Source organism: Hyla sarda, chromosome 9 (genome assembly GCF_029499605.1).
Source record: "Hyla sarda isolate aHylSar1 chromosome 9, aHylSar1.hap1, whole genome shotgun sequence".
In the NCBI taxonomy this organism is placed as follows: Eukaryota; Metazoa; Chordata; class Amphibia; order Anura; family Hylidae; genus Hyla; species Hyla sarda.
The window spans coordinates 20,041,642-20,106,353 of record NC_079197.1 but is presented as its reverse complement, the minus strand read 5'-3'; the positions used below and the strand labels follow the sequence as shown (position 1 = coordinate 20,106,353).

At 45.1% G+C, this 64,712-nt stretch overlaps 1 protein-coding gene across 6 annotated transcripts; it reads left to right on the top strand.

Annotated features, from left to right (window-relative positions):
- The first annotated feature begins 19,503 nt into the window (after positions 1–19,503).
- On the top strand, positions 19,504–58,550 carry LOC130290278 (protein Wnt-7a-like). 6 transcript variants are annotated; one of them, XM_056537687.1, is made up of 6 exons: positions 19,504–19,976; positions 26,334–26,521; positions 27,124–27,279; positions 40,587–40,813; positions 47,396–47,655; positions 56,822–58,550. In XM_056537687.1, the coding sequence occupies exons 3-6, from the start codon at positions 27,206–27,208 to the stop codon at positions 57,299–57,301; spliced, it is 1,041 nt and encodes a 346-aa protein (XP_056393662.1). In that variant the 5' UTR covers positions 19,504–19,976; positions 26,334–26,521; positions 27,124–27,205; the 3' UTR covers positions 57,302–58,550. The 6 variants fall into 6 exon arrangements, with proteins under 6 accessions (XP_056393662.1, XP_056393659.1, XP_056393661.1 ...); XM_056537684.1 differs by having other exon boundaries at positions 19,516–19,976; positions 47,396–47,667; positions 56,822–58,548; XM_056537686.1 differs by lacking the exon at positions 26,334–26,521 and having other exon boundaries at positions 19,516–19,976; positions 47,396–47,667; positions 56,822–58,548.
- Positions 58,551–64,712: the final 6,162 nt, after the last annotated feature.

The following is a 64,712-nucleotide window of genomic DNA, read 5'->3' as shown; positions in this document are numbered from 1 at the left end:
TGTACTGTAGGGGTCGCTACCAGAAACCAGTCAGTGCATGCACTTCAGTAATACAGGTAAAGAGTAGTACAGAACATGTAATACCTCCCTGTACTGTAGGGGCGCTACCAGACACCAGTCAGTGCATACACTTCAGTAATACAGGGGTTTTACCAGTAAAATGTCCATTCTGATTGGTCAGATCTTCCGGTCATTGACAGGTATCACAGATCTGGACTGTCTGTACATTGTATGGTGAGTCTGGTATCAAGTTACAATGGTCCAGAAAAGGCCAAAATATTGTAACCTGAGGGATCACTGTATTTCTCCCAGTCCCATAGCCACAGGTGTATAAGATCCTCTACCAATGCAGTTGCCTTTTAGGCCGTGTTCACACATTGCGGTACCACAACTAATTACAGCATGTGGATTTTCTTCCGAATTACTGAAATCACTGTAATATGGTGCCTTATACTGTGATTATGCTAATGCAGTCAATGTAAAATGCTAAAATTTTTGCCATGATTTCGGACATTATGGGAAAAAAAAGTATGCTTGTGTTTTTTTTTTTTTTCTATTTTTATTTAATTTTTTAAATATATACATGCTGTTTACTATGCCCCTTGCATATTTCTTTCCTGATTAATATTTTTAAATCATATGTTGCATTTCAGTGAATGCTGCTGACATCTTGTGGTAGTTTCTAGCAATTACACTCACAATGTGATGACATCTTGTGGTTACTACGCCTCTAGCAGTATTTCCCAACCCGGGGGCCTCCAGCTGTTGCAAAACTACATTTCCCAACATGCCCGGACAGCCAAAGGCTGTCCGGGCATCCTGGGAGTTGTGTTTTGGCTACAGCTGGAGGCACCATGGTAGGGGAACATTACCCTAGAAGAATTAAAGCAAAGTGCATTAAACAAAGAAATGGCAGTCCTCTAGGCAATTGATCAAATTTATTAGATAAAATAAATAAACTATGCAGGCGTGATAGTATTGGGAAGGATCGAATTAATAAATAAAAAATAAAAAAATAGTGAATAATTAAAGAGTTCCTGTAGCCAAACTACATTTTTAATATATTGTTCCTTCTGTAATTATAAGACACTTTGCTATTTACTTGCTGTTAAACGTCTCATCCTTTTACATGTTTTTTTAATGTGATTGAAAAAAATAATGGCCACTAGATGGCTCTGTTCTGTTCCCTGCACAAGTCATACAGTTAGTTTGGTCTCCTCCCGGCCTGGCAGGAGACCAAACAAATTTATATACATTTATTAATAGTAATACAGATAGAAAATTAAGTGAAATTAAATAATATAAGATAATAGACCACCTATAATGCTAATGATACATTATAACTAGTGACGAGGCACAGGATGAATAGTATGCAGTAAATAATAGTACAGTGATCCCTCAACTTCCAATGGCCGCAGGTTACAATATTTTGGCCTTTTCTGGACCATTGTAACTTGATACCAGACTCACCATACAATGTACAGACAGTCCAGATCTGTGATACATGTCAATGGCTGGAAAATCTGACCAATCAGAATGGACATTTCACTGGTAAAACCCCTGTATTACTGAAGTGTATGCACTGACTGGTGTCTGGTAGCGCCCGCTATAGTACAGGGAGGTATTACATGTTCTGTACTCTTTACCTGTATTACTGAAGTGTATGCACTGACTGGTGTCTGGTAGCGCCCCTACAGTAGAGGGAGGTATTACATGTTCTGTACTCTTTACCTGTACCAGGGTTAGCTGCTCCTTTGGACACCAGGTGAGGGCGGCTCCATGTTACTTTTTTAGGACACTGTGTACTGTACAGGACCCTGAAGAAGCTCCTGTCCTCTACATAGACAGTGATTACAGCTCCCAGCAGATCTTTATTACTTTTATATGTAAGGATTTGCTTTATCTATATTAGTTATCTACTTATTTTTCTTTAATCCTCACTTTTTCCTATTTTTGGATGACATTTTGGGGCTTCAGAACCAATTACAAGGTTTCCATAGAGTTCTGGTCTCAACATACAATGGTCGTCCTTGAACCAATTCATATTGTAGCTTGAGGGACCACTGTATTAATGATACATTAGTTACCACCCTTTAGAGGTATCTATATAAACAAGATTTCTATAAAACGTTGGTCACATACAAACAAAAAAAAGCTTAGGGTGCATTCACACCACGTTTTTTCAATACGTAGCCCCACCGGACCCGCAACGCACCCGATTCTTTTAAATGAGCCAGAGAGAGTCAGAGACTTCGATCGACTTATTTTGGAACCATAATCGTTTTATTGGTGTACTAAAAACCTTGGCAGATCATGTGTACGCGTGTTGGGTCCGTCTTGTTCCCACCATCTTCAGGCAAGAGTCGTCTGCTGACAGAGCCCAAAATATACTGGACGGGTAGGAAAGTGAGACGTCTCCTGGCGCATTTATAATTTATTTTAGTAATTATTATTTATTTTTTAATTTTTATGTATTATTACTTTTAATTTCTCTTATCTTGTCACGTTAAAGGGGTTATCAACTGGCTCCAGAAAGTTAAACAGATTTGTAAATTACTTCTATTAAAAAATCTTAATCCTTCCAATAGTTATTAGCTTCTGAAGTTGAGTTGTTGTTTTCTGTCTAACTGCTCTCTGATGACTCACGTCCCGGTAACTGTGCAGTTCCTATGGGGATATTCTCCCATCATGCACAGCTCCTGTGACGTGACATCATCATTGAGCAGTTAGACAGAAAACTTCAGAAGCTAATAACTATTGGAAGGATTAAGAATTTTTAATAGAAGTGATTTACAAATCTGTTTAACTTTCCGGAGCCAGTTGAGAGATAGATATAGATATAGATATATATATTTATATTTATATATTTATATATTATAGTGTGTGTATATAAAAAAAAAAAAAGGTTTTGCCTGGAATACCCCTTTAAAGAATCTTAATCCTTTCAGTACTTAAAAGCTGCTGAAGTTGAGTTGTTCTATTCTAAGTGCCCTCTGATGACACCTGTCTTGGGAACCGCCTAGTTTAGAAGCAAATCCCCATAGCAAACCTCTTCTACTCTGTGCAGTTCCCGAGACAAGCAGAGATGTCAGCAGAGAGCACTGTTTCCAGACTGGAAACAACAACTCAACTTCAGCAGCTGATAATTATTGAAAGGATTAAGATTTTTTAATAGTAATTTACAAATCTGTTTAACTTTCTGGAGCCAGTTGATATATAAAAAAAATGTTTTCCTGGATAACCCCTTTTAAGTACAGATTCAGTCCGTTTCTCCAACACATTTGCTATATCTCTATGTATTCGGATTCATCCGCTTGAACGCCATGAAGAAGTTATTCATCATAAAGCTGTGACACAATAATTTGCAGATCCTCAGTATATTGGGGATTGCTAAACCATACGTTTCCAAGAATTTCCTTTTCATGTTCTCACAGGCCTGATATTACACCAATACTATTTATATCAGATTCCAGAACAGTGACAGCTAGAGATGAGCGAACTTACAGTAAATTCGATTCGTCACGAACTTCTCGGCTCGGCAGTTGACTTTTCCTGCATAAATAAGTTCAGCTGTCCGGTGCTCCGGTGGGCTGGAAAAGGTGGATACAGTCCTAGGAAAGAGTCTCCTAGGACTGTATCCAGCTTTTCCAGCCCACCGGAGCACCTGAAAGCTGAACTAATTTATGCAGGAAAAGTAATCAACTGCCGAGCCGAGAAGTTCGTGACGAATCGAATTTACTGTAAGTTCGCTCATCTCTAGTTACAGCGAATTCTGGAGATACGTGAAAGTCAGACGTTCCACCCGGATATTTTATAACCATAATTATTGGTAAAGATTGTGGTGGCAAAAAAAAAAAGCAAACCTGATAGATAAATAGACCAGGCCACAGGAATATAGTCAGGAATGCTCGGCTGTGCAGGTTTACCTACGATGAACCATATATATTAGGCCAGTGTTTCCCAACTGGGGTGCCTCCAGCTGTTGTAAAACTACAAATCCCAGCATGCCCGGACAGCTAACGGCTGTCCGGGCATGCTGGGAGTTGTAGTTTTGCTACAGCTGAAGGCAACCTGGTTGGGAAACAAGTTGTGTCTTAAAGGGGTTCTCCACCATAAGGTGATTTTAGTACTTACCTGGCAGACAGTAATGGACATGCTTAGGAAGGATCTGTGCTTGTCTTGGGGCTAAATGGCTGTGTTGTGAGATTACCATAACACTGTGGTTATCTTTTTGTGAACGGTCTATTTCCTGTTGAAGTTGGTTCTCTCAAACTACAAATCCCATAGATCCTTTGTTTGTAAGTGTGAGGTCCTTTTTCTTCCTCCCACACATCAGCCACCCCACTCATTGAAACCTGTGCTGCCTTCAATGCAATAGATTCTTGCAGAATGATCTCCTGCCCAGCGGTCGCTCCACCCATTGAAGCAAAGACAGGCTCCCTCTGAAAACCTGACTAGTGATGTAATATCTCGGCCAGCACTGCACCCTCGGAAAACCTGAGACAATGCTCATTTTTGTTAAAAGTAAATGTATGGGCAAAAATCTGCTTCAGCATTCCTCTGGATGACTTTACCAGGATCCTGTGCTCTGCTGTCTGCTCTGATCATGGGACCACAGCGGGGGGGACGCCTTGAACGCCATCGCGTCTGCGTGCCGGGGGGGTTAAACAAAAAACACTAAATTTCACTGAATTTGTTTTTACACAGTCCAGTTTATGATAAAAATAATATGTACTCTTCTGAGTCCTTTTTCATTTTTATAAATCTTATCAATATTAAAGGGGTACTCCACCCCTAGACATCTTATCCCCTATCCAAAGGGTAGGGGATAAGATGTCTGATCGCTGGGGACCTCCGCAATATAGCATGCGTACCACCTGTATCTGCTTCCGGCAGCGCTGGAGGTTCTGGCTCCCGACTACGGGAACGGAAGATCTTGATGTCACGATTCTGCCCCTGTGTGATGTCATGCCCCGCCCCTCAATGCAAGTCTATGGGAGGGGGCGGAGCCGTGACCTCACAGTGCTCCGGCCCCGTGATCGCCAGTAATCAGACCCGGAGTGAACATGCTCCGGGGACTGATTTTAATGGGGGTGCGGCGTGCAAGATCATGGGGGTCCCAGCGGCGGGACCCCCCGCGATCAGGCATCTTATCCCCTATCCTTTGGATAGGGGATAAGATGTATAAGCGCCGGAGTACCCCTTTAAGGGGAAAAGTATGCAAAAAAAATTGCCCAATCCTGACCACTATAACTACCTTACTTTTCCAAAAAGGAGGCTCATTTTATGCGCCATGATCTGCAGGTTTTATCGGTACTATTCTTGTTTACATGGGACTTTTTGATCGCTTTATATTCATTTTTTTTCTGATAAATATTGGTGACCAAAAATCAGCATTTCTGTCGTTTGGTATATTTGTTACGTTTACTCTGTTCACTGTGTGGGATCATTAACATTATATTTTAATAGCATGTGACCATACCAAATATGTTTATAATTATTATTTTTTATTTATTTATTTGGGAAATGGGTGTTTTCCCATTACAATATTGCATTTAAAAAAAAATAAAAAAAATTGTTTGCCAGTACATTTAATGGTAAAATTAAGGGTTTCTTTAACCCATTCCATAGCCCTCCCCAGCTGCTATCAATAGCCAGGGGCCACAGCCAGGGGCTTTTAACCATTTAGTGTCCCTTTAGTCTCCAAAATATACAATTTTCATGATGCGGGTGTACAGGCTATCCGGTCTATGCTCAACGAGACAGATAAAAGTTCTGCATATGTTGATTTTTTTTATGTCATGCGTTGTGATTCATACTTAATCATAACACTTTCTATTTTGACTCCCAATGGTTCAAACTAATTTCAGGAACCGCTATGGGGAGTGCCACCTCATGTTCTTATGCTAACCTGTATCTTTCATTTTTTGAAAAGGAATACATATACAGTGCCAGTAATCCATACATCAAACATATGAAGGCTTTCCTACGTTATGTAGACGACGTTCTGATAATGTGGGAGGGCGACAGAATACTCTTACTCTATTCTTACTTACTGTATTTCATCACCCATCTCAATACAGTGAATACCCTTAATATGCTCTTCACAAGCTCATTTGGAGGGGCTGAAATCGAGTTTCTTGATCTCACTATTTAGGTAAATAACAACCAGTTATGTACTAAAGGCTATAGAAAGCCAATAGCCAAGAACACTATCCTTCATTACGATAGTTCTCATCCGATACAGACCAAAGATTCCATCCCATACAGCCAATTTATCAGATTGAAAAGAAATAATAAAGATCCTACGATATATACCCAGCAAGCACACGAATGATCAACCTGTCTCCTTAAAAGAGGATACCCAGAAAGTTATCAAAAAAGCCTATGAAAGAGCGTCTACCATACCTAGAGATTCTCTTATCCATCTCCGCCTCAAGAATACAAGGTCTGAATCTTGCGAGCGTTTTATCTTTTCGTTCAAAAACAGCACCTTGAATGCAACTATCAATAAAGACTGGTATATTATCGAAAACGATGCAGATCTAGTTCCTACAGTTACAAGAAAGCCTATTATTACTTATCAGAAAAATAGAACAATAGGTGAAACACTTAATCGTAACGCAACTAAAATGAGAACCAAAAGGAAGAACAACTGGCTTATCTAATTTCTCCCCAAAAGGAAATAAAAAAATGCGGAAATTGTTCCCAATGTAGATTTAATCATAACTCTAATTCTGTACAAGGAAGTCACACGAACATTGCTATCCACGACCTCATTACCTGCCGCACTACCCATGTGGGCTATTTTTGATAATGCAGTTGTAACCTATTTTATATAGGAAAGACAATTAGACAGCTTCGAATAAGGGTACGTGAGCACATTCAGTCAATTAGAACTGGAGTTGGTGCTCCCCGCTTCGTTAAGCATATGCAAGAAATACACACTAGTTCCACGGAAGGGTTAGGCTAGGTTCAGACTACGGAATCTCCGGGCAGAAAATTTCAGAATCGGCTGAATCAGTTGGCACTAGGACCGCGCGGACACTGCAATTTCCAATAGACTGCAATGTGTTCCGCACGGATTTCCGCCTGAAGAAAGAGCAACGCCTTTCTTCAGGCGGAAATTTCTAAGCGGATATTCCGCTTCACAAATTCCGAAGTGTGAATCTGTGAACGGAAACCCATTCACTACACTAGACATTTTAGCAAGCGGAATTTCGGACGGAAATTTTACGACTGAATTTCTGTCGGAAATTCCGTAGTCTGAACCTAGCGTTAAAATTCGGAGGGCTAGAGTTAATCAAACATTCCAACTCACCATTGGACAGAAACTCTAGACTCCTAAGAGCCAAAGCTACCTGGATCATGCGCATGGTCCACTCGGCTTTAATGACAAAATAGACATGGCAGTCTTTCTGTAAATATATTCTATTTTTGGTACCTTGTCAGTTTTAATTATACATATATTTATACTTATGATTTTGTTCTCTTTTTTGATCACTACTTTTGATTACTCACCCGAAGGATCACGTGATTAGAAGCACCCGTTCACCTGCATGTATAAAATCCTCAGCGCGAGGACGTATACTGAGGCCGGATGAAGCGCAAATGCGCGAAATAACCGGTTATCGCCTCTGAGCGCACAAAGCGATCCTGCCGTCCTGGTCCTATGGCTGATTCCATTTAGGAGCTTCTATTGCCGAACCCGGTGGTGAGTGCCCATATACATTCTTTCTTTCCTACACATATTACATTTTGAGTCAATTGGCCCTGAGACACGCTGCGGACGGGGGTTGTAAGCAGAGGTCAAGTCCTGGGGAAACAAAGTGTGGGAAGTCACCCAAGGACTTATGCAGGACTTATGCTAATAGAAACGGTGTTCCTTCTGTGGAAATAGTTGCAGAAACGTTGTTCCCATGTGTCCCTGCAGGACTTAAAGGGGTATTCCTGGAATCAAAATACAGGCATTTTTTCTTTCAAAGACAGCGCCCTCCTTGTCTCCACTTTGGGTGTGGTATTACAACTTGGCTCCATTCACTTCAATGGAAATGAGCTGCAGAAACACACCCAACCTGGAGACAAACAGCAAGAGGTCTTTGAAAGAAAAAAAGTCCTGTTTTTTTTTTTATTCCTGGAATACCCCTTTAAGCCGTGGTTTTAAGCCGGTGAGCTGTGTGGCAGCACACTATTCACTCCCCAGTTGTCTATGCTGTAAATAGGTTGGACGAGTAGACAGCCGGGGAGTGAAGAGCCCACAGTTGCAGTGAGTCTCAGGATTGAGACCTGATGTAGTCTAAACCTTGGAAAACATGTCAAACATTTTTGGGTGGATCAGGCTTCACAGCAAAAACTTAAAATCCAATCTTTATTTGTTCATTAAAACATGGAAATTCAAGGAAGATAAAAGTCACGCCGACGCGTTTCGGGCTGGATGCTAGCCCTTCATCATGGCAAAAGAATAGTGAGATATTGCTTGTTGCTGTTTTTTTTCAGATAACAGTAACTCTTTAAAGGGTACTCCGCCGAAAAAAAAAATACATTTTATCCCCTATCCAAAGGATAGGGGATAAGATGTCTGATGTCTGTTTGGCTCTTAAAGGGGTACTCCGCTGCCCTGTGTCGGAAGCTCCACTCCCCAGCGTCCGGAAGTTTATTTACTGCCCCTCGTGACGTCACGTCCGCCCCCTTCGTGACGTCACGCCCGCCCCCTCAACGAAAGCCTATGGGAAGGAGGCGTCGCGGCCATCGCGCCCCCTTCACATAGACTTTCGCTGAGTGGGCGGGCGACGTCACGAGGGGCAGCCCTGAACACGGAAGCCCGCACACAGCGTCCGGAACAATAAACTTCTGGACGCTGGGGAGCGGAGCTTCCGACACAGGGCAGCGGATTACCCCTTTAACTCTAGGCCGGCAGCAGCAATGGTGTTCCGGAACACGGAAGCTTGGAGCTTCCATGTTCGTGATGTCACGCCACACTCCCCTTCATTCATGTCTATGGGAGGAGGCGTGACGGCTACGTAGTAGCCGTCACGCCTCCTCCCATAGACATGAATGAAGGGGCGTGGCGGCTGTAGTCGCCAGTCATCCGGCACTGAGTGGAGTTCACTCCGTTCACAGATGACACGGGTGCCGCACCAGAGATCACAGGGGTCCCCATCCTTTGGATAGGGGATAAGATCTTTTTCGGGGGAGTACCCCTTTAACCCTTCGTCTCGGTACTACAGGAAAAGAAAATTATAGGTAAGACTTTTCCTCTTTTTTTTGGTTCCATTCCTGGTTTTGGCTCTCGGTTCCACTCCTGGTTTTCAAGCGTCGGCTCCACTCCTGGTTTTGTCTTAAAGGGGTACTCTGGTGAAAACCTTTTTTCTTTTAAATCAACTGGTGGCAGAAAGTTAAACATATTTGTAAATTACTTCTATTAAAAAATCTTAATCCTTCCAGTACTTATCAGCTGCTGAATGCTACTTTCTTTTTGGAACACTGATGACATCACGAGCACAGTGCTCTCTGCTGACATCTCTGTCCATTTTAACAACCATGCATAGCAGATGTATGCTAAGGGCAGCATGGTGGCTCAGTGGTGAGCACTGCTGCCTTGCAGTGCTGGGGACTTGGGTTCTAATCCCACTAAGGACAACAATAAATAAAGCGTTATTATTATTATAATTATAAAAACGTCAGCAGAGAGAACTGTGCTCGTGATGTCATCAGAGAGCATTCCTAAAAGAAAAGAATTTCCTCTGTAGTATTCAGCAGCTAATAAGTACAGGAAGGATTAAGATTTTTTTAATAGAAGTAATTTACAAATCTGTTTAACTTTCTGCCACCAGTTGATTTAAAAGAAAAAAGGTTTTCACCGGAGTACCCCTTTAAAATGCTATCCGAAATATTGACCAGAATACTATGTGAGAACATAGCCTCAATGTGTTTTTTTTTTTCTACTTTCAGACAAACCTTTTAATTCCTGTCTTAGATGTCCACGATCTTTCACTTGGACGTGACTTTCGGAGAGCAGAACCAACCATGGGTGCAATCGGATGTGTTTTCCAGATCAAGTTATGTAGCTATCACAGGCTCCTGAAACCCAAAACCACAGCCCCTCATCCCTTTTAAACACTACAGGGGAAGACCGATAAGATGAGACGGCCGCCGTCTCGCTGGGTTCTCTCACTCACCTCGTTCTCTCTACAGAGAGAGTCTCTTTGTTTCACCTTTTTTCTCAGGTTATCTCTCTCTCTCTCCCGAAATAACTTTGTTCCAATCTCCTCTTTATGCCAGAAGTAACTTCAACAGATTGAGAGAAGCCAACATACCGCAGTATGAGCCTAATACCCCGTGTCTGCTCAGGTAAAGGGTTCATAAAGGGGTACTCCGCTGGAAAACATTTTTTTTTAAATCAACTGGTGCCAGAAAGTTGAACTGATTTGAAAATGTACTTCTATTTAAAAATCTTAATCCTTCCAGTACTTATCAGCTGCTGTATGCTCCAGAGGAAGTTCTTTTCTTTTTTGAATTTATTTTCTGTCTGACCACAGTGCTCTCTGCTGACACCTCTGTCTGTGTCAGGAACTGTCCAGAGCAGGAGAGGATTGCTATGGGGATTTGCTCCTACTCTGGACAGTTCCTGTCATGGACAGAGGTGTCAGCAGAGAGCACGGTGGTTGAACATAAAGGAAATTCAAAAAGAAAAGAACTTCATGGCGAGCATAAAGCAGCTGATAAGTACTGGAAGGATTAAGATTTTTTTAAATAGAGGTAATTTACAAATCTGTTTCATTTTCTGTCATCAGTTTATAAAAAAAAAATAAAAATTATAATTGCTTTCCACTGGAGTACCCCTTTAAAATTGATGGATTATCCTCAGGATAGGCCATAAATATTAGATTCACATATATATATATATATATATATATATATATATATATATATATATCTAAGACAAAAAGTAGTAGAGCTCCTCATAGGGCAATACGTCTGATAAGTAGAAAAATTTAGGAGAAGGGGGTCTGCTTACTTTTTCTGCTCCTAGGGACCTCCTCTTGAGGGACAGACATAAACAGAAAGGAAATTCAAAAAGAAAAGAACTTCATGTGGAGCATAAAGCAGCTGATAAGTACTGGAAGGATTAAGATTTTTAATGGGGTACTCCGGTGGAAAACTTTTATTTTTAAATCAACTGGTGCCAGAAAGTTAAACAGATTTGTAAATGACTTCTATTAAAAAATCTTAATCCTTCCAGTACTTATTGTTACGCCGAGCGCTCCGGGTCACTGCTCCTCCCCGGAGCGCTCGCGGCGTTCTCCTCTCTGCAGCGCCCCGGTCAGACCCGCTGACCGGGAGCGCTGCACTGACACTGACGACGGGGATGCGATTCGCATAGCGGGACGCGCCCGCTCGCGAATCGCATCCCAAGCCACTTACCCGTCCCGGTCCCCGGCTGTCACATTCTGGCGCGTGCGGCTCCGCTCTCTAGGGCGCGCGCGCCAGCTCTCTAAGATTTAAAGGGCCAGTGCACCAATGATTGGTGCCTGGCCCAATCAGTCTAATTAGCCTCCACCTGCTCCCTGCTCATATCACCTCACTTCCCCTGCACTCCCTTGCCGGATCTTGTTGCCTTGTGCCAGAGAAAGCGTTTAGTGTTGTCCAAAGCCTGTGTTCCAGATCTTCTGCTGTTGCCCCTGACTACAACCCTTGCTGCCTGCCCTGACCTTCTGCTACGTCCGACCTTGCTCTTGCCTAATCCCTTGTACCGCGCCTATCTCAGCAGTCAGCGAGGTTGAGCCGTTGTCGGTGGATACGACCTGGTTGCTACCGCCGCTGCAAGACCATCCTGCTTTGCGGCGGGCTCTGGTGAATACCAGTAGCAACTTAGAACCGGTCCACCGGCACGGTCCACAGTCCATATAAATATTAGATTCATAGATATATATATATATATATATATATATATATATCTAAGACAAAAAGTAGCAAAGCTCCTCATAGGGCAATACGTCTGATAAGTAGAAAAATTTTGAATGGGGTCGGCTTACTTTTTCTGCTTTTGGGGACCACCTCTTGGGGGTCTGCTTACTTTCTCTGGTTTTGTTACAGACACAACCCCTATGCAGGCAGAATAAAGTGTGTGCAGCCTTCCGGGTATCATCAGGGAGAACTCATCTGCCGAATGATCAGGCGGTGCTGGATAATATCACAAGAAGCTTTTTTTTATTGTAGAACCAAACACTACGCGTTTCTGGGCATAGCAGCCCCTTACTCAGGTGTACTGGCGTGCATGCACGCCAGTACACCTGACGAAGGGGCTGCTATGCCCAGAATCGCGTAGTGTTTGGTTCTACAATAAATATAAGATTGGCAGGGGGTCAAACTCCCATCACCCCTGCACATCAGCAGTTCGAATGGACCACAGTTTTCTTAGGGTGAATCAGTGCCCAAACCGGGTACTGCTAGTAGCCACAGTGCAAGGACCCGTAGCCTTTTCCAATTATCATTCACACTGTAGTTAATCATTCACACTGTAGTTGTCTGCTTTGGACAATTCATTTTTGTCGGAAGGATCCTGATCAGGTGTTCAGTCTCTCTACAGCTCCTCCGCAGGTGAAATGAAGCATTGCACAATGTCCATTAAAAATCGATGGGCTGTCCACATGCCTCATCCGCTCTCTATAGCCAAATTATACTGTAAATTCTTTCTGAATTATCCAGTAAAAATAATTAATTACCGGGACCTAATACAGAATGAAAGAATTTACATAATTATTTTAGCCCTCGAGCCGTGAGGGTGTAACCAACCGTATAGTCCCATCAGTTAGATGGGAAAATTCTGTATATCCTAAAGATCTAAAGTTTCAAGTCATGACAGGTAGATGACCGAATTAAGAAATTAAAGTTGAGCAACAGTTATAAGATAATAGAACAAAGGATAAAATAGGAATGTGTGTAGACCAGTATTCCTCCACCATCAACCCATACATAGATACATGCAGTCTAGCTGTGCCAGTTATGGTCATTGGCACGAGGGTTAACACTGTGCTGTCCCATGCGCCAATGGCTGGTGCAGTGAAAGGGGTGCTGCACAGGTGTAGATGGTATTGGTTGTAACACTGCTGGTTGGTTACCTCCATCGTACCATGTATATTGGTTCTAACCAGAGTCAGGCAATATTCTCTGTGCAATGTGTTTGCTGTATTTCCTGCTCTGGTGTGTCCGTTGCTGTAGTTTCCGCTCTGTCCACTAGGGGCAGCATGCGAGCACTGGCTTTGTTTTATAGAGCCAGCATGCACTCCCTAATGGATCCTCCTCCTATCTCTGCTTGGCACTCCCTATATAAACGTCCCTCGCCTGATGCCTCAGCAAGGTTGCATTCTGGTTGTTCATCCTGCTCTGCTAGATCTCTGTAGCCTGCCTGACCTGAAGCCTGTCTGTCTGCTGATCCTGCCTGCCTACTGGACTTGTCTGTTTCCTTATCCCTTGGACTTGGTACCTGATCTGTTAATAAACACCTTAATCATCTCTGCTGTGTCTGACACTATCTTTAAAGGGGTACTCTGGCGCTTAGACATCTTATTCCCTATCCAAAGGATAGGGGATAAGATGCCTGATCGCTGGGGTCCCGCCGCTGGGGACCACCGTGATCTTGCACGCCGCACCCTGTTAAAATCAGGGACAGATGGCATTAACCCCTTGTATTCGTGATGCCAGGGCATGGTTTATCCTCAATACCACCCGAAGGTATACAGCTGGATCCTGGGCTAGGCACGGGGGGGGCAATAATGACTCAGATGCCAAGGACACTGCAGGGGACTGCCTGATAGGGTAGCAAGGGAACAGGGTAACAACTCCTGGACTGGGCCACCACACTGGTATAGCATATTCTTTGGATAGGGTATAAGATGTCTATGGCCAGAATACCCCTGTAATTAAAATAGTAAAATAGTAGTACTCAGAGATTAGCTGCAATGTCCATTGTGGGGTGCAGGTCCTTTGGAAAATCTGTGGCTTGGCAGCTGCAAGGTTTTTAAAGGGGTACTCTGGTGGAAAACTTTTTTTTAGTTTTTTTTATCAACTGGTGCCAGAAAGTTAAGCAGATTAGTAAAGGACTTCTATTAAAAAAATCTTAATCCTTCCAGTACTTAGAAGCTGCTGAATAGTACAGAGGAAATTATTTTCTTTTTGGAACACAGAGCTCTCTGCTGACATTATGACCACAGTGCTCTCTGCTGACATCTTGACCACAGTGCTCTCTGCTGTTTGCTAATGGGATTTTCTTCTACTCTGGACAGTTTTCAAAAATGGACAGAGATGTCAGCATAGAGCACTGTGTTCGTGATGTCAGCAGAGAGCTCTGTGTTCCAAAAAGAAAATAATTTCCTCTGTAGTATTCAGCAGCTAATAAGTACTGGAAGAATTAAGATTTTTTAATAGAAGTCATTTACAAATCTGTTAACTTTCTGGCACCAGTTGATTTAAAATAAATAAATAAAAAAAAGATTTCCACCAGAGTACCCCTTTAAGGTCTGGAGTGAAGCCTGGAAAATCCTAGAATGCTATTAGTATCCCATTACAACATAGACTATGTTTCTTTCTTCGTATCTCTTCTTGATCTCTCAGGAATGAACTTAGATGACGTTCAACGGGGTGTGATCCTTTCTCCTCAGGAGATAAGTGCCCCAGAAGGTAGCCTGCGAGGAGAAGTTGTACAAGGACTTCACAGCCCTGTTCTGCACCAGCAGCCTCCTGTCTGACCAAGTACACCCATCTCCAGATAAGTGCATTCATTTGCTTGTCAGCTCTTTCTCTGCAGTTGATTTAGTATCTGTGATGCTTAAAGGGTAACTCTCATTCAAACTAATTTTTGCTATTGCACTCCTTATGGCAACTAAAAAATATTTCTAATATACTTTGTTTAAAAAAAATTAAGTTTTCTATGTTTTATTTGTGCTTAAAAAAGCTCAAGAGCACATTTTCCCCCATCTTATACACAGACTTTGGCCCGAAGCCCAAACACAGGAAGTGCAGCCTGGAGTGCTGAGGGGGGGGGGGGGGTGTCCAGCCTCATCCAATCATGGCTCCTCCCACACTTAACTGCCATATGCTGTTGGTTGGACCCCCCCCCCCCTCAGCACTCCAGGCTGCATTTCCTGTGTTTGGACTTCGGTCCTATGTCTGTGTATGAGATGGGGGAAAATGTGCTCTTGAGCTTTTTTTTTAAGCACAAATAAAACATAGAAAACTTTATTTTTTTTTAAACAAAGTATATTAGAAATATATTTTATTTACCATAAGGAGTGCAATAGCAAAAATTAGTTTTAATGAGATTTATCTGTATTTTACTGATGTGAACCACTCTGGGCCTTATATCCTGTACGGATGTTACACAAGTTGCTGGGCACTGTATTCTATGTCTGAGTGACTGGTACACTGCGCTAGGTATATCTTGTTACACTTCTGTATATCATGATCATTAAGTATCCATATTTAAAATTATATTATGTTTAAGGGTGCAACAGTTAGCATAGTGGATTTTTTGTGGCTTGATGCTAAAACTATTATAAATAGCATAGATAGCTGAATAGCATTTATTTGTGTAATATAGCTTTTGTCATATCCATGGATATTTAAAGGGGTCTTCCATATACGGCTGGGAGGAGGTGGGCGGGGCTTAATCGCGACGCCCGCACTCAGCCGTATTCGGGAACCGTATTTAATGTATGTCTATGAGCCGACCGGAGTGAACCGCAGCCTCTGGTCATCTGCTTTTTCGGCCGTATGCGGTTTCCCGATCGCAGGCAAAAACGTGGTCGACCACGTTTTTGCCTGCGGTCGGGAAACCGCATACGGCCAAAAACGAAGCCGACCGGAGGCTGCGGTTCACTCCGGTCGGCTCATAGACATACATTAAATACGGTTCCCGAATACGGCTGAGTGCGGGCGCCGCGATTAAGCCCCGCCCCCCTCCTCCCAGCCATATACGGGAGCCGTATTTAACAAAACGTGGTGTGAACCCAGCCTAAGAAATCATTTGATGCATGTGTCTTTACAGAGAAAGAGGTTCTACGTTTGCTGTCTATAGTTAGGACAAATAAGTCACAGGGGCCTGATGGGATACACCCAAAATTATTAAAAGAGCTTAGCGGTGAACTAGAAAAAACGTTAACAGATTTATTTAACCAATCACTGGGAACAAGAGTCGTCCCGGAAGATTGGAAATAAGCAAATGTCGTGCCCGTTCACAAGGAAGGTAGTAGGGAGGAATCAGGCAACTATAGGCCAGTAAGTCTGACATCAATAGTGGGGAAATTAATGGAAATCCTACTAAAGGATAGGATTGGGGAACATCTAAAATGGATTCCCATGGATTGCAAGATGAAAAACAATATGGGTTTACTTCAGGGAGATCATGTCAAAAAATCTTATTGAATTTTTTGACTGGGTGACTAAAATAATAGATGGCGGAGGGGCAGTAGACATCGCATATCTATTTAGTAAGGCTTTTGACACTGTCCCACATAGAAGACTTATCAATAAACTACAGTCATTGAGCTTGGACTCCCATATTGTTGAGTGGATTAGACACTGGCTGAGTGACAGACAACAGAGGGTTGTAGTCAATGGAGAATATTCAGAGCAAGGTCTTGTCACCAGTGGGGACCTCAGGGATCTGTACTGGGACCAATTCTGTTTAATATCTTCATTAGTTATATTAAAGAAGGTCTCAATGGTAAGGGATTGGTCTTTTTGCTGATGACACAAAGATATGTAACAGGGTTGATGTTCCTGGAGGGATCCGCCAAATGGAAAAGGATTTAGGAAAACTAGAAGAATGGTCAGAACTCTGGCAACTGAAATTTAATGTGGATAAGTGCAAAATAATGCACCTGGGGCGTAAAAACCCTCGGGCAGAATATAGATTATTTCACACAGTCCTGACCTCAGTATCTGAGGAAAGGGATTTAGGAGAAATAATTTCAGAAGACTTAAAGGTAGGAAGACAATGTAATAGAGCAGCAGGAAACGCTAGCAGAATGCTTGGATGTATAGGGAGAGGTATAAGCAGTAGAAAGAGAGAAGTGCTCATGCCGCTGTACAGAACACTGGGGAGACCTCATTTGGAGTATTCTACGCAATACTGGAGACCGTATCTCCAGAAGGATATAGATACTCTAGAGAGAGTTCAGAGAAGATACTAAACTAGTCCATGGATTGCGGGATGAAACTTACCGGTGGAAAACTTTTTTTTTTTTTTTAAATGAACTGGGGCCAGTAAGTTAAACTGATGTGTAAATTAGTATACAAACACAGGCAAGAAAGGGGAGAGCACACTAAGGGCATATATCACCTGGGCTGTAACGTAACCAAACCTCGGTACCTGCACACACACACACAAGTATGAAGTATCAAAAAGGTACAAAAAGACAGAACGTAGGTGCACTCACCACTCAGCGGAGACTGTAACGTGTGGGGGTCCTGTTCACCGGTAGCTGGATCTCAGCAACGGCGCAGGAAGTATGGCGCTCGGAGGCTACGCCGGCAGTTTCGCACGTCCGACCGGACGAAGCACGCACTCACGTGCGAAACTGCCGGCGTAGCCTCCGAGCGCCACACTTCCTGCGCCGTTGCTGAGATCCAGCTCCCGGTGAACCGGACCCCCACACGTTACAGTCTCCGCTGAGCGGTGAGTGCACCTATGTTTTGTCTTTTTGTACCTTAACAGATGTGTAAATTACTTCTATTTAAAAAATCTTAATCCTTTCAGTACTTATTAGCAGCTGTATGTTCCAGAGGAAATTCTTTTCTTTTTGAATTTCTTTTTTGTCTTGTCCACAGTGCTCTCTGCTGACACCTCTGTAGTATACAGCAGCTGATAAGTACTGGAAGGATTAAGATTTTTAAATAGAAAGTAATTTACAAATCTGTTTAACTTTCTGGCACCAGTTGATTTAAAAAAATATATATTTTCCATTGGAGTACCCCTTTAAAGGGGTATTCCGCCCCAGACATCTTATCCCCTATCCAAAGGTTATCTCTGCAGCGGCACCCCGCCGTCATCACTACAGAGTATACTGGCTCTGTGCGTGATGACGGGGCAATTCAGGGGACGATCGCCTTGCCCCCTCCCATAGACGTGTATTGAGTGGGCGGGACATGATGTCACAGGGGCGGAGCCGTGAGGCCACGATGCTCCGTAACCTGCATCGCTTCGTCATAACGCACAGAGCCAGTTTGCTCTGTAATGATGACGGTGAGGTGCCATTGCAGAGATCGCGGTGGTCCCCAGTGGCAGGATGTAGTACCCCAGATGTCTGGTGCCCCTTTAAGGCCCCTTAAAGGGGTACTCCGCCCCTAGACATCTTATCCCCTATCCAAAGGATAGGGGATAAGATGTCAGATCGCCACGGTCCCGCTGCTGGGGACCCCTGGGATTCCTGCTGCGGCACCGCGCTCTCATTACAGCACAGAGAGAGTTCGCTCCGTGCGTAATGACGGGCGATACGGGGGACGGAGCAGCGTGACGTCATGGCGCCGCCCCTCGTGACATCACGGCCCGTCCCCTTAATGCAAGTCTATGGGAGGGGGCGTGACGACCGCCACGCCCCATCCCATAGACTTGTATTGAAAAGGGTGGGCCGTGATGTCACGAGGGGCGGGGCCATGATGTCACGAGGGGCGGAGCCGTGTCTTAACGATGCTCCGGCCCCTGTACTGCCCATCATTACGCGCAGAGAGAACTCGCTCTGTGCTGTAATGATAGCGCGGTGCTGCAGCGGGGATCCCAGTGGTCCCCAGCAGCGGGACCGTGGCGATCTGACATCATATCCCCTATCCCTTGGATAGGGGATAAGATGTCTAGGGGCAGAGTACCCCTTTAATAGTTCATACATTGACTTTCAGGGTAGCTTTAAAGACAGTTTTCTTCTTTCAGTAGGAAAGCTACTTCACGTACCTTTTTGTGGTGAGGGTGTGATGAGGGCAGATGGAATTACCCTAGGGGCAGATGGCATTAACCCCTTGTATTCATGACACCAGGGTGTGGTTTAACCTCTACACCACCCGAAGGTATACCGCTGGATCCTGGGCTAGGCACGGGGCAAATAATGACTCCGACGCTAAGTTACGGAACAACAGCAGCTTTACTGAGTCAGACAGGTGTAACAGTCCATACAGCTTGGTTAGGCCCAAGGAGGTGACCAGTGACTCCAGAGACTGGGACTTGTAGTGGACTTGGACAATTTGATGCAGGGCCACGCTGACTTGACAGACTTATCTTGACTGACTTGACTGAGACTGACTGGACAGACTTCACCCCGTTTGTAGCTCAACAGGTTTTGACGTTCACCTGTGGGGCAGTAGACTTTTGGATGTGTGGCGGTGTGGTAGGCTTCAGGCCTCCTCAGGACACCAGACACTCTATCTGGACTTGACCTCACTGTAACCCAGGGTTTATATGGGGGAGACTCTGCAGGGGTCCCATAGGTCACCCTGTAGGTCACATGGTCACTGGTACTTCCTTGGTTACAATGCATAGCAACATTTCTTAAAGGTGTATGACTATTTATACACTTTACATTAGACATGGAACATTGGTACAATGGTTTGAGGGCAGGGGTCACTGAATGGAGTCCGCCTGACAGTGCAGCAAGGGTACCCGGGTGCAACTCCTGTACTGGGCCACCACATTTTCCCATGGAGCATTGCATGTAAGACTCTCTATGCCAGACGGCGGTCCCCACAATAAGAAACATCACCCCCTAGAGATTGAATCCCTGGTGTCACGCACTGCCCCCTTGAGGTAATACAAAAGAATAATTGATGATCCAGCACTTAAAAAGATGCAGCTTTATTTTGGAACTTGAAACATCACACAGGTAAAAGCGTCTACTCAAGCACTCGTAACGCATTTGATGTTGGAGTAGACCTTTATTCTTTCTTATTACCGCTGCGCACCAGGCCGGGTCCGCGCACTGCAGTGGAAGGTGAGCTGAACTTTTCTGTCTGCCCCCTTGGGCCCTGCACTAGACATAGCACTGATAGTCAGTTTTGCCTAGGTCGTTCCTTTAAAGTCTTGAGTGAAGTTTCCCTTTAAAGGGGTACTCCACTGGAAAAAATTGTTTTTAAATCAACAGATGCCCGAAAGTTTGTAAATTACTTCTATTTAAAAATCTTAATCCTTCCAGTACTTATCAGTTGCTGTATGCTCCTTTTGAATTTCTTTTCTGCCTGACCACAGTGCTCTCTGCTGACACCTCTGTCCATATCAGGAACTGTCCAGAGCAGGAGAGGTTTGCTATGGAGATTTGCTCCTGCTCTGGACAGTCCCTAAAATGGACAGAGGTGTCAGTAGAAAGCACTGTGGTCAGACAGAAAAGAAATTAAGAAATTCGAAAAGAAAAGAACTTCCTCTGTAGTATACAGCAGCTGATAAGTACTGAAAGGATTAAGATTTTTCAATACAAATAATTTACAAATCTGTTTAACTTTCGGGCAACCAGTTGATATAAAAAAAAATAGTTTTCCAGCAGAGTACCCCTTTACATCTCAGGGCACCTAAGGGCTGTGAATGCGCTGTTCTGGGGGGGGGGGATCGTAGGAATACATTGATGCTATTTTTTTTCTAGTGTGGTGGCCGGGTGTGTGGTGCAGCACAGATGTTACCCTAGGGACAGATGGCATTAACCCCTTGTTTAGCCTATAACCACCCGAAGGTATACCGCTGGATCCTGGGCTAGTCACGGGGGCAATAAAGACTCCGACACCAAGTTACGGATAACGGTAGCTTTACTGAGGGTAGACAGATGGAAAAGTCTATACAGTTCAGCCAGGGCCCTAGGATGAGACCAGTGACTCAGATACCTTAAAGGAGTACTCCGGTGGAAAACATTTTTTTAAATGAACTTGTGCCAGAAAGTTAAACAGATTTGTAAATGACTTCTATTAAAAAATCTTTACCATTCCAGTACCTTTTAGCAGCTGTATGCTGCAGAGTAAATTCTTTTCTTTTTTAATTTCTTTTTTTGCCTTGTCCACAGTGCTCTCTGCTGACACCTGATGCCTGTATCAGGAACTGTCCATAGCAGGAGAAAATATCCGTAGCAAACCTATGCTTCTCTGGACAGTTCCTGACACGGACAGGGGTGTCAGCAGAGAGCACTGCGGACAAGACAAAAAAGAAATTAAAAAAAGAAAAGAATTTCCTCTGTAGCATACAGCTGCTAAAAAGTAGTGGAAGAGTAAAGATTTTATTTTAAATAGAAGTAGTTTACAAATCTGTTTAACTTTCTGGCACCAGTTCATTAAAAACATTTTTTTCCACTGGAGTACCCCTTTAAGGGCTTGCTGGGACTTGTAGTAGGACTGGACAATTGAATGCAGACCACGCTGACTTGACAGATGACAGGGACTGACTTGACTCCTAAAGCTGTGACTTTATCTTACTTGACTTGATGGTGGCTGCAGGACTGGACTTTGAGGTCTCCAACACTCTGGATACACACACTAGGCGACTGCACTGGACCTCAGCCAAAAGAGAGAGAAGCTCCACCCAGGGGTTATATGGGGAAGACTAGCAGGGAGCCCATAGGTCATCTTGGGATCACCTGGTCACTGGTGCCTCCTGGGTAACAATCACATGACATATCACATGACATAACTCTTAAAGCAACATTATATTTTATAACACTTTAGATGGTAAAACATATTTACTGTCACGATGCCGGCTGGCAGGTAGTGGATCCCCTGTGCCAGAGAGGGATGGCGAGGACCGCGCTAGTGGACCGGTTCTAAGCCACTACAGGTTTTCACCAGAGCCCGCCGCAAAGCGGGATGGTCTTGCTGCGGCGGTAGTGACCAGGTCGTATCCACTAGCAACGGCTTACCTCTCTGGCTGCTGAAGATGCTGAAGATAGGCGCGGTACAATGGAGTAGGCAGAAGCAAGGTCGGACGTAGCAGAAGGTCGGGGGCAGGCGGCAAGAATCGTGGTCAGGGGCAACGGCAGGAGGTCAGGAACACGGACTAGGAACAGACTAGGGAACGCTTTCACTAGGCACTAAGGCAACAAGATCCGGCAAGGGAGTGCAAGGGAGGAGACTAGATATAAGCAGGGAACAGGTGGGAACCAATTAAGCTAATTGGGCCAGGCACCAATCATTGGTGCACTGGCCCTTTAAGTCTCAGAGAGCTGGCGCGCGCGCGCCCTAGAGAGCGGAGCCGCGCGCGCCAGCACATGACAGCAGGGGACCGGGACGGGTAAGTGACCTGGGATGCGATTCGCGAGCGGGCGCGTCCCGCTGTGCGAATCGCATCCCCAACGGCCATGACAGGGCAGCGCTCCCGGTCAGCGGGACCGACCGGGGCGCTGCGGAGAGAGAGGCGCCGTACGCGCTCCGGGGAGGAGCGGGGACCCGGAGCGCTAGGCGTAACAGTACCCCCCCCCTTAGGTCTCCCCCTCTTCTTGGGGCCAAAGAACCTGAGGAAAAAAAATTCAATTTTTCCGTGATGAGGTCCGATGCAAATTAGGAGGGGTTCTGTGTGGAAACGAACGAGACAAACCAATCTTTTATTGTAAAAACAATAGATGTAGAGGGGTCTGGCGAGACTGGTCACAGGAACGTAGAACCTGTTGATGAGAGAGGCCAAAAAAAATTTTCCTGCAGATCCGGAATCCAAGAAGGCCACTGTAGAGAAGGAGAAGGCAGAGGCAGACATCCGCACAGGCACAGTAAGACGTGGAGAAGCAGAGTAGACATCAAGGACTGTCTCACCTTTGTGCGGAGTCAGCGTACGTCTTTCCTGGCGGGGAGGACGGATAGGACAATCTCTTAGGAAGTGTTCGGTACTAGCACAGTACAGGCAGAGGTTCTCCATACGGCATCGTGTCCTCTCTTGAGGTGTCAAGCGAGACCGGTCAACTTGCATAGCCTCCGCGGCGGGAAGCACAGGAACAGATTGCAGAGGACCAGAGGAGAGAGGAGCCGGGGAGAAAAAACGCTTCGTGCGAACAAAGTCCATATCCAGGCGAAGCTCCAGACGCCATCCGGAAGAACGCATGTCAATGCGAGTGGCAAGATGAATGAGTTCATGTAGGTCAGCAGGAGTCTCTCGTGCGGCCAGAACATCTTTAATGTTGCTGGATAGGCCTTTTTTAAAGGTCGCGCAGAGAACCTCACTATTCCAGGACAACTCGTAAGCAAGAGCACGGAACTGAATGGCGTACTCGCCAACGGAAGAAACACCCTGGGCCAGGTTCAGCAGGGCAATCTCGGCTGAAGAAGCTCGGGCAGGTTCCTCAAAGACACTTCGAATTTCCGAGAAGAAGGAGTGTACAGAGGCAGTGACGGGGTCATTGCGGTCCCAGAGCGGTGCGGCCCATGACAGGGCTTTTCCAGACAGAAGGCTGACTACGAAAGCCACCTTAGACCTTTCAGTAGGAAACTGGTCCGACATCATCTCCAAGTGCTGGGAACATTGCGAAAGAAAGCCACGGCAATACTTAGAGTCCCCATTAAATTTGTCCGGCAAGGACAGGCAGAGGCTAGGAGTGGCCACTCGCTGCGGAGGAGGTGCAGGAGCTGGCGGAGGAGAAGATTGCTGGAGAAGTTGCGACTGAAGTTGGTGCGAAATGGTGGACATTTCCGACAGCTGACGGGTTAGAAGGGCGATCAGTCGGGCTTGCTGGGCGGCCACCGTGGTGAGGTCAGCGACAACTGACAGAGGAACTTCAGCGGGATCCATGGCCGGATCTACTGTCACGATGCCGGCTGGCAGGTAGTGGATCCCCTGTGCCAGAGAGGGATGGCGAGGACCGCGCTAGTGGACCGGTTCTAAGCCACTACAGGTTTTCACCAGAGCCCGCCGCAAAGCGGGATGGTCTTGCTGCGGCGGTAGTGACCAGGTCGTATCCACTAGCAACGGCTTACCTCTCTGGCTGCTGAAGATGCTGAAGATAGGCGCGGTACAATGGAGTAGGCAGAAGCAAGGTCGGACGTAGCAGAAGGTCGGGGGCAGGCGGCAAGAATCGTGGTCAGGGGCAACGGCAGGAGGTCAGGAACACGGACTAGGAACAGACTAGGGAACGCTTTCACTAGGCACTAAGGCAACAAGATCCGGCAAGGGAGTGCAAGGGAGGAGACTAGATATAAGCAGGGAACAGGTGGGAACCAATTAAGCTAATTGGGCCAGGCACCAATCATTGGTGCACTGGCCCTTTAAGTCTCAGAGAGCTGGCGCGCGCGCGCCCTAGAGAGCGGAGCCGCGCGCGCCAGCACATGACAGCAGGGGACCGGGACGGGTAAGTGACCTGGGATGCGATTCGCGAGCGGGCGCGTCCCGCTGTGCGAATCGCATCCCCAACGGCCATGACAGGGCAGCGCTCCCGGTCAGCGGGACCGACCGGGGCGCTGCGGAGAGAGAGGCGCCGTACGCGCTCCGGGGAGGAGCGGGGACCCGGAGCGCTAGGCGTAACATTTACAATGGGGAAACAAGTGCAGGGGGCCTTGGGGACACTGAAGGAGGCTGCCTGACAGGACAGCAGGAGCACGGGGTAACACCTCCTGTACTGGGTCACCACACTAGGACTTAGGATTTGCTAATATTTCACATTCATCATCATTCGCAGCGCCCTCCGGCAGCGGCGCGATAAATACAGGCCTGCAGGTGTTTGGCGCCGTGATTGGTCGGACAGGACATATTTCCTTACACATCCAGCTATAGCTTCCACACAGATATAAATATGAAGGTGATATGTAGCAGAGGATGTCAGCAAGATTTGTGATATCAGTTCCCCCCTCGCTCCCGATCCCACTGACAGCCCCGCAGGCTGCACAGCCTCCACCTTGCTACATTCATCTTTTTTTTTTTTTTTTTCACTTTTTTTTTTTATTATTTGCTATTTTTTTCGATTTTCAGCTCCCAGGGGCTTGCATTGCAGTGGGTTGATGCTGTGCGGAGAAGGGTAAGCACCCCCCCCTTGTTTCGATTGCAATTGCTTTATGTGACAATTTAATAGAAATTTAGGTTAGGAGTCATGTGATGATGCACATTGACTGCTAAGTGATCGTCAACTGGGGTCGCCACCTGGCCGGTATTTTGGCCACCGTGACGGTATTTTTATATAAAAAAAATACTGGCAATGCAATGGCGGGTGTTTATCCAACCGATCCTCCAACTCCCATAATGTTGCACCATATACTATTCCAGTGTTTCCCAACCAGAGCGCCTCCAGCTGTTGCAAAACTACAACTCCCAGCATGCCCGGACAGCCATCGGCTGTCCGGGCATGCTGGGAGTTGTAGTTTTGCAACAGCTGGAGGCACCCCTGGTTGGGAAACACTGACCTATACTATATACTACTATATAGTCCAACATGCTGGGAGTTGTAGTTTTGCAACAGCTGGAGGCACCCCTGGTTGGAAAACATTGTCCTATACTATATACTACTATATAGTCCAACATGCTGGGAGTTGTAGTTTTGCAACAGCTGGAGGCACCCCTGGTTGGAAAACACTGACCTATACTATATACTACTATATAGTCCAACATGCTGGGAGTTGTAGTTTTGCAACAGCTGGAGGCACCCTGGTTGGGAAACATTGACCTATACTATATACTACTATATAGTCCAACATGCTGGGAGTTGTAGTTTTGCAACAGCTGGAGGCACCCCTGGTTGGGAAACGTTGACCTATACTATATACTACTATATAGTCCAACATGCTGGGAGTTGTAGTTTTGCAACAGCTGGAGGCACCTCTGGTTGGTAAACACTGACCTATACTATATAATATTATATAGTCCAACATGCTGGGAGTTGTAGTTTTACAACAGCTGGAGGCACCCCTGGTTGGGACACACTGACCTATACTAAATACTACTATATAGTCCAACATGCTGGGAGTTGTAGTTTTGCAACAGCTGGAGGCACCCTGGTTGGGAAACATTGACCTATACTATATACTACTATATAGTCCAACATGCTGGGAGTTGTAGTTTTGCAACAGCTGGAGACACCCCTGGTTGGGAAACGTTGACCTATACTATATACTACTATATAGTCCAACATGCTGGGAGTTGTAGTTTTGCAACAGCTGGAGGGACCCCTGGTTCTGAAGACAACCTCGCTGCGAGCACCATCATTGTAACCAATATCATTCGCTGCTCCTTTGACAGTATGTCCCACCCGGCAAGCTATCTCCCCCCCACTTCCACCTTTCCAGTCCTCTAGCTCTTTCTAAAGGAGGGGGCAGGTGCTAGAGGAATGAATAGGAGAGAATATTTTTTTGGCAGGAGTAAGTGAATTGTTTCACCCACCTTCTCCTTCACACCCCCCACCCTATAGCTATCACCCGCCTCCAAACATTTTAAGGTAAAATGAATACACGGCAGGCATTAGTCAGTGCGAGGTGCTGCACATCTGCAAGGCATGGAGACTGAGCCCACCTGTCCGCAGATGACTTCACGTCCACCTACCACCCATCAATCAATGAGGCTGAAGGACGGACGTGTGCCCGCTGTGCCAAGGAGAAGGTACCAATTCTTGGCAGGGATGTGCACGGACATTTTGGGGGGGGCAGGGGCTGAATTTAACAAAAAGGACACTTCTCATAAATGCCTACATAATGATGCCAGCACTGCCCAGGGCACTTCTCATACATGACTACATAATGATGCCAGCACTGCCCAGGGCACTTCTCATACATGACTACATAATGATGCCAGCACTGCCCAGGGCACTTTTAGGAAGAAAATTAAAAGGGCAGGGGCTCAAGCCCCCTTTCTAGTCAACCTGTGCACGGCCCTGGTTCTTGGGAACATATAACTGTATGGATATAGATATATATATATATATATATATTTGCTATCTTGGTAGATAGGCAGCTGTCATGATAACGCATTGCTGGAGGTAGGCATGGAGCTCCTTAGAGATTTCGGAGGCGTTCAAGAAGACATCAGGGGAGGGAAGCCGTGTCAGACACCAGTTGCATTGTGTGGCGCTTGGCATCTGGAAGGAACAGTGACAGCTCTGTAGCCAGTGGAGCCTTAGTAGAGTAGCCCCTCTTTTCATCCAGAGCTTCCTGGTGCTTCTCCCTAACGCATGCATCTTGTTGTCGTTCCTTCAATTCCTGCAGGTAGAATGAGCTTGGCAGATTGCGAAGAAGGAAAATCTCCTACAGACTGACAAGTGGGGTTAAGGAACGGCCTGGAAACAGTATGAGACTGAAGCTGAGCGGGTTGGACCTGTGTCACACTGTGCTTTGCATTGGGTTGATGCTGTGCGGAGAAGGGTAAGCGCCCCCCCCTTGTTTCGATTGCAATTGCTTTATGTGACAATTTAATAGAAATTTAGGTTAGGAGTCATGTGATGATGCACATTGACTGCTAGGTGATCGTCAACTGGGGTCACCACCTGGCTGGTATTTTACCGGCGCAGACGGTATTTTGGCCACCTGACGGTATTTTTATATAAAAAAATACCGACTATGCAATGACGGGTATTTATCCAACCGATCCCCCAACTCCCAGAATGATGCCCCATATACTATACCAGCGTTTCCCAACCAGAGCACCTCCAGCTGTGCAAAACAACAACTCCCAGCATGCCCGGACAGCCAACGGCTGGTTGGGAAACACTGACCTATACTATATACTACTATATAGTCCAACATGCTGGGAGTTGTAGTTTTGCAACAGCTGGAGGCACCCCTGGTTGGGAAACACTGACCTAGACTATATGCTACTATATAGTCCAACATGCTGGGAGTTGTAGTTTTGCAACAGCTGGAGGCACCCCTGGTTGGGAAACACTGACCTAGACTATATGCTACTATATAGTCCAACATTCTTGGAGTTGTAGTTTTGCAACAGCTGGAGACACCCCTGGTTGGAAAACATTGACCTACACTATATACTACTATACAGTCCAACATGCTGGGAGTTGTAGTTTTGCAACAGCTGGAGGGACCATTGGTTGGGAAACACTGACCTATACTACTATATAGTCCAACATGCTGGGAGTTGTAGTTTTCATTTCGGCCAGTTTCTGAGCCATAGGCTGTATCAGGGCATGCTGGGAGTTGTAGTTAGCAACCAAATGCAACTCCCGAATTTAATTTAAAAAAAAAGCGATCAAAACATCATATTAAAACAAAAATGGTCCTGTTAAAAACTACAGATCGGGCGCAAAAAATGATCCCTCATACAGGCCTATATAAGGAGAAATAAAAAAGTTATAGGGGTCAGAATAGGACAAAATTTCCCCCGCATATGTGTACCCTGTGATGTCACGCATATATAATTAAGTATGCAAATTAGTATGGCCGGTATTTATTTATTTTTTGGCTAGAAAGGTGGCAACGCTATCGCCAACATGACAGGTTACAGAAGCACATGGATCTGCTTATAATTTCATAGGCTGGTTTTCAGGTGGGGGCCCCCCGAATGTTTGGAATAGCTATGCTGAGCAGTAAGCTGGCATAGACGCAGTCTGGTGCAGGGTGTGCCAATGTCTGCACTTGCTCACAATGGGCACTGTCGCCACAAGTGATGTTTTTTGTGACAAAATACCACCTGGCGCCTCCCCCGGAGCGGGCAAACAAAACACACCTGTTTCTACAGCAACCCATCTCCCTGCCAGCAACCTGCGCTTTCATATTTTTCATTCTTTCTATGTGTCTGTGTATGTGCAAGTCTAGAGCGGATTGTTCTCAAAGAATGCAACAGTCTGGCAGCTGTAGTCCTCTCCTCCTGGCACAACTGGTTCCCCCACCCTCCCCTGTCCATCACTCCCCCGGCAGGTTCCTTAGTATGATGCGGGGAGGTCCTCTTCCGGGTGCCCCAGTGTGATCTGTGTGTGTACCCTGGCTATACAGCTCTGCTACTCTGCCAAATTCTGCCTTATACCTGAAATGCGTCCCTGATGCATATAGCAATAAACTATGTGGACCTGGATCCAGGTAAAGGTGTAATGCAGTGTTTCCCAACCAGGGTGCCTCCAGCTGTTGCAAAACTACAACTTCCAGCATGTTGGACTAAATAGTAGTATATAGTATAGGTCAATGTTTCCCAATCAGGGGTGTCTCCAGCTGTTGCAAAACTGCAACCCCCAGCATGTTGGACTATATAGTAGTATATAGTATAGGTCAATGTTTCCCAACCAGGGGTGCCTCCAGCTGTTGCAAAAATACAACTCCCAGCATGTTGGACTATATAGTAGTATATAGCATAGGTCAATGTTTCCCAACCAGGGGTGCCTCCAGCTGTTGCAAAACTACAACTCCCAGCATGTTGGACTAAATAGTAGTATATAGTATAGGTCAGTGTTTCCCAACCAGGGGTCCCTCCAGCTGTTGCAAAACTACAACTCCCAGCATGTTGGACTATATAGTAGTATATAGTATAGGTCAGTGTTTCCCAACCAGGGGTCCCTCCAGCTGTTGCAAAACTACAACTCCCAGCATGTTGGACTAAATAGTAGTATATAGTATAGGTCAGTGTTTCGACACCAGGGGTGTCTCCAGCTGTTGTAAAACTACAACTCCCAGCATGTTGGACTATATAGTAGTATATAGTATAGGTCAATGTTTCCCAATCAGGGGTGTCTCCAGCTGTTGCAAAACTGCAACCCCCAGCATGTTGGACTAAATAGTAGTATATAGTATAGGTCAATGTTTCCCAACCAGGGGTGCCTCCACCTGTTGCAAAAATACAACTCCCAGCATGTTGGACTATATAGTAGTATATAGCATAGGTCAATGTTTCCCAACCAGGGGTGCCTCCAGCTGTTGCAAAACTACAACTCCCAGCATGTTGGACTAAATAGTAGTATATAGTATAGGTCAGTGTTTCCCAACCAGGGGTCCCTCCAGCTGTTGCAAAACTACAACTCCCAGCATGTTGGACTAAATAGTAGTATATAGTATAGGTCAGTGTTTCGACACCAGGGGTGTCTCCAGCTGTTGTAAAACTACAACTCCCAGCATGTTGGACTATATAGTAGTATATAGTATAGGTCAGTGTTTCCCAACCAGGGGTGTCTCCAGCTGTTGCAAAACTACAATTCCCAGCATGTTGGACTGTATAGAAGTATATAGTATAGGTCAGTGTTTCCCAACCAGGGGTCCCTCCAGCTGTTGCAAAACTACAACTCCCAGCATGTTGGACTAAATAGTAGTACATAGTATAGGTTAGTGTTTCGACACCAGGGGTGTCTCCAGCTGTTGTAAAACTACAACTCCCAGCATGTTGGACTATATAGTAGTATATAGTATAGGTCAGTGTTTCCCAACCAGGGGTGTCTCCAGCTGTTGCAAAACTACAACTCCCAGCATGCCCGGACAGCCAACGGCTGTCCGGGCATGCTGGGAGTTGTAGTTTTGCAACAGCTGGATGCACTCTGGTTGGGAAACGCTGGTATAGTATATGGTGCAACATTCTGGGAGTTGGAGAATTGGTTGGATAAATACCGGCCATTGCATAGTCGGTATTTTTTAAATAAAAATACCGTCAGTGTGGCCAAAATACCGTCTGCGCCGGTAAAATACAAGCCAGGTGGCGACCCTAGTTGACAATCACTTAGCAGTCAATGTGCATCATCACATGACTCCTAACCTAAATTTCTATTGCTGGGAGTTGTAGTTTTGCAACAGCTGGAGGCACCCTGGTTGGGAAACACTGGTGTAATGGTCAGCTGTGGAAAAGGTTAGAATAGAGGAGATACTGAGTGTTCAACCTATACCTGAAAGTTAAAAGAAAACTGTAGAATATGGTAGTAGTGACTAAATACATCCTGTAAATTTATTAGCAGTGCCAAAAACTCTTAATACCCTCTAGCTACCCTTCCGGCAGCTGAAGGGATCTCTATAATGGAATTCTCTATAATATTGCAGTATTTTAGAGAAGGAACCTGGGACACTGAAAATGCAGTCCAATCTGCGCTGATCATCTTATAGAGTAGGAGGAGCTGAGCAGATTATATATTTACAATACAGTACAATCTACAGGTATAATGTTATAGAGCAGGAGGGGCTGAGCAGATTATATATACAATACAGTACAATCAGCAGGTGTCAGGTTATAGAGCAGGAGGAGCTGAGCAGATGATATATACAATACAGTACAATCTACAGGTATCATGTTATAGAGCAGGAGGGGCTGAGCAGATTATATATACAATACAGTACAATCTGCAGGTATCATGTTATAGAGCAGGGGGAGCTGAGCAGATTATATATACAATACAGTACAATCTGCAGGTAACATGTTATAGAGCAGGAGGGGCTGAGCAGATTATATATACAATACAGTACAATCTGCAGGTAACATGTTATAGAGCAGGAGGAGCTGAGCAGATGATATCTACAATACAGTACAATCTACAGGTATCATGTTATAGAGCAGAAGGAGCTGAGCAAATATATATATATATATATGTAACATGTTATGGAGCAGGAGGAGCGTAGCAGATGATATATACAATGCAGTACAATCTGCAGGTATCATGTTATAGAGCAGGAGGAGCTGAGCAGATGATATATAGAATACAGTACAATCTGCAGGGATCATGTTATAGAGCAGGAGGAGCTGAGCAGATGATATATACAATACAGTACAATCTGCAGATATCATGTTATAGAGCAGAAGGAGCTGAGCAGATGATATATACAATACAGTACAATCTGCAGGGATCATGTTATAGACCAGGAGGAGCTGAGCAGATGATATATACAATACAGTACAATCTGCAGGTATCATGTTATAGAGCAGGAGGAGCTGAGCAGATGATATTTACAATACAGTTCAATCTGCAGGTATCATGTTATAGAGCAGTAGGAGCTGAGCAAATGATATATACAATACAGTACAATCTGCAGGTATCATGTTATAGAGCAGGAGGTGCTGCGCAGATGATATATACATTACAGTACAATGTGCAGGGATCATGTTTATAGAGCAGGAGGAGCTGAGCAGATGATATATACAATACAGTACAATCTGCAGGCATCATGTTATAGAGCAGGAGGAGCTGAGCAGATGATATATACAATACAGTACAATCTGCAGGGATCATGTTATAGAGCAGGAGGAGCTGAGCAGATGATATATACAATACAGTACAATCTGCATGTATCATATTATAGAGCAGGAGGAGCTGAGAAGATGATATAAACAATACAGTACAATCTGCAGGGATCATGTTATGGAGCAGTAGGAGCTGAGCAGATGATATATACAATACAGTACAATGTGCAGTTATCATTTTATAGAGCAGTGGGATCTGAGCAGATGATATATACAATACAGTACAATCTGCAGGTATCATTTTATAGAGCAGGAGGAGCTAAGCAGATGATATATACAATACAGTACAATCTGCAGGTATCATGTTATAGAGCAGGAGGAGCTGAGCAGATGATACATACAATACAGTACAATCTGCAGGTATCATGTTATAGAGCAGGAGGAGCTGAGTAGATGATATATGCAATACAGTACAATCTGCATGTATCATGTTATAGAGCAGGAGGAGCTGAGTAGATGATATATACAATACAGTACAATCTGGAGGTATGATGTTATAGAGCAGGAGGAGCTGAGCAATGATATATATATATATATATAGGTAACATGTTATGGAGCAGGAGGAGCTGAGCAGATGATACATACAATACAGTACAATCTGCAGGTATCATGTTATAGAGCAGGAGGAGCTGAGCAGATGATATATACAATACAGTACAATCTGCAGGTATCATGTTATAGAGCAGGAGGAGCTGAGCAGATGATATATACAATACAGTACAATCTGCAGGTATCATGTTATAGCAGGAGGAGCTGAGCAGATGATATATACAATACAGTACAATCTGCAGATATCATGTTATAGAGCAGGAGGAGCTAAGCAGATGATATACATATATATAATACAGTACAATATGCAGGTATCATGTTATAGAGCAGGAGGAGCTGAGCAGATGATATATACAATACAGTACAATCTGCAGGTATCATGTTATAGAGCAGGAGGACCTGAGCAGATGATATATACAATACAGTACAATCTGCAGGTATCATGTTATAGAGCAGGAGGACCTGAGCAGATGATATATACAATACAGTACAATCTGCAGGTATCATGTTATAGAGCAGGAGGAGCTGAGCAGATGATATATACAATACAGTACAATCTGCAGGTATCATGTTATAGAGCAGGAGGAGCTGTGCAGATGATATATACAATACAGTATAATCTGCAGGTATCATGTTATAGAGCAGGAGGAGCTGAGCAGATGATATATACAATACAGTACAATCTGCAGGTATCATGTTATAGAGCAGGAGGAGCTGAGCAGATGATATATACAATACAGTATAATCTGCAGGTATCATGTTATAGAGCAGGAGGAGCTGTGCAGATGATATATACAATACAGTATAATCTGCAGGTATCATGTTATAGAGCAGGAGGAGCTGAGCAGATGATATATACAATACAGTACAATCTGCAGGTAACATGTTATAGAGCAGGAGGAGCTGTGCAGATGATATATACAATACAGTATAATCTGCAGGTATCATGTTATAGAGCAGGAGGAGCTGAGCAGATGATATATACAATACAGTACAATCTGCAGGTATCATGTTATAGAGCAGGAGGAGCTGAGCAGATGATATATACAATACAGTACAATCTGCAGGGATCATGTTATAGAGCAGGAGGAGCTGAGCAGATGATATATACAATACAGTACAATCTGCAGGTATCATGTTATAGAGCAGGAGGAGCTGAGCAGATGATATATACAATACAGTACAATCTGCAGGGATCATGTTATAGAGCAGGAGGAGCTGAGCAAATGATATATACAATACAGTACAATCTGCAGGTATCATGTTATAGAGCAGGAGGAGCTGAGCAATGATATATATATATATATATATATATATGTATATAGGTAACATGTTATGGAGCAGGAGGAGCTGAGCAGATGATATATATATACAATACAGAACAATCTGCAGGAACTACAACTCCCAGCATTCCCAGACAGCCGAAGGAGTTGTAGTAGCTGTGGAGGCCCCCTGGTTGGGAAACACTAGAGGATCGCTATACAAGGTCATGCCACATAGCTGCCGCTTATTCATGTACTTTGGCAAATGTGCCTAGGACAGACATGGCAGTGATATCTAGGCATGTTCCAGACACGTTATACACCAGACCAGACAGAAAAGGCAAATCAATCTTAATTAAACAAGCGACTGCATGGGAGATGGGTGAGGCCTATGGCTCCTATTGTGTGGGAGAAGTCAGATGAGCTGCAAATGTATATTTATACCTATATTTATAACTAGAGATAGTATAGAATAGTGCTCTTTAAACTGTGAGGGCTCCAGATGTTGCAAAACTACAACTCCCAGCATGCCCGGACAGCCAACGGCTGTCCGGGCATGCTGGGAGTTGTAGTTTTGCAACATCTGGAGCCCCCACAGTTTGGAGACCACTGGTATAGGAGATGAAATTGTCCAATCACTGGCCAACATACATTTTATAGATTCTAATAAAACAATTTTTGGCTTCTTAAACCATTTTCTGATATACTGTACAATTGGGGGAGATTTATCAAAACCTGCACAGAGGAAAAGTTGACCAGTTGCCCATAGCAACCAATCAGATCGCTGCTTTCATTTTTCAGAGGCCCTTTCAAAAATGAAAGAAGCGATCTGATTGGTTGCTATGGGCAACTGGTCCATTTTTCCTCTGCACAGGTTTTGATAAATCTCTCCCATAATGTAGAAACTCGTGACTGTTTTCAAGATCTTGCTTGCTGTCATTGACTAGAAGCCTCCATCGTGGGGGAGATTTCTCACAACCTGTGTAGTGGAAGAGTGGGGCAACCATAGCAACCAATCAGATCGCTTCTTTCATTTTGCAGAGGCCTTTTTTGAAAATGAAAGAAACGATCTGATTGGTTGCTATGGGCAACTGCCCCACTATTCCTCTAGACAGGTTTTGATAAATATGCAAAAATTGGGGAAATTTTTCCTGAAAGACACACGAATATGGTCATTAGAGATAAGTGAATGTTTAAAAATTCCTTTTTTGGATCAGATTAAAGGGGTACTCCGCCCCTAGACATGTTATCCTCTATCCAAAGGGCCGGTTCCCCCGCGATCTACAGGCTGGCGCTGCAGTGTTCATGCCGTCCTGCCACCCCCCCCCTCTATTCATGTCTATGGGAGGGGGAGTGACGGCGAGTACACATCCGACCGTCCGCACATATATTCGCGGGAGGACAGTGTTTCCCAAAAGACCGGCATGCAGGGTGCATGCATTTATGTACTGCAGTTCCCAGCTGTAGGGTGCAGATCTGTAAGAAATATGTGACATGAAAACCGTGGGTGTGCTTAGTCAGACAGGAGGCTGTGAAGTCCTTGCACAACGTCTCGTCACAGGCTAAACTTCTCCTTACCCCCTGAAGCAGTGGTCTCCAAACTGTGAAGCTCCAGATGTTGCAAAACTACAACTCCCAGCATGCCCGGACAGCCAACGGCTGTCCGGGCATGCTGGAAGTTGTAGCTTTGCAACAGCTGGAGGCACCCTGATTGAGAAACACTACAGTAAGGGAGGAATTTCCATATGTTGTAAAAGTATTTAGGGCACAGCTGTGAGGGTAGGTGAAGAGCAGGGCTCAAGGCCTGCAGAAACACGTGGGAACTGAGTTCCTGCACTTTTTCCACAGCAGGAACACAGTTCTCATTAGTCAGAGTCCTGTGGGACCAGCCTTTGAGTGGAAGAGTTCCAACACTTTTTTTCCTCCTGTACTTGACCCATGGTGAAGAGTAGTAGTCGCACAGGAACCTCGAGGACTGAGGAGATATAAAATGATTACAGTAGGTTATTTTTTTTAAAGGAATTTATGCTCATGCATGAAGTATATTGATAGACCTGATCACACCGGAGGCTGCTGACTAGAGATGAGCGAACTTACAGTAAATTCGATTCGTCACGAACTTCTCGGCTCGGCAGTTGATGACTTTTCCTGCATAAATTAGTTCAGCTTTCAGGTGCTCCGGTGGGCTGGAAAAGGTGGATACAGTCCTAGGAGACTCTTTCCTAAGAATGTATCCACCTTTTCCAGCCCACGGGAGCACCTGAAGGCTGAACTTATTTACGCAGGATAAGTCATCAACTGCCGAGCCGAGAAGTTCGTGACGAATCGAATTTACTGTAAGTTTGCTCATCTCTACTGCTGACGTAGACCAGGGCTGTGAAGACCTTGCACAACTTCTCCTCACCGGCCAAACATGTCTGTCCCCTTAGAGCAGTGGTCTCCAAACTGTGGACCTCCAGACGTTTGGGCAGGATCTCTGGATACAGTTTATGCTTTTATTTGATTGTGTATATAATAAAGATATAAATACATTTTTCTCCGTACCTTAGGATTCAAAAAGCCCTTTTGCCCTATATGAGGAGGCCATTACTATAAACAAGATAGATGGAGCATCATTTACACTTTTATAGTAATGGTCTTCTCATATGGGGCAGAGGGGCTTTTGGGATCCTCCTTCAGTTTTGGGGCCCAGGAGCTTCACCTTACACCTTTTGTGAGAAATAAAGAGAAAAAAACGGAACCTTGTCTAGGCGCTGTTCGCAGATCCAGGTTAATGAAACAAGAATATGTATGGAAAGTAAAGTGCCCGGAGGCACTATGTTTATTAATAGAGCTTCCAATGACGCGTTTCGGAGGGTATTTCCTCCTTCCTCAGATTGGCATTCTGATCTGAGGAAGGAGGAAATACCCTCCGAAACGCGTCATTGGAAGCTCTAGTAATAAACATAGTGCCTCCGGGCACTTTACTTTCCATACATATTCATGTTTCATTAACCTGGATCTGTGAACAGCGCCTAGACAAGGTTCCGTTTTTTTTCTCTTCATTTCTTCTTCATCGTATGGGAGAAGATTTCATCCTCTCCCGTTGGACCCTGGGCCGTGCAGTTCGCTTCCACTCCGAGTAACCCTAAGGGGTGATATACCTATTTCTACATATATCTGGTGAGCAGCCATTTTATAGATTCGCGACTCCCCTAGTCCCTGATTGGGACACAGATACCCTGGGTAATACACCTTTTTCCACAGGTCTTATACCTTTTGGACCTGTATCCAACATATGTATAATCTGCACAATGCCCCCCCCCCCCCCGCTCTATCGGCCTCTCGCTCTCATGAGGCGCAGCAGGCATCCTCCCCCTTTTATTCCGTGATAAATAAATAAATAAAAACGTGACTTTAGTGTTAAGTGACAGAACGCTTGATCTGTTAGCGGGACACACAGGCGTTTTGTTCTGGGAGGCTGGCAGAGAAAGGCCCCTTGTGTCGTTTTGGGTAGTTCAGTTACAGGCTGCGGAGAGATCGATAGAGGATTCCATGACCTGTTATCTGCCACCATTCCCCCCCCCCCCCCCCCCCAAACTTGGCAAAATAGAGGACAAGGTTCCTTGCGTTAACCCGATCATGGCCAAATAATTCTGGATGAGTTTGGTTACCGATGTGACCGATCTTGGTGAAGGAATTAGTCGAGAAAATTTTCCGCAGCGCTTTAAATATTTGCATAGGGGGAGTCACATGGGTGAACGTGAAACGGCACCCTACTGGGAAAGTGCAGGAGCGGTGCAAGTCATCCGGAGGGGGAAAGGTGGTGGTGGTGGGGGGGGGGGGGGGGGTTCTGTGGATAGGGGATAAGATGTCTAGGAGCGGAGTACCCCTTTAAGGGTATGAATCCAGGCACTGTACCCATGGACCATCTGGCATAGTTGCCCTCTGGTGTGGTTATTCCGTATGCCGAGATGAATGGGAACGACCCCTTAGCACAGGGCAAGGCTGCTGGTTCTGTGTGGGGTTAGGGTTCCGATTCCTTAGTCCAGTGGTCTTCAAACTGTGGCCCTCCAGATGTTGCAAAACTACAACTCCCAGCATGCCCGGACAGCCGTTGGCTGTCCGGGCATGCTGGGAGTTGTAGTTTTGCAACATCTGGAGGGCCACAGTTTGAAGACCGCTGTCTTAGCCCATAAGGGCGTGCATTTATCATACCCTGTGTGCACCAATAGTAGCGTGCTTAGTATATCACACTATGTGAATGACCCTCAGTTCCCTTCTGTATTAATATTCATGAGCTTGTTCTGTCTCAATGCACCGGAAACTAGAAATGACAGGAGAGGAGCCTTTTTGTATCATATCGCTTGAAAGAAGAAGCAGGTGCAGGGATCTCCTCACAATGTACATGACCTGAATTCCATGATAATGTCTTAAAGGGGTTATCCAGGAAAAAAACTTTTTTTAATATATATATAAATCAACTGGCTCCAGAAAGTTAAACAGATTTGTAAATTACTTCTATTAAAAAATCTTAATCCTTTCAGTACTTATGAGCTTCTGAAGTTAAGGTTGTTCTTTTCTGTCTAAGTGCTCTCTGATGACACCTGTCTCGGGAACCGCCCAGTTTACAAGCAAATCCCTATAGCAAACCTCTTCTAAACTGGGCGGTTCCCGAGACACATGTCATCAGAGAGCACTTAGACAGAAAAGAACAACCTTAAAGGGGTACTCCGGGGAAAAACTTTTTTTTTTTTTTAATCAACTGGTGCCAGAAAGTTAAACAGATTTGTAAATTACTTCTATTAAAAAATCTTAATCCTTCCTGTACTTTTTAGCCGCTGAATACTACAGAGGAAATTCTTTTCCGTTTGAAACACAGAGCTCTCTGCTGACATCACGAGCACAGTGCTCTCTGCTGACATCTCTGTCCATTTTAGGAACTGTCCAGAACAGCATATGTTTGCTATGGGGATTTCCTTTTACTCTGGACAGTTCCTAAAAATGGACAGAGATGTCAGCAGAGAACACTGTGGTCATGATGTCAGCAGAGAGCTCTGTGTTTCAAACGGAAAAGAATTTTCTCTGTAGTATTCAGCGGCTAAAAAGTACAGGAAGGATTAAGATTTTTTAATAGAAGTAATTTACAAATCTGTTTAACTTTCTGGCACCAGTTGATTTAAAAAAAAAAAAAAAAAGTTTTTCACCGAAGTACCCCGTTAACTTCAGAAGCTCATAAGTACTGAAAGGATTAAGATTTTTTAATAGAAGTAATTTACAAATCTGTTTAACTTTCTGGAGCCAGTTGATATATATATATATATATATATATATATATATATATAAAGTTTTTTTTTCCTGGATAACCCCTTTAATTTATAATTTTCCTATAATGCAGCTAAAAAGTGGCTTTTATTCATAAGACACTTGAATTTTTATTCCCAAATTGCTAGGACCAATGGGGCAACTACTGTATGTTCATATAAGGTTCCATGACCAGCCTCCCTAGATATGGGACATACAGTATGTTACTGCAGCACTCTTAAAGGGGTACTCCCGTGAAAAACAGTTTTTTATTTTTAAATCAACTGGTGCCAGAAAGTTAAACAGATTTGTAAATGACTTCTATTTAAAAATCTTAATCCTTCCAGTACTTATCAGCTGCTGTATGCTCCACAGGAAGTGTTGTAGTCCTTTCCTGTCTGACCACAGTGCTCTCTGCTGACACCTCTGTCCGTGTCAGGAACTGTCCAGAGGAGGAGAGGTTTGCTATGGGGATTTGCTCCTGCTCTGGACAGTTCCTGACATGGACAGAGGTGTCAGCAGAAAGCACTGTGGTCAGATTGGAAAGAAAAAAAAAAAAAAAAAAAAAGAACTTCCTGTGGAGCATACAGCAGCTGATAAGTACTGAAAAGGATTAAGATTTTTATATAGAAGTATTGTTTAGAAGTGTTTAACTTTCTGGTACCAGTTGATTTAAAAAAAATTGTTTTCCACCAGAGTACCCCTTTAACCATTGGCCAGTGGTCTCCAAACTGTAGACCTCCAGCTATTGCAAACAAAAAAAATATATATATTTTTTAAGATGACTAGGGAACTTAAAGGGGTATTCTGGCCTTATACATCTTATCCCCTATCCAAAGTATAAAGGAGGTAAAAGGCTGGAATACCCCTTTAATGTAAAGTCAAGGATGTGCTTCTCCTCTGCTCCTCCTTCCTTGACTGACAGGTCTCACACTATACTAGTGGTCTCCAAACTGGGGACCTCCAGATGTTGCAAAAGTACAACTCCTAGCATGCCCAGACTGCCGTTGGCTTTCCGGGCATGCTGGGAGTTATACTTTTGCAACATCTGAAGGTCCACAGTTTGGAGACCACTGCTCTATGGGGTAAGACAAGTTTAGCCTGTGAGGAGAAGTCGTGCAAGGACTTTACAGCCCTGGGCTATGCCAGCAGCCTCCTGTCTGACCAAGCACACCCATGGCTTTCACATCACACATTTCTTAAAGATCTGCACCCCGCAGCTGGGAACTGCAGTACAAAATTTGTGCACCCTCCATGCTGGGAGTTGTAGTTTTGCAACATCTGGAGGTCCACAGTCTGGAGACCACTGTCATAGGCTGTATTCTCCTTTCAGCTCTTTTGAAGTGAATGGGACTGAGTTGCAATACCAGACCGCATACCACCCATTTCCTATCATTTCTTTTTTGTCTTATCTTTGTCAGAGGTGTGTCTTCTGTGCTAGCTCTTGGGGCGAGTATTATCTGCCGAAAAATGCCGGGCCTTTCACCAAGACAGAGGGACTTTTGTGAAGCTCGTCCAGATGTCATGGTAGCCATAGGTACGGGTGCACGACTAGGAACCGAAGAGTGCCGTTACCAGTTCCAGCATGGCCGATGGAATTGCAGCTCCTTGGCGGAACCAAGTCTCTTTGGACCGGAGCTAAAAGTAGGTACGTGTGAGGTGCCTGACCTATACAATACATGGTTACAGAAGCCTGACATAAGCCGTATACAAGGGCCTGACATCAGCCGTATACAAGGGCCTGACATCAGCAGTATACAAGGGCCTGACATCAGCAGTATACAAGGGCCTGACATTAGCCGTATACAAGGGCCTGACATCAGCCGTATACAAGGGCCTGACATCAGCAGTATACAAGGGCCTGACATCAGCCGTATACAAGGGCCTGACATCAGCCGTATACAAGGGCCTGACATCAGCCGTATACAAGGGCCTGACATCAGCCGTATACAAGGGCCTGACATCAGCGTATACAAGGGCCTGACATCAGCAGTATACAAGGGCCTGACGTCAGCCGTATACAAGGGCCTGACGTCAGCCGTATACAAGGGCCTGACGTCAGCCGTATACAAGGGCCTGACTTCAGCCGTATACAAGGGCCTGACATCAGCAGTATACAAGGGCCTGACATCAGCAGTATACAAGGGCCTGACGTCAGCCGTATACAAGGGCCTGACGTCAGCCGTATACAAGGGCCTGACGTCAGCCGTATACAAGGGCCTGACGTCAGCCGTATACAAGGGCCTGACGTCAGCCGTATACAAGGGCCTGACGTCAGCCGTATACAAGGGCCTGACGTCAGCCGTATACAAGGGCCTGACGTCAGCCGTATACAAGGGCCTGACGTCAGCCGTATACAAGGGCCTGACGTCAGCCGTATACAAGGGCTTGACGTCAGCCGAAATACAAGGGCCTGACGTCAGCCGTATACAAGGGTCAGACTATATACAGATTTTTGACGGCTGGAATTCCTTGGCCAAAGGACAACAGATTGTCTTCTTTAGTCTTTTTGGAACACAGTGCTCTCTGCTGACATCTATGTCCATTTTAAGAACTGTCCAGAGTAGCAGAAAATCCCCATAGCAAACATATGCTGCTTTGGACAGTTCTTAAAATGAACAGAGATGTCAGCAGAGAGCTCTGTGTTCCAAAAAGAAAATAATTTTCTCTGTAGTATTCAGCAGCTAATAAGTACTGGAAGGATTCAGATTTTTTAATAGAAATAATATACAAATCTGTTTAACTTTCTGGCACCAGTTGATTAAAAAAATAAATAAAAAAAATAAAGTTTTCCACCGTAGTTCCCCTTTAATGCAGCTCTGAGCATGATATACAGCTGACAGATTTCCTTTAAATTAAATTCTGAACACATTTTTATCCTGAACACCTGAACATTGTGGAGCCTGGGTACTACATTGGTCTTATGTAAAACCGGAATGCAATAAGGTCGACAGCTATTACCTCCACTACCTGCACCTGGGCACGGATTGGCCACCAGCGCCATGCTGAGAGTCCAAAAAGATTATGCAGCGAGAAAAATGCAGAAAACAGTAAAGCTTTATTGAATCATCTCATAGGATACAGCATGTAGGAACATTAAAGTCGATGCGTTTCAGATCTTTCAGGATCCTTAGTCATGGCCAAGGAACATAAACTGACGAGTTTCGAATCTTCTAGGTTACTTAGTCATGACCAAGGAACATAAACTTTGTCGCGTTCGGATACTCCAGGATTCTTAGTCCTGGCTAAGGAATATTAACCCGCGTTAATATTTTGGATCTTCTTGGATCCTTAGTCATTGCTAAGGAACATTAATGCTGACGTGTTTCGGATATTCGAGGATCCTTAGTCATGGCTAAAGAACATTAACCCCAATGAGTTTTGGATCTGTCAGGATCGTTAGTCATGACTAAGGAATATTAATTCTGACATGTTTCAGATCTTCCAGGATCCTTAGTCATGGCTAAAGAACATTAACCCCAATGAGTTTTGGATGTGTCAGGATCATTAGTCATGACTAAGGAATATTAATTCTGACGTGTTTCAGATCTTCCAGGATCCTTAGTCATGGCTAAAGAACATTAACCCCAATGAGTTTTGGATCTGTCAGGATCGTTAGTCATGTCTAAGGAACATTAATGCTGACGTGTTTCGGATCTTCCAGGATCCTTAGTCATCGCTAAAGAACATTAACCCCAATGAGTTTTGGATCTGTCAGGATCGTTAGTCATGACTAAGGAATATTAATTCTGACATGTTTCAGATCTTCCAGGATCCTTAGTCATGACTAAAGAACATTAACCCCAATGAGTTTTGGATCTGTCAGGATCATTAGTCATGACTAAGGAATATTAATTCTGACGTGTTTCAGATCTTCCAGGATCCTTAGTCATGGCTAAAGAACATTAACCCCAATGAGTTTTGGATCTGTCAGGATCATTAGTCATGACTAAGGAATATTAATTCTGACGTGTTTCGGATCTTCCAGGATCCTTAGTCATGGCTAAAGAACATTAACCCCAATGAGTTTTGGATCTGTCAGGATCATTAGTCATGACAAAGGAACATTAATACTGACTAGTTTATCTTCCTCTAGGATCGGTTGTGATGGCTAAGGCACATTAACATCGACGTGTTTTGGGTCTTTCAGGATCCTTAGTCATGGTTACGCCATGACTTAGAATCCTGGAAGATACGAAAGCATTGACATTAATGTTCCTGCATGCTGTATTCCTTAAGATGATACAATAAATTGTTTTACTGCATTTTACTCACTGGATAATCTTCGTTATTAACCCTTTTATGCAACTTAGTTCACTGATTGTATTGCAGCCTCCCTGGGACATATATAATAAAGAGAAATGTATACAATCCCATCCTGTTCTCGTAATTCACGTAGCATAAATACTCACCCAACGATACGGGATAATGAAAAAATTCAGCAACGCGTTTTGGTTTATTATCTCCCGCAGTCCAGATGTAACAACAAGACAATGATGAAACGTGTTTCCAAATTCCTTTGTCTCCTCGCAGTAAATCACCAGTGAATGCAGTGTATACAGTGTTTGCATTAGATGGCGGTTTCTTTTCCAGATGTTGTATTATCTTTTATATCATTCTTCATTACTTAATTCTATAGGACAGTGTTTCCCTAACCAGTGTGCCTCCAGCTGTTGCAAAACTAGAACTCCCAGCATGCACGGACAGCCGTTGGCTGTCCGGGCATGCTGGAAGTTCTAGTTTTGCAACAGCTGGAGGCAATCTGGTTAGGAAACACTGGATTAGGCTATTACCGGAGTGCTTCTTTAAAGGTGTATTCCAGGAAATATATATATATATATATATATATATATATATATGTATATGTATATCTCTCAACTGGCTCCAGAAAGTTAAACAGATTTGTAAATGACTTCTATTAAAAAATCTTAATCCTTCCAATAATTATCAGCTGCTGAAGTTGAGTTGTTCTTTTCTGTCTGGCAACAGTGCTCTCTACTGACATCTCTGCTTGTCTCGGGAACTGCACAGAGTAGAAGAGGTTTGCTATGGGGATTTGCTTCTACTCTGGACAGTTCCCGAGACAGGTGTCATCAGAGAGCACTTAGACAGAATAGAACAACTCAACTCCAGCAGCTCATAAGTACTGAAATGATTAAGATTTTTTAATAGAAGTCATTTAAAAATCTGTTTAACTTTCTGGAGCCAGTTGAGATATATATATATATATATATATATATATATATATATATATAAAAGTTTTTCGTGGATAACCCCCTTTAAATGCTATACCCAACCTTCATTGCACACAATTCCCCGTACACAATAATGAATAATTTTTCTATTAATAACATTGCGTTTCAGCTTTCATCAAGGAAGAATTCTACCCCTGATAAAATGTATGTTGCCGGCAGCTGCGATCTCTGATAAGTGTTATCTCAGTAAGATGCTCCACCTGCACAGGCATGAAAAATAAAGTAATTGTCTTCAATTAATATCTGCAACCCAACTACACTTGAGATAATATTAATGCAACATTTCTAGATAAAAAAAAAAAGTTTTTATTTTTTGCTACTTATATAACGCTTACATATTCCGCAGTTTTAATATTCACGCTTACATATTCACATCAGTTTTAATTTTTCTTTGGTAGACACATTATACTGTATACAGTTTTCATAGGAAGGCAGTAGAACTACTAGTATGTTTTTGGGGTAAATTCGCGATACCCATAAAGACACCACGAGAATGTGTAGACTTAAATAGGTTCTCCAGTGGAAAACATTTTTATTTTATTTTTTTTAAATCAACTGGTGCCAGAAAGTTAAACAGATTTGTAAATGACGTCTATCAAAAAATCTTTACCCTTCCAGTACTTTTTAGCAGCTGTATGCTACAGAGGAAATTCTTTTCTTGTTGAAATTTTTTTTTGCCTTTCCCACAGTGCTCTCTGCTGACACCTGATGCTCGTATCAGGAACTGTCCAGAGTAGGAGAAAATCCCCATTGCAAACCTATGCTGCTCTGGACAGTTCCAGGTGTCAGTAGAGAGCACTGTGGACAAGACAAAAAAGAAATGTAAAAAGAAAAGAATTTCCTCTGTAGCATACAGCTGCTAAAAAGTACTGGAAGGGTAAAGATTTTTTAATAGAAGTCATTTACAAATCTGTTTAACTTTTTGGCACCAGTTGATTTAAAAAAAAAAAATGTTTTCCACCGGAGTGCCCCTTTAACCAACTCCCATTCTAGAACACCTGGATCGGGCCTGGCCTCTAACAACGGCCAGGACTCGTGGCTAATAGCGCGCGTCATCTTTAGACTAGGTGTTCAAAGTTGATTGCCACGTCTAAAGTGAAACTAAACAACCCCCGGCTAGCTCAGTGGGCTGTTCGGGATCGCCGTGGTGAAACAGCTGTAGGACATGAGGAAGGGTCCTTACCTGCCTCCTTGTGTCCGATTGCCGAATGACTGCTCAGTGCCTGAGATCCAGACATGAGCAGTCAAGCGGCAGAATCGCCGATCAATGATTTCCTATGAGAAACCAGTGATCAATGTAAAAGATCAGTGTGTGCAGTGTTATAGGCCCCTATGGGAGCTATAACACTGCAAAAAAAAAAAAAGTGGAAAAAAAAGTTAATAAAGATCATTTAACCCCTTCCCTAATAAAAGTTTGAATCACCCCCCTTTTTCCATTTAAAAAAACAAACAAAGTCCAAAATAGCATTTTTTTGGTCACTTTTTATATCATGAAAAATGAATAAAAAGCGATCAAAAAGTCTGATCAATAAAAAAAATGGTACCGCTAAAAACTTCAGATCACAGCGCAAAAAATGAGCCCGTATGCAGAAAAATAAAAAAGTTATAGGGGTCAGAAGATGACAATTTTAAACATATACATTTTCCTGCATGTAGTTATGATATTTTCCAGAAGTACGACAAAATCAAACCTATATAAGTAGGGGATCATTTTAACCGTATGGACCTACAGAATAAAGATAAGGTGTCATTTTTACCGAAAAATTTACTACGTAGAAACGGAAGCCCCCAAAAGTTACAAAATTTTGTTTTTTTCTTCAATTTTGTCGCACAATGATGTTTTCTCCGTTTCATCGTAGATTTTTGGTTTAATTTACTGATGTCATTACAAAGTAGAATTGGTGGCGCAAAAAATAAGCCATCATATGGATTTTTAGGTGCAAAATTAAAAGAGTTAGGAATTTTTTAAAGGTATGGAGGTAAAAATTCAAGTGTAAAAACGGAAAACCTCCTGGTCCTTAAGGGGTTAAGGTAGTTGCCATTGGTTTGATTTGAACCCAGGACTCCGGCATTACAATGCAAAACCACTAACCCCAATATCCCATATCTTGCAGGTTTTATATACAGTATATACACTATATCTAGGTAAATGAATGCACCATCTCATGCTGCTTATATAACGCTTACATATTCCGTAGCGCAGTACAGGGATTTTTGCCGTTTACATTAGTTTTCATTTTTCTATAGTAGACAGTTTTCATAGAAAGGCAGTGAAACTACTAGTATGTTTTAGGGGTAACTCGGAGGAAACTCATAAAGATACCATGAGAACATGGAGACTCCATGAAGTTGTCATTGGTTTGATTTGAACCCTGGACTTCGGCGTTTCAATGCAATACCACTAACCACTGCGTGACTTCACTTAAAGGGGTATTCCCCTGAAAAACATTTTTTTTTAATCAACTGGTGCCAGAAAGTTAAACCGATTTGTAAAATACTTCTATTTAAAAATCTTAATCCTTCCAGTACTTATCAGCTGCTGTATACTAGAGAGGAAGTTATTTTCTTTAAGAATTTCCCTTTCTAGTCTGACCACAGTGCTCTCTGCTGACACCTCTGTCCATTTTAGGAACTATCCAGAGCAAGATAGGTTTGCTATGGGGATTTGCTCCTACTCTGGACAGTTCCTAAAATGGACAGAGGTGTCAGCAGAGAGCACTGTGGTCAGACAGAAAGGAAATTCAAAAAGAAAAGAACTTCCTCTGGAACATACAGCAGCTGATAAGTACTGGAAGGATTAAGGTTTTTAAATAGAAGTCATTTACGAATCTGTTTAACTTTCTGGCACCAGTTGATTTAAAAAAATAAATTTTTCCAGGGGAGAACCCCTTTAACCCCAATATCCCATACCCTGCAGGTTTCATATATGTTATAGCTAAATAACAAACAAAAAAATCTTGATTTTGCATTGACAGGCAGCCGGGAAACAGCCTTTTACTATGCCATCCTTTCTGCCGGCATTGCCCATGCCATCACCAACGCCTGTAGCCACGGCAACCTGACCTACTGCGGTTGCGATCGGGATAAGCACGGAAACCAAGACCCCGATAAAGGATGGAGATGGGGAGGGTGCTCTGCTGACGTGAAGCACGGGATACGCTTGTCCAAAGACTTCCTGGACGCCAGGGAAGTTAAGCGCAATGCCCGCACCCTCATGAACCTGCACAATAACATGGTGGGGAGAAAGGTATTATAAGAAAAAACTGAGTTAACATTTTTTATGGCCCCCAGATAGGGGCAGATATTCTACTAACAAAACCGTTCTTATCTAGGGTCGCTCTACACTGGTGGTCTCTATTTGGTCTTCAGCCAGAGGCCCCAATGACAGTATATTGTGTGTGTGTATATATATATATATATATACATTAGTGATCGATCTATATCGATTTTTTTAGGGCCGATACCGATAATTTATGGATTTTAAGGCTAACTTATACCGATATACCGGTATAGGTTATCGGCTATTTCAGCACCCAGCCAACACCGCTTCTTCGTCTTTTGCTGGGCCAGAGACCGCCGCTGCCGCCACCCGCTTCTCTCCCCCTGCCTGTCCTCTGGCCAGAGACCACCACCACCCGCTTCTCTCCCCCTGCCGGTCCTGAGTCCAACCACCGCCGCTGCCCCATTGCCTCCCCCCATCCCCGGTTTCATAATTACCGGTTCCCGGGGTCTGCGCTACTTCTGGCTCCAGCGGCGTCCAGAGCTGTCACTGTGCGCACTGACGGTGACGTCGCGTTGAGGAAGTCACTCGTCATTGCGCAGCGCACAGCGTAACGCAGGATGCCGCAGGAGCTAGAAGTAGCGCGGACCCCGGGAACAGGTAATTATAAAACCGGGGATGGGGGAGGCAATGGGGCAGCGGCGGTCTGTGGCTGAGGCGGTGCGGGGCATTATCAGATTATCGGCAAGGTAATTGGCGATACCGATAACGTCCAATCGGTCAATCCCTAATATACATACAGTGTATATATATATATATATATATATATATATATATACAAATACTGTATGCTGTGCACCTTTTATAATACTGGTGTTTTCTTATGAGGAAGAGGTATCAGGGAGACTGCTACCTCTGCACCATCTATAGGAATGCAGTAGTCAAGGCATGCTGGCAGTTGTAGTGTTGCAAGAGTTGGAGCCCACTGCGCTATGCAAATATCTTTTGGGCTTTTCCCATCTGCTGCCACCAATTTATGAGACTCGCCGCTTTATCCCGTTTTCATGTTCAGGACCCACATCTGGAAGGGCTTTAGAGCAAGTCTTAATATTTTGTTCTGTTGTCTCTTTCCCAGCATTCCACGAGGCCAGAGACAATGTGTCACAAGTCACATGGTCTCCATGAGGCGTGGCTTTTCTGAAGTGTGTCGGTGTATAGCATTTCCTCAGTAAATCCCTTTCATCCTGCTATCTGGACCCACCCACTGCAGCATAGCCACGCCCCCTGGAGACCTTGTGACTTATGACATCTTGTCTCTGGCCACATGGAATGCTGGGTAAGGTCGGAGACAATAGTAAAATAGAAAGACTTGCACTACAGCACTTCTGGGTGTGGGTCCTGGGCATGAAAAAGGGACAAAGCGGCGCACGGAGGTAATAGAAGGATTGTCACGATGCCGGCTGGCAGGTAGTGGATCCTCTGTGCCAGAGAGGGATTGGCGTGGACCGTGCTAGAGGATCGGTTCTAAGTCACTACTGGTTTTCACCAGAGCCCGCCGCAAAGCGGGATGGTCTTGCTGCGGCGGTAGTGACCAGGTCGTATCCCCTAGCAACGGCTCAACCTCTCTGGCTGCTGAAGATAGGCGCGGTACAAGGGAGTAGACAGAAGCAAGGTCGGACGTAGCAGAAGGTCGGGGCAGGCAGCAAGGATCGTAGTCAGGGGCAACGGCAGAAGGTCTGGAATCACAGGCAAGGAACACACAAGGAACGCTTTCACTGGCACTAGGGCAACAAGATCCGGCGAGGGAGTGAAGGGGAAGTGAGGTGATATAGGGAAGTGCACAGGTGTAAACACTAATTGGAACCACTGCACCAATCAGCGGTGCAGTGGCCCTTTAAATCGCAAAGACCCGGCGCGCGCGCGCCCTAGGGAGCGGGGCCGCGCGCGCCGGGACAGAACTGACGGGGAGCGAGTAAGGTACGGGAGCCGGGGTGCGCATCGCGAGCGGGCGCTACCCGCATCGCGAATCGCATCCCGGCCGGAGGTAGTAACGCAGCGCCCCGGGTCCGTGGAACCGACCGGGGCGCTGCAGTGAGGGAAGTGTAGCGAGCGCTCCGGGGAGGAGCGGGGACCCGGAGCGCTCGGCGTAACAGTACCCCCCCCCTTGGGTCTCCCCCTCTTCTTGGGGCCTGAGAACCTGAGGATCAGACTTTTGTCCAGGATATTGTCCTCAGGTTCCCAGGACCTCTCTTCTGGACCACAACCCTCCCAATCCACTAAAAAAAAAGTTCTTCCCCTGACCTTTTTAGAGGCCAAAATCTCTTTGACAGAGAAGATGTCCGAGGAGCCGGAAACAGGAGTGGGAGGAACAGATTTAGGAGAAAAACGGTTGAGGATGAGAGGTTTAAGAAGAGAGACGTGAAAGGCATTAGGGATACGAAGAGAAGGAGGAAGAAGAAGTTTGTAAGAGACAGGATTAATTTGACACAAAACTTTAAAAGGACCAAGATAGCGTGGTCCCAACTTATAGCTCGGGACACGGAAACGGACATATTTAGCGGAGAGCCATACCTTGTCTCCAGGGGAAAAAATGGGAGGAGCTCTTCTTTTCTTATCTGCGAATCTCTTCATGCGAGAAGAAGCCTGTAAGAGAGAATTTTGGGTCTCTTTCCATATGGTGGAAAGATCACGAGAAATTTCATCCACAGCGGGCAGACCAGAGGGCAAGGGGGTAGGGAGGGGGGGAAGAGGGTGACGGCCGTACACCACGAAAAACGGAGATTTGGAGGAAGATTCAGAGATTCTGAAATTATACGAGAATTCGGCCCAAGGTAGAAGATCTGCCCAGTCATCCTGGCGGGAGGAAACAAAATGTCGTAAATAGTCACCCAAGATCTGGTTAATTCTCTCTACTTGTCCATTGGATTGAGGATGGTATGCAGAAGAAAAATTTAATTTAATCTTGAGTTGTTTACAGAGAGCCCTCCAGAATTTAGACACAAATTGGACGCCTCTATCCGAGACGATCTGTGTAGGCAACCCGTGAAGACGAAAAATGTGTACAAAAAATTGTTTAGCCAACTGAGGCGCTGAAGGAAGACCAGGAAGAGGGATGAAATGTGCCATTTTGGAGAATCGATCAACGACCACCCAAATAACAGTGTTGCCATGGGATGGGGGTAAGTCAGTAATAAAATCCATACCAATCAGAGACCAAGGTTGTTCGGGGACAGGTAGAGGATGAAGAAAACCAGCGGGCTTCTGGCGAGGAGTCTTATCCCGGGCACAGATAGTGCAGGCTCGCACAAAGTCCACCACATCAGTCTCTAGAGTCGGCCACCAATAGAAGCGAGAGATGAGTTGCACAGATTTCTTGATGCCCGCATGACCTGCGAGATGGGAGGAGTGACCCCATTTGAGGATCCCAAGGCGTTGGCGTGGAGAAACAAAGGTCTTTCCTGGAGGAGTTTGCCTGATGGAGGCTGGAGAAGTGGAAATCAGGCAGTCAGGAGGAATGATGTGTTGAGGAGAGAGTTCAATTTCAGAGGCATCTGAGGAACGAGAGAGAGCATCGGCCCTAATGTTTTTATCAGCAGGCCGAAAGTGAATTTCAAAATTAAATCGGGCAAAGAACAGAGACCACCTGGCCTGACGAGGATTCAGCCGTTGGGCAGACTGGAGGTAGGAGAGGTTCTTGTGATCGGTGTAAATAATAACTGGAAATCTTGATCCCTCCAGCAGATGCCTCCATTCCTCAAGTGCTAATTTAATGGCTAGAAGCTCTCGATCCCCGATGGAGTAGTTCCTCTCCGCCGGAGAGAAGGTCCTGGAAAAAAAACCACAAGTAACAGCATGCCCGGAAGAGTTTTTTTGTAGAAGGACAGCTCCAGCTCCCACTGAGGAGGCATCAACCTCCAATAGGAAGGGTTTAGATGGGTCAGGTCTGGAGAGCACGGGAGCCGAAGAAAAGGCAGACTTGAGTCGTTTAAAGGCGTCTTCCGCTTGAGGAGGCCAAGACTTGGGATCGGCATTTTTTTTTGTTAAAGCCACAATAGGAGCCACAATGGTAGAAAAATGTGGAATAAATTGCCTGTAATAATTGGCGAACCCCAAAAAACGTTGGATGGCACGGAGTCCGGAGGGGCGTGGCCAATCTAAGACGGCAGAGAGTTTATCTGGGTCCATTTGTAGTCCCTGGCCAGAGACCAAGTATCCTAGAAAAGGAAGAGATTGGCATTCAAACAGACATTTCTCTATTTTGGCATAGAGTTGATTATCACGAAGTCTCTGAAGAACCATACGGACATGCTGGCGGTGTTCTTCAAGATTGGCAGAAAAAATCAGGATATCGTCCAGATATACAACAACACAGGAGTATAGTAGATCACGAAAAATTTCATTAACAAAGTCTTGGAAGACGGCAGGGGCGTTGCATAGACCAAAGGGCATGACCAGATACTCAAAGTGTCCATCTCTGGTGTTAAATGCCGTTTTCCATTCATCCCCCTCTCTGATGCGGATGAGATTATAAGCACCTCTTAAGTCCAGTTTGGTAAAAATATGGGCACCTTGGAGACGATCAAAGAGTTCAGAGATGAGGGGTAGGGGGTAGCGGTTCTTAACCGTGATTTTATTAAGACCGCGGTAGTCAATGCAAGGACGTAGAGAGCCATCTTTTTTGGACACAAAGAAAAATCCGGCTCCGGCAGGAGAGGAGGATTTACGGATAAAGCCCTTTTTTAAATTTTCTTGGACGTATTCAGACATGGCAAGAGTCTCTGGGACGGACAGAGGATAGATTCTGCCCCGGGGTGGAGTAGTGCCCGGGAGGAGGTCAATGGGACAATCATAAGGCCTGTGAGGAGGTAGAGTCTCAGCTTGTTTTTTGCAAAAAACGTCCGCAAAGTCCATATAGGCCTTAGGGAGACCGGTTACATGAGGAAGCACAGGGACACGGCAAGGTTTACTGGGAACCGGTTTTAAGCAGTCCTTGGAACAAGAGGGCCCCCAACTCTTGATCTCCCCAGTGGACCAATCCAGGATTGGGGAATGGAGTTGAAGCCAGGGAAGTCCAAGAAGGATTTCAGAAGTGCAATTGGGGAGGACCAACAGTTCAATCCTCTCGTGATGAGATCCGATGCACATTAGAAGGGGCTCCGTGCGGAAACGTATAGTACAGTCCAATCTTTCATTGTTTACACAATTGATGTAGAGGGGTCTGGCGAGACTGGTCACCGGGATGTTGAACCTGTTGACGAGAGAGGCTAAGATGAAATTTCCTGCAGATCCAGAGTCCAGGAAGGCCACAGCAGAGAAGGAGAAGGCAGAGGCAGACATCCGCACAGGCACAGTAAGACGTGGAGAAGCAGAGTAGACATCAAGGACTGTCTCACCTTTGTGCGGAGTCAGCGGACGTCTTTCCAGGCGGGGAGGACGGATAGGACAATCCTTCAGGAAGTGTTCGGTACTAGCACAGTACAGGCAGAGATTCTCCATGCGGCGTCGTGTCCTCTCTTGGGGTGTCAGGCGAGACCGGTCGACCTGCATAGCCTCCACGGCGGGAGGCACAGGAACAGATTGCAGGGGACCAGAGGAGAGAGGAGCCGGGGAGAAGAAACGCCTCGTGCGAACAGAGTCCATATCCTGGCGGAGCTCCTGACGCCGTTCGGAAAAACGCATGTCAATGCGAGTGGCAAGATGGATGAGTTCATGTAGGTTAGCAGGGATTTCTCGTGCGGCCAGAACATCTTTAATGTTGCTGGATAGGCCTTTTTTAAAGGTCGCGCAGAGTGCCTCATTATTCCAGGATAATTCTGAAGCCAGGGTACGGAACTGTACGGCATACTCGCCAACGGAAGAATTACCCTGGACCAGGTTCAACAGGGCAGTCTCAGCAGAAGAGGCTCGGGCAGGTTCCTCAAAGACACTTCGAATTTCCGAGAAGAAGGAGTGTACAGAGGCAGTGACGGGGTCATTGCGGTCCCAGAGCGGTGTGGCCCAAGCCAGGGCTTTTCCAGACAGCAGGCTGACTACGAAAGCCACCTTAGACCTTTCAGTGGGGAACTGGTCCGACATCATCTCCAAGTGTAATGAACATTGGGAAAGAAAGCCACGGCAAAACTTAGAGTCCCCATCAAATTTATCCGGCAAGGATAGTCGTATTCCAGAAGCGGCCACTCGCTGCGGAGGAGGTACAGGAGCTGGCGGAGGAGATGATTGCTGGAGCTGTGGTAGTAACTGTTGTAGCATAACAGTCAGTTGAGACAGCTGTTGGCCTTGTTGCGCAATCTGTTGTGACTGCTGGGCGACCACCGTGGTGAGGTCAGCGACAACTGGCAGAGGAACTTCAGCGGGATCCATGGCCGGATCTACTGTCACGATGCCGGCTGGCAGGTAGTGGATCCTCTGTGCCAGAGAGGGATTGGCGTGGACCGTGCTAGAGGATCGGTTCTAAGTCACTACTGGTTTTCACCAGAGCCCGCCGCAAAGCGGGATGGTCTTGCTGCGGCGGTAGTGACCAGGTCGTATCCCCTAGCAACGGCTCAACCTCTCTGGCTGCTGAAGATAGGCGCGGTACAAGGGAGTAGACAGAAGCAAGGTCGGACGTAGCAGAAGGTCGGGGCAGGCAGCAAGGATCGTAGTCAGGGGCAACGGCAGAAGGTCTGGAATCACAGGCAAGGAACACACAAGGAACGCTTTCACTGGCACTAGGGCAACAAGATCCGGCGAGGGAGTGAAGGGGAAGTGAGGTGATATAGGGAAGTGCACAGGTGTAAACACTAATTGGAACCACTGCACCAATCAGCGGTGCAGTGGCCCTTTAAATCGCAAAGACCCGGCGCGCGCGCGCCCTAGGGAGCGGGGCCGCGCGCGCCGGGACAGAACTGACGGGGAGCGAGTAAGGTACGGGAGCCGGGGTGCGCATCGCGAGCGGGCGCTACCCGCATCGCGAATCGCATCCCGGCCGGAGGTAGTAACGCAGCGCCCCGGGTCCGTGGAACCGACCGGGGCGCTGCAGTGAGGGAAGTGTAGCGAGCGCTCCGGGGAGGAGCGGGGACCCGGAGCGCTCGGCGTAACAAGGATATTACACTGTATTATAACTTGGCATCATGGGCTCAAAGGCTGAAGAAATAAATCCTGGAATACCCCTTTAAGGCTATGTTAACCCAGTGTAAAATGAGATGTATCAGATGTAATTCCTAATGGCCATACATTTTATTATACAAAGAATATAGTTATTTCTAAACATCATTACAAGAATGCCCCAAACCTTTCCCACTGAAAAGTTACATAGTAATGTCTGTTTCTACCAATATATACCTGTTCACATGTCACAGATTTACTGCTGATTAGTTGCGGATTTTCCCAAACAACTTCAATAGGGAAGACAAAATCTGCACCAAATTCACATTTGTGAACATACCCTTATAGGGGTTGTCTGGCGAAAGAAACAACCTGTGTACTGCGTCAAAAAGTATAATAAATAAACTTAGTAATATGTTATTAGCCACAGTGCACAGATATCTCCATTATCGGCCTCAGGCACTGTGACGTCAGCGCTTGCCCCGACTAATGAATATTCATTCCCTCCCTCCGCCTCTCTCCCCCCCAATCTGTAAGCGCTTCTTACCTCATTAGCGTATTTAGAAAAAAACAAGATAACGGGTGAACGCAGGGACGGATCCAGGCATGATAGGCTTCATTTTAATCAGCGTCACGCATTCTACCAGCCAGTACCACTGGTTAGTGAGGTTGACTTTGCTGACAGTTTTCCTTTAACATCTAGTGAGCAGTAATATGAGCTCCCCCTCTTCACATCAATGGTCTTGTCCTGAGCAGACAAAAGAGGAAGGGGGTGCAGGGACAGGTTCTCTGCTTTCAGAGAGTGTGAAATGATGTTACAGCTACATGCCAGACACCTCAACTGATAAGGGATATCTGTGCACTATGGCTAATAACATTATATTAGTAAGTTGCTTTAATATACATTTTACACCATACACAGGTTGTTTCTTTCACTGGATAACCCCTTTAAATGATACCCATTGTTTAAAAAAAAAAAAAAACTTTTGAGACGTAACAGTGACATGTCTGCAGTTCTGTTTAGGGGGGTCTCAGCACACAGACACTTAAACAAAGGGCAGACGACAGTGTCCCTTAGTTTCTTATTGGCCATACTTGTAGAGTCACTGGTAGGGTGTATGGATGTATAGAAGGTCTATGAGTGCTTCTGCTCCTTTCTTTAGCAGCTGGTGAGGGTCTCTGTATTTGGACTCCCACCGATCAAAGTTTTCATTACGACATGTCAAAAGTTTTCTAGAATTATGGGTATCCCTTAAAGGGTTTTAGGTGAGGAATTTCCTGGAATGAAGTGGCTACAAAGAGCATCTTTGACTCTGGAGGACCCAACACGTTCAAGCATTATCTATTCTACACAGTTCATTGATTTCAATGGAAACTGCGTAATGCTGTTCTCCTGTGGAGGCGCTGCAGGGAAATGAAACACTTTCTGCCCGATTCCCGCACTGATTGTAGCTCATCACTAAAGTCCTCAGGGGACCGGTAACACCCACCCTCGGAGATGAGCGGGAGTGACGGACCACTCAGGCTGAGACGGAACTCCATCTTAGCCGGGTATTGGCTGAATGAGCTTTCACTCCTGCTCGTCTGGGAAGGTGGGGGTGGAGCTCTTCGAGGGCAGGAGAGTTACTGGACCCCGTAGAGGAGATCACAGGGGTCCCAGTGGCCAGACCGTGATCAGACACTTATGTCCTATCCACCTTTAGTTTCCTGGACTACCCCTTTAAAGGAGTACTCCACTGCCCCAGCATTCGGAACACTTAGCTCCGAATGCTGGGTGCGGGCTTCGGAGGTCACTACACCGCTGGTGATGTCACGCCACGCCCCCCTCAATGCAAGTCTATGGGAGGGGGCGTGGCGGCCGCCACGCCCCCTCCCATAGGCTTGCATTAAGGGGGTGTGGTGTGACGTCAGGAGAGGGCGCGGCCGTGAAGCCCGAACCCAGCGTTCAGAACTAAATGTTCCGAACGCTGGAGCAGTTGAGTACCCCTTTAAGGTCTTATCTGCTGTTAACTAGTCCACAATAAGATTCTTTTAATATTCTCAGTCCCAGTGTCAATTTCTTAATAATTAGAAATGTCCCCTTATTTCTCATCTCTAGCTCTTAGAGAAGAACGTTCGCCTGGAGTGTAAGTGTCATGGCGTCTCCGGCTCCTGTACGGTGAAGACATGTTGGGTCACGTTGCCTCATTTCAGAGAGGTGGGCTACATGCTGAAGGACAGGTACAAGGAAGCAGTGATGGTGGAACCCATGAGGGGAAGACGTCAACAACTCCCTACATTTCTAAAACTTAAAAATCCTCAAAGCTACAACAAGCCGGCCGAGATAGACCTGGTGTATATAGACAACTCTCCGAACTTCTGTGAGAGGGACAATACCACAGGAAGTATGGGGACGTATGGACGCCTCTGCAACCGCACATCCTCTGTGTCTGACAGCTGTGAGCTCTTGTGCTGTGGTCGGGGATACAAGACCTTCCAGTATATACACACGTGGCAGTGCCACTGCAAATTTCACTGGTGCTGCCACGTCACATGTAATACGTGCAGCGAAAGGACGCAAGCCTACATGTGCAACTGAGACAGCACAAAGGCATGGGCCAGGTGGGCAGGTGGGGCCCATCTTCTGTACATAACTTGGATTATTTTGTGAAGTCTTCTCCATTGAATCGAGTCATTGAATTAAGACACCGAACTGATGGACAAGACACGGAACTACTAATCTGCCACAAGAAAAGGAGTATCAAGGACCCAATGGTACATGAGCCCAGGCACTGGGCTTCTATGGTCAGCCGCCCTAACCCATGGGGCCTTCCTCTGTATTCTAGAACACCCATGTAAACCCCAGTATCTGTGTTTTAGCTGTAAACATTTCCAATAAGAATAGTGTTCATTGCAACTTTGAGGTTGGAGTCATACTTTAAAACCCAACATGAATAGGCAAATTTCCAAGATATGTGGTTTTTATGGATTTATTCAGCTATATCCAAGATAGGAGGCTGCTATATGTAGTGTCAATATGGAAACCATATCTTCAGTCCTAGAGGTGGTCCAGCTCCCACTAAGAGGACCCAGCCCATCCTGAAGGGCCAACATGTACAGTAAGACCATGTTCCCACAGTGGAATTCCATGGAAATATTCTGCCGAATGTGATTCTACTGCACTGAGTACATGGCAAAATTTCCCAAATTCCGATGACAGGTTCATTGTTTCTGCGCATTCCACTTGGAAGTGCATTGCCGTCTATGGAGATGGCGCATTTCCGAGCACTTCTAACGCCGCCAGAACATGAAAATGTTTCACACATTTTCCACAGTGTGAACATAGCCTAATACTACATCTCTTCTGCAGTGGCCTCTACAGGGGAGATGACTTACCAGTGGTAAGAGATGATCACTGGGAGCTGAACCAGTAATGATAACCAAGGTCACTGTCGGTGAGATGGTGTTGCCCTACATTAAACAACTCCTATAAGTATGAGCAGCCCCCGATTCTCCCAGTTGATGTCAGAGGAGAGAAGGGTAGGGCCTGTTGGATTTCAATTGTCTTACCCTATTGTTCCTAAAGAGATCAGAGGATCCCGGCTGTAGCTTTCCAATCATCTCTTCACTGAGTTTGGCCAAGTGTTCAAGTGTATTGGGTGATTGGGAGCAGTCGGCTAAATAAAAGTTAGACTGGCAACTATTGAGGGTATGTAACCGCCTTAAGGGTGCCTTCCTACCTGGCGTATACGCAGCGTATTTCACGTTGTGCTAAATTTGCGGCAGCAGCAGGAAATACGCTGCTTATTCCTCGCTCACTATACACACAGGTCTTTCCGGCGGCAGCCCTATGTGTGCAGTGAGTTTTGGAGGCGGGGCCGTGTGCCGGCGTGATTGTGACATGCGGCCCCGCCTCCAAAACTCACTACACACATAGGGCTGCCGCCGGAAAGTCCTGTGTGTATAGTGAGCACAGCGTGAAATACGCTGCATATACGCCAGGTGGGAGCGCACCCTAAAGGAGTAGCCCCCATGACCTCCTGCAGTAGTCGACACAACTCATGCACGCAGCTATGTCCACCACTGCACGAAGCGGTGGTCAACACACCCCCTCCATGCATCTCTATAGGAGAGCCGAAGCGCTGCACTTGTGTATCTCCGGTTCTCCCATGGAGATGCATGGAGTTGGCGTGTTGAATACAGCATCATGCAGTGGTCGACACAGCCCTGTGCAGGGGAGGGGAGCCGGGGCATCGGCAGGAGATCAGACACTTATCCCCTATCCTATGGAAGGATAGGATTTTGCAATATAAAGTCAACAACGTATTAGAAAAAAAAGTGCCATCTCTTTATAGAAACCGCACCGCTCTTGTCCATAGGCTGAGCCTTTGGCTGCCCGTGCATGCTGGGAGTTGTAGCTTTGAACAACTGAAGGCAACCTGGTTGGGGAACACTGAAATAGGCCCCCCTTTAAAGCAAACCTGTCATTTTTGGTGACTTTTTAGGATGCGCTGCCCTGTATGTGTATAGGAGCAGCAGCACATTTTTTTGCCCATGATATAACTTGTATATGGTATTGTTCAGCAAATTCCTGCTCTGCAGGCTTCATCTCTAATTTGCAGTTCTCCCAGAGCTGGTGGGCGGAGCTCCCACTTTCCCCCCTCCATAGACTTGTCTTGTAATGCTTGTCTTTCAGACAAGAGAGCAATATAGTCTCACAGGAGGGGGAGGGGAAGGGGAAAGAAGCTTGATTACAGGAGAAAGAAGCATTTTTTTCTAATAAGATATATTACAAAGTTTGTTCAAATGACAGTGCTCGTTTAAATAGCTTCCCTATATTGATCTGGAGTCTTTAGTTACCCACAATTGTAGTTGTTCTATCGGAAGATTTCCAGTATAGGCATAATTGTATTTGAGTACCTCTGATCGAGGAGGTAGATTACAATATCATTTACCTGGAATTGCCCCTCGCTATACAGGATTAGACAAAACTTGGCACCTCCTCTCTGTACAGGTCGGGTATGGTATTGCGGCTCAGTCACCTTCACTTCGGTGTAGCCGATCTGCAATGCCAGACACGACTCACGGACAAGTACGGCGGCCATTTTTTTATTCATTCCATAAACTCATTTAATCTCTGCAGACATGACTGTATAAGTATAATTATACCCAGAAATTGGCAACCAGCTCATTCATGGGAGTAACTGAATTCGATGGCTTTTTGGCCTTTTTTTTTTCATTTTTTTTTTCGTTTTTTTGGGGGAGGTCTGAGTCTGGGTGACGCCTGCTTACTATGAATCCCACAGGGAAAACACAGCGCACCTGGGCGATGAGGTCAGCACCTGCTTTTCTTTACATTATGTGGATGATATGTGGGATAGTGGGGAAGCTGGCTGTCATTCATAGAGATTGACTAGATGAACAAGCCTGGGCAGAGAGAGCGTTCGGCAGCCAAGGACTGGAAACAAGACGGGGCGTCTGCTTCCTTGTGCACCCTCGGGGGCAAAAACTCAGACACAGAAAGGAGGACGCATACTCCAGCATTGCTCCTCCACACGAGCCCTCAAATTGACTCACACTCTTACCTTCACTCTTCAATTGTCAATGACGTGGGGTCTCCAAACTGTGGACCTTCATCTATTGCAAAACTTCAACTCCCAGCATGCCCGGACAGCCAACGGCTGTCCGGGCATGCTGGGAGTTGAAGTTTTGCAATAGATGAAAGTCCACAGTTTGGAGACCACAGTAAGGCTGGGTTCACACCACGTTTTTGCAATACAGTTCCCGTATACCTTTTCAATTTGAAAACCGTACGGAACCGTATTGAAAACCGTATACATCGACTCTCCATTGAAAACCGTATGCCAAAAGATGCATCAGGTTGTGTCCATTTTGCATCCTGTACGATTTTGTCAGGTTTTTTTCCCCGTACCCAAAACCGTAGCCTACCATGGTTTTTGGTCCGGGTGAAAAACCGTATTGAAACGTATAAACCTTTAACATGGGAGTCAATGGGAACCGTACAGAACTGTATGTTGCGTACGCTTCCATCCGGTTTTCACGCTTGACGCGTTTCGGTCCTAACAACGGACCTTAGTTGACTAAGGTCCGTTGGTAGGGCCGAAACGCGTCACTTTGTCATGTCCTCTCTGTACTGAAGCTTTTATGCAATAAAGAATTTGTTCCTTCATCTGCGCTGGACATCCTGTTCGTTTGCACTAACGTGTCTGTTGGCATTGCCCACGCCAGTCCTGGCACTACGGGCTTAAGTGGTGAGCTGGACTTTCTTCTAATTGGTTTTTGACTTTGCGCAGTTTTTTTTCTTGGAATTTCAATCAAACAAGTGAAACTTTATTCATAATGGAATGAAAAGTTAAAAACGTATATGTTTTTTTTTCTTAAAAAACGGATGCGACATAATTTTTCAAACCGTATACAGATTAAAATTTGTTCACACGTTTTGATACAGTTTAATCAGGTTTTGTGGAATCCGTTTTTCATTCAAAAACCTAATACGTGAACTGTATTGCAAAAACGTGGTGTGAAACCAACCCTAAGGCTGCCACAATATAGTGTCTGTATTATGGCCTCCACACCATGGAACCAAACCTAAATCTCTATAGAACACTGCTGCAACAAAACAATCGTATAGTGTTCTCGGGTATGTAAGGTGTTTGTTAACTTCGAGACAGGTTGTTGAAGTCGTAATGTGGACATACTAATGTTGCCACATTACAGCTGTGTGACGACAGGGGTTGTTTAGTGGGGAAAAAAAAAACTGTGTCGAGTTACTGTCCCTTCTCCCCCCTCCCCTTTCTTTTGTCCCTTCCCTTCCTTTTGTCTGCTCAGAACGAGACCAATGATGTGAAGAGGGGGAGTTTATATTACAGCTCATTAGATATTAAGGCAGCAGGAAGCCTTTCTCAGTCACAGTAGTTTTTATCAGAACAGGCTCACTGCTGCCTTATCTGAGACATCAAAAGTAAATGGGAGGCACTCACCAACCTGATGTGTTGTCAAGATTTATTGAATTCCCTGTGCAGATAAAATAAAAAAAATGCAGCAGGATAGGATACGATTTCTCACCCGTGTGTCGGCAGATATAAAATTCCTTCGCTCTTACCTGAGAAAGTCTTCTGGATCCCTTAAAATCTAATGAGCAGTAATACAAGCTCCTCCTCTTCACCACAATGGTCTCGCCCTGAGCAGACAGGTGGGGAAGGGGGACTAGAGATAGGAGCTCTGCTTTCAGAGACTGTGACGTGACATTTCAGCCAGACAGCCCTGGTGTAGGGCAATGTTTCCCAACCAATGTCTAAGGAGCCACAATGGACCCTCATTTAAAGGGGTTATCTAGTTATTAAAAACTTATTTCCCATCTCCAGAAAAGGGCCTGGCTCTTCCTGTTTTGTTCTCTGGCCTATTTCTTCAGAGATGAACTGGTCTCAGCAGTGATAGGCCAATAAGCCGATCACCGAGGTGGGACACCACTGTGACTGGTGATTGGTGGAGCCAGTCGTCACTGCCGATACTGGTACGTCACGGAGGGTGGGGGCTGGAGTGCTCAGTGGTAAGAACTAGGCTATGTTATGGGGGGAGGGGATGGGTGGGAGTAGGGGGTGTTGTTCTTAGCCATCAGACACTTATTCCCTATACATCAAATAAAGGACGCAATTCTTGAATTACTCAATGTTGGGGAACATTTTTTTTAATCGTTAACAAAAAAAATTATAATCCCAGTTACTACTCTACTTCCATTCATGTAGGTGAAATGATCGGCACTACTTCTGCCCCTCCCATATGTACTATGCAGTAATCCCATACACCTGATGCTCTACGATAGTGTATAGATCTACAATAACATCCAATATCAGAAGATACAAGGCACTCACCGTTTGGTGTTCAGCTCTTTATTTCATATCCACACAATTTACATCAGTACAGGGGTGTGACTGAGAATGGCAGCGGCCATTTTGTGTGTTCATGTCATTGAGCTGAGATGTCTCTATTGAAGAAAAGCTTTAACACTCTTGGCTCTGTGACAAGATGCATTATCATTCCCAATAATTACTTCATTTTCACCAAACCACCCATTCTTTCTGACAGTGTCTCCGGTGATGATTGGGGAAATGATGACAATGTCGCCTGGTCTTTTACCTGACGTGCAGCCCCATATCATAAATGATGGGAAACGTGGTTGTTTTCTTTAGATCTTTATATGTTTCCTTAGAATGGTGCCAGATCAACATTCCCACATTATCACCTTGACCAATACAGATGAATGATCATTGGCATCACTTTCATCCAATTCTCCACACTCCATAATTCTTTTCCTTATCCTCCTGTAACCTTGTTTTCTGGTTTATTATTGGCTTTTCTATATGTTACTCTCTTCATTCAGGTGATTTCAAGTTCTGTCACAAACGTTGTTTTTCACTTGTTTTATTGTACTTTTTTCAATTTTCAGGACATGTTGCTTTAACACTACAGCAGAAGGGGAGGAGCCGTGACGTTACGATACTCCATCCCCTGTATCACCTGTCATCAGCCACAGAGCGATCCTTGCTCCGTGCTGCTGAGAAACGGGGGTACCCAGCGTCATGACCCCGCGATCAGACATCTTATTCCCTATCCTTTGGATAAGGGATAAGATGTCTAGGGGCGGATTACCCCTTTAAGTATGGAAATATGCAATATGCAGTGGTCTTTAAGCCGCGGCCCCCATAGGTCATAAAACTACAACTCCCAGCATGCTTGGGTTAATGGTAATGAGAGTTTGGGACACCGCGAGTGTTAACCCACAACAGTTCAAGAATGAAGCAGTTGCCAGTGCCAAGCGCTGGGTAAGGAATACCTAAAATGAATGGTTAGGGAAACCACTTGTGAACTTTTCTTCAGGAATTGCAGTAGCATGATACAAACAGAACAGTTCAAGTTTAGTTCAATTTCACTTTAGGATGTTATAGGGAATCACAGTTGCTGTAATGGCACTCTGGGATTTGTAGTCCTCTCTGACTAAAATGTGACATCACTTGTCTGAACTTGACTTGGACAGACTTGACTGAGCTAGCCTTGATGTGACTGGACTGACAGACTTGACTGAGGTAGACTTGACTGGACTTGGGAGCTGACTATCACTGGCTTCTGCTACTTCACTGTATGGAATCGAGTGAGGGTACTTACCGCCAGGGTGGACTTGTATGGACAGGAGTGGCCAGAGGATCTTCACTCACTTTATTCTATTCTTTTGCTATGAGGCCTGACGGCTCTCTTTGTACTTGTCCCCAAAGCTGACTTGAACATGATAGACAGACGTCATGGTCGGTGGGATCCTGGTGAAGGATGATGTCACTCAGGAACTGGAATAGTAGCAATTGGTTCTTTTAGGCCTATCCTCATGTGGTGAGGAACAGGTCACACAGCAGAGGTCTGGACTGGACCTCTACTTACTCTCCTCTCTTCTCTACTCAACCATCTCACTACTGACTAACTAACTCCTCACCGTCTAGACAGATCTGGGGAGCTGGGTAGGAGAACCCTGATTGGTAAAAGTGCACATGGGATTCCACAAGCATCCTCCTACACAGTTACGGGTAACACTTTACATGAGAATAAAAATATAAATACATTTCACAATAGAGAATACATTCAGAGTAGACTACAAAATACAAGACATTTAAACCTGGAACTGAGGGCCGAAGCAGAGCAGACAAAATAAAGTGAGACACACCTGACAGGGCAGGTGGACTAGTGTGTTCTGCACCGGGACACCATGCAAATTGCAGGATTATGTGAAACAACTTGTAAATTTTTACTTAAAGAAGGACCCTGTTTGTTTGTTTTTTGCCCGTATCATGCACACTCACCATCACTAGGCACACAGTGATATCTGTATTATTTTATCTTCCCCTCCCTGCTCTATCTTTATACTGCTACTGCTATCTCTATGGGATCAAGATATATAATAGTTATACTCCTCCCCTCCAGCCCTATTTGTATACTACTGCTGC

Coding starts and splice junctions, on each gene's coding strand:
- LOC130290278 (XM_056537686.1), top strand. CDS start 27,206: ATGAGACTGAAGCTGAGCGGGTTGGACCTGTGTCACACTGTGCTTTGC. Junction 27,280..40,586: donor TTGATGCTGTGCGGAGAAGG/GTAAGCGCCCCC, acceptor TATCTTTGTCAG/AGGTGTGTCTTCTGTGCTAG. Junction 47,668..56,821: donor ATAACATGGTGGGGAGAAAG/GTATTATAAGAA, acceptor TCTCATCTCTAG/CTCTTAGAGAAGAACGTTCG.